This window comes from Peromyscus leucopus, unplaced genomic scaffold (assembly GCF_004664715.2).
Source record: "Peromyscus leucopus breed LL Stock unplaced genomic scaffold, UCI_PerLeu_2.1 scaffold_1361, whole genome shotgun sequence".
In the NCBI taxonomy this organism is placed as follows: Eukaryota; Metazoa; Chordata; class Mammalia; order Rodentia; family Cricetidae; genus Peromyscus; species Peromyscus leucopus.
In genome coordinates this window covers 44,061-110,332 of record NW_023504514.1, presented here as the reverse complement: position 1 = coordinate 110,332, position 66,272 = coordinate 44,061, and the positions used below count along the sequence as shown (strand labels likewise).

Genomic DNA, 66,272 nt, shown 5'->3' with positions numbered 1-66,272 from the left:
TGCATCTGAACTACCAGCATTCACTCCAATAACTGCCTCAGGTTTGATTTTATTAATAAGAACTGTTAAGATTCATGCTACAATCTATTGTGGTTATTAGAGCTTCAGCAGGTGAGAATTTTTGTTTTATTTATTTTCTTGTATTCAATAAGTATATTTTTGATATTTAACATTTATCACATGAGAATTTTGGTTTTTATGATTTCTTGTGTTAAATATGTATATTGTTGATATTAGACCTTTATCAGATGAGAATTTTTCTTTTAATTACTTAATTATGTTCAATATGTGTATTTTCGTTATTGAACTTTTATTAGATGATAATTTTTGTTTTTTTTTAATTTCATGTGTTTAATAAATATATTGTTGATACTAGACCTATAGCAGGTGAGAATTTTTGTTTTACTTAGCTAATTATGTTCAATATGTATATTTTTGATATTAGACCTTTTTAAGATGAGAATTTTCATTTTATTTATCTGATTTCTTGAGTCCAATATGTATACTTTTGATATTAGTTAGCTCTTAATCAGATGAGAATTTTTGTTTTATTTATCTGGTACCCTGTGTTTATTATGTATATTATGGATATTATACCATTACTAGGTGAGAATTTTGTTTTAATTTCTTAGGTTCAATAAATACATTATTGATATTAGACCTTTATAAGATGAGTGTTTTTGTTTTGTTTCTCTGATTTCTTATGTTCCTTATGTATAATTTTGATATTAGACATTTATCAGATTCAATTTTTTTATTTTTCTGATTTCTTAGGTTCAATGTGTATATTTGGTGCTGTGGGCCCCAGGAATATATCATAAGAACTTGTTGTGGCAAAGTCACTACCTGGAGGGATCAAGGATTTCCTCCAGAGGAAGCCAAATTCCAAGGAGCTTTTGGTGTTATTTGGCTTGTTATATATCAACTGTCTTCTTTTTTCATAATCATGTGTGCCTTCATAGTTTTCCCAATTGACTTCTTCCTAAGAAGGTTAACAGTATGGACTGATCACTCTCTGGACATACACATTCCAGGTCTTTGGAGAACAGCCTCAGGAATGGTTTTCTCTGGAATCAGATATCTCCCTTAGCCACTTTCAAGGACTAGCAGTAATAACAGTCCACATGAAGGTCTCCTGATTTAAGGCAAATTCCACAAGGAGACACCACCTAGGTCAGGTGGACGTTAAGTAATAGCTTTACACAATTTACTTGGACACTCCTTTCTTACAGCCTTACTAACTTTATAGACCTTTCACTCCTTACCTAACCACTTCTAGGAATGTTTAGATAACCTTCTGCACTGATAGCTATGCATAGCCAGAATCCCAGTTCAAGCCTACATATAATTATCATCATTGGCAGTATCCAGCAAGGTCCATCTCCAGATGGAGGAAAGTACCTTATCAGAGATACCTCTGTACTCTCTAAGAACAGACTTAAGCATCCAGGCTACCTGTGTGAGGAGGCCTGGTGGATGTGCCAGTTAAGCTTTACTTCCTCCTTTCCCAAACCTTTCCTCTAGTTCCAGATCTTCCTTTAACTATCACCAGAGGCATCTAGCTGTACACAGGTTGGCTAGCAACTGAGCACACTTTCCCCCAGCTTGCAGAAAAAAGGCAGATAGCTTGGACAGATAGGAACCACAGAAAAAAAAAGAAGACAGTTTTGTTTTCTCCCATTGACCTAACAACTTTTAGATCCTTAACATAAAACAATCACATTTAAGATTATAGTTGAGCACATAAGAGCCCTCTTCTTAGATATTACCCAATTTTAGCCTTTAGTTAATTCATTTCCCCATTGGTCACTTCCCTTTAGGGTTGCAAATGATAATTAATGGTTATTGCCCTTCTATATGATTTTTATCTAAGTGTATATATACCGGGACTTCCAGGACATGGGGGGGGATAGGGAAGAAAAAAGAGAATGGAAGAACTAAAGAAATTCAGAGGAACAATCTGAAATGGGGAAGAACTAGATTGAAGGGCTAGGAGAGAGTAATAGAGGAACGAGATGAAAGATGAGGAAGAGTCAGATGGGGAAGTACTAGCTGGGTAACAACAAGATGAAACGGACATAGATGAGGCAGAGTTGAGATGAGAGAATTAAGATAGAACTTAGAGGGAGCAGTAGATAAATATAGAGAGAAATGAGGCAAGGTAGGACCTAGGCACGAGAACAGAATAAAGCTGTGTAAACAGGAATTTTGTCCCGGAGGAATTAAAGCAAGTGGACTATAGACCTCAGTGTGCTGAGATTCTCTTTCCAGAAAGTAGTCCTCACCATTAGTAGTTCTCTCTCCTGAGCCCCTGGGATGTATAATATTAAGGCTGTCCCTCTAATATTATACAAGAATTTGGGATATTATACCTTTACCAGATGAAAATTTTGTTTTATTTATCTGATTTCTTGGACTCAAGATGTATATTTTAGATATTAGTCCTTTTAAGATGAGAATTTTTGTTCATTTATTTGATTTCTTGTGTGCAATATGTGTAATTTGGATATTAGACCTTTATCTGATGACTATTTTTGTTTTATTTATTTGATTTCTTGTGTTCAGTATGTAATTTTGGATATTAGAACTTTTAAAAAAATTTAAAGGTTTTTTAAAATTTATTTATTATATATACAGTGTTCTGCCTGCATGTATGCTTGTGCGCCAGAAGAAGGAACCAGATCTCATTATAGATGATTGTGGGCTACCATGTGGGTGCTGGGAGTTGAACTCAAGACCTTTAGAAGAGCAGCCAGAGCTCTTAACCTCTGATCCATCTCTCCAGCCCCAGACATTTATCACAGGAAAATTTTTGTTTTATTTAATTACTTGTGTTCAACAAATATATTTCTGATATTATAACTTTATCAGATGAGAATTTTTGTTTTATTTATCTAAGTATGTTCAATGTCTATATTTTGGATATTAGACCTTTATCAGATGAGAATTTTGTTTTGTTTTTGTATTTTCTTGTGTTCAATTTGTATATTTTGTTTATTAGACTTCTATCAGTTGAGATTTTTGTTTTATTAATCTGATTCCTTCGGTTTAATGGATGTATTTTGTATATAACATCTTTATCCATGACAATTTTTGCTTTTTTAATATATTGAGTTCAATGACAATATTTTAGATATTAGACCTTTATCAGGTGACAATTTTTTGTTTAATTTATATGATTTCATGTGATCAATATCCTTTTTATGAATATTAGAACTTGATTGATGAAAATTTTTTATCTAATTTCTTGTGTTCAATATCTATATTTTAATATTAGAACATAATCAGCCGAGAATATTTTTTTAATTATCTAATTATATTCAATAGGTATATTTTGGATATTAGACAATTATCTGTTGAGAAATTTTGTTTTATTTATCTGACTTTTTCTGTTCAATATGTATATTTTGGAATTTAGACATTAATCAGATGAGAATTTTTGTTTTGTTTAATTTCTTTTGTTCAATATGCATATTTTGGATATTAGACCTAACCATAAGATGTTTGTTTTTTATAATTTCATGATTTCAGTGTGTATATTTTGAATATAGACCTTTATCAGATGAGAATTTTTGTTTTTTTATCTGATTTCTTGTGTTCAAAATGTATATTTTGTATATTAGACATTACAGTGAGAATTTTGTTGTTTCTAATTTCTTGATTTCAATATGTATATTTTGGATATTAGAACTTTATCAGATGAGTATTTTTGCTTTATTTAATTTCTTGCGTTCGGTAGGTATATTTTTGGTTTAGAGTTTTATCAGCTGAGGATTTTTATTTATAAAATTTCTTGTGTTCAATAAGTGTATTTTGGATATTGGACCTTTATCAATTGAGATTATTTGCTTATTTGATCTGATTTCTTTTGTTCCATATGTATTTTTTGATATTACATATTTATGAGATGAAAAATTTTATTTTATTTTATTTATCTAATGATTTTCAATATAAATATTTTGGATATTAGAATTTTATCTGATAACAATTTTTGTTTTAAATTTCTGATATCTCATGTTCAATATGCATATTTTTGAAATTTATCTTTATCAGATGAGAATTTTTGGAATATTTATCTGACTGCTATTGTTCAATATGTATATTTTGGATATTAGACTTTTATCAGATGAAAATTTTTTGTTTTATTTACTTTTTTGTGTACAACAAGTATGTTTTTGATATTTGACCTTTATCACATGAGAATTTTGTTTGGTTTTTCTGATTTCTTGTGTTCAATGTGTATAATTTTGTTATTAAACCTTTACAGGATGAGAATTTTTGTTTTATTTATCTGGTTTCATAGTTCACTATGTATATTTTGGACATTAGACCTTTTATAAGGTGAGGTTTTGTTTTTTTTAATCTGATTTCTTGTCTTAAATATATATATATTGATTATTATACCTTTATCAGAAGAGAATTTTTGCTTTATTTATTTTCTTGTGTTCAATAAATATATTTTTGATATTTTACCTTTTTCACATAAGAATTTTGTTTTCATTTTCTGATTTCTTGTGTTCAATATGAATGTTTTGGATATTAGACCTTTATCAGATGATAATTTTTGTTTTATTTATCTGATCTCTTAGGATATATATATATATATATATATATATATATATATATATATATATATATATTGGATATTAGACCACTATCATGAGAGAATTTTTGTCTGAATTCTTGTGTTCAATATGTATATTTAGGATATCAGACCTTTATCAGGGGAGAATTTTTGTTTTATTTAATTTCTTGTGTTCAGTATGTATATATGGGATATCAGATATTCATGAGTTTTTAATTTTTGTTAATTTCTTGTGTTCAATATGTATATTTATGGTATTATATCTTTACCACAGGAGAATTTTTTATTGATTTATCTGATTTTGTGTTCAATATGTTATGTAGGATATTAGACCTTGATCAGATGAGAAATTTTTATTTATCTAATTGTTTTCAATATGTGTATTTTGGATAATAGACCTTAATCAGATGAGAATATTTGTTTTATTTTTCTGATTTCTTGTGTTCAATATGTAAATTTTTTCTTTACTAGACCTTTATCAGGTGAGAAATTTTGTATTATTTACCTGATTTCTAGATATCGATATTTATACTTTGGATTTGGACATTTATCAGGTGAGAGTTTGGTGTTATTTGAATTCTTGTGTTCAATACGTATATTTTTGATATTAGACCCTTATTAGATGAGAATTTTTGTTTTATTTATCTAATTATGTGGAATATATATATATATATGATAATAAACCTATATCAGATGAGAACTTTTGTTTTATTTATCTGATTTCATTTGTGCAATATATATATATATATATATATATATATATATATATATATATATATATTGAATATTAGACCTACTGGAAAGAATTTTGTTTTTGTAATTTCATGTGTTCAATTGTATATTTTTTTATTTTATATTATTTTACAATACCATTCAGATCTACATATCAGCCACGGGTTCCCCTATTCTCCACGCTCCCACCCCTCCCCTTAGCCCCAGCCAGCCCCCATTCCCACCTCCTCCAGGGCAAATCCTCCCCTCGAGGACTGTGATCAACCTGGTAGACTCATTCCAGGCAGGTCCAGCCCTTCCTCCCAGCCTGAGCCAAGTGTCCCTGCATAAGCTACAGGTTTCAAACAGCCAACTCATGCAAAGAGCACAGGACTTGGTCCCACTGCCTAGTTGCCTCCCAAACTGATGAAGCCAATCAACTGTCTCACCTATTCAGAGGGCCTGGTCCAGCTGGGGTCCCCTCAGCCTTTGGTTCATAGTTCATGTGTTTCCATTCATTTGGCTATTTTTTTTCAATAATTGAGTAAAACCGAAATTTATAATAAGCGACAGTCATCCTAGGGACCTCCATGCTATATATATAGCCTCCATGGTTCTATGGGTTGTGGTCTGATTGTTCTTTATTTTATATCTATAATCCACTTATGAGTGAGTTCATACCATGACTGTCTTTCTGGGTTTGGGTTACCCGACTCAGGATGATTTTTTTCTAGTTCCATCCATTTGCCTGCAAATTTCATGCTTTCGTTGTTTTTCTCTGCTGAGTAGTACTTCATTGTGTATATGTACCACATTTTTTTCATCCATTCTTCCGTTGATGGGCATCTAGGTTGTTTCCAGGTTATGGCTGTTGAAAATAGTGCTGTTATGAACATAGCTGAGCATGTATCTTTATGGTATGAATCAGCATTATTTGGGTATATGCCGAAGAGTGGGAAGGCTGGGTATTGAGATAGTTCGATTCCTAATTTTCTGAGAAACCACCATACTGATTTCCACAGTGGTTGTACAAGTTTACATTCCGACCAACAGTGGAGGAGTGTACCCTTTAATCCACATCCTCTCCAACATTGACTGTCATTGGTGTTTTTGATCATAGCCATTCTGACAGGTGTAAGGTGGTATCTCAGAGTTGTTTTGATTTGCATTTCTCTAGTGACTAAGGATGTTGAGCATTCCTTTAAATGTCTTTCAGCCATTTGTGATTCTTGTTTTGTGAATTCTCTGTTTAGCTCTTTAGCCCATTTTTTAATTGGACTGTTCAGTATTTTGATGTCTAGTTTCTTGAGTTCTTTATATACTGTGGAGATCAATCCTCTCTCAAATGTGGGGTTGGTGAAGATCTTTTCCTATTCTGTTGGCTGTCTTTTTGTCTTATTGACTGTGTCTTTTGCCCTGCAAAAGCTTCTCAATTTCGAGAGGTTCCATTTATTAATTGTTGTGCTCAGGGTCTGTGTTGTTGGTGTTTTATTTAGGAAATGGTCTCCGGTGCCAATGCATTCAAGAGTACTTCCTACTTTCTTTTCTATTAAGTTTAGTGTAACTGGGTTTATGTTCATGTCTTTGATCCACTTGGACTTTTTTGTGCATGGTGACAGATATGGATCTATTTGTAATGTTTTACATATTGACATCCAGTTATGCCAGCACCATTTGTTGAAGATACTTTGTTTTTTCCATTGTATAGTTTTGGCTCCTTTTTCAAAAACCAGGTGTTCATATGTGCATGGATTAATGTCAGGGTCTTCAATTTGATTCCATTTTTCCATATATCAGTTTTTATACCAGTAACAAGCTGTTTTTATTACTATAGCTCTATAGTAGAGTTTGAGGTCAGGGATGGTGATGCCTCCAAAGGTTGCTTTATCCTATAGGATTCTTTTGGTATCCTGGGTCTTTTGTTTTTCCATATGAAGTTGAGTATTTTTCTTTCCAAGTCTGTGAAGAATTGTGTTGGGATTTTGATGGGGATTGCATTGAATCTGTAGATTGCTTTTGGTAACATTGCCATTTTTACTATGTTAATCCTACCTATCCATGAGCATGGGAGATCCTTCCATTTTCTGATATCTTCTTCAATTTCTTTCTTTAGAGATTTCAAGTTCTTATCAAAAAGGTCTTTCACTTGTTTAGTTAGTGTTATCCCAAGGTATTTTATATTATTTGTGGCTATTGTAAAGGGTGATGTTTCTCTGACTTCTTTCTCAGCCCTTTTATCATTTGTGTATAGGAGGCTACTGATTTTTTTGAGTTGATCTTGTATCCTGCCACTAAACTGAAGGAGTTTATCAGCTGTAGGAGTTCCCTGGTAGAGTTTTTGGGGTCTCTTATGTATACTATCATATCATCTGCAAATAGTGAAAGTTTGACTTCTTCCTTTCCAATTTGTATCCTCTTGATCTCCTTTTGTTGTCTTATTGCTCTAGCTAGAACTTCTAGTACTATATTGAATAAATATGGGGAGAGTGGACAGCCTTGTCTTAGTCCTGAATTTAGTGGTATTGCTTTGAGTTTCTCTCCATTTAATTTGATGTTTACTGTTGGCTTGCAATAAATTGCTTTTATTATGTTTAGAAATGTTACTTGTATTCCTGATCTTTCTAAGACCTTTATCAGGAATGGGTGTTGGATTTTGTCAAAGGCTTTTGCAGCATCTAAGGAGATTATCATGTGTTTTTTTCTTTTAGTTTGTTTAAATGGTGTATTACATTGACAGATTTTCATATGTTGAACCATCCTTGCATCCCTGGGATGAATCCTACTTGGTCGTGATGGATGATTGTTTTGATGTATTCTTGGGTTCGGTTTGCCAATATTTTGTTGAGTATTTTTGCATCAATGTTCATGAGGGATTGGTCTGTAGTTCTCTTTGTTTGTTGCATCTTTGTGTGGTTTGGGTATCAGGGTAATTGTAGCCTCATATAAAGGGTTTGGTAGTGTTCCTTCTGTTTCTATTTTGTGGAACACTTTGAAGAGTATTGGTATTAGTTCTTCTTTGAAAGACTGGTAGAATTCTGCACTGAAACCATCTGGTCCTGGGCTTTTTTTGATTGGGAGACTTTTCATGACTGTTTCTACTTCTTTAGGAGTTATTGTCTATTTAAATGGTTTATCTGGTCTTGATTTAATTTTGGTATGTGGTATTTATCCAGAAAATTGTCCATTTCTTCCTGGTTTTCCATTTTTGTGGAGTACAGGTTTTTGAAGTATGATCTGATGATTCTCTGGATTTCCTCATTATCTGTTGTTAAGTCTAGCTTTTCATTTCTGATTTTCTTAATTTGGATGCTCTCTCTTTGCCTTTTTGTTAATTTGGCTAGGGTTTGTCTATCTTGTTGATTTTTTCAAAGAACCAACTCTTTGTTTCATTGATTTTTTGTATTGTTCTCTTGTTTTCTATTTCATTGATTTCGGCCCTCAATTTGATTATTTCCTGGCATCTATTTCTCCTGGTGAGTTTGTTTCTTTTTGTTCTAGTGCTTTCAGTTGTGCTGTTAAATCGTTGGTATGGGATTGCTCCATCTTCTTTATGTGTGCATTTAGAGCTATGAATTTTCCTCTTAGCACTGCTTTCATAGTGTCCCATAAGTTTGGGTATGTTGTACTTTCATTTTCATTGAATTCTAGGAACTCTTTAATTTCTTTCTTTATTTCTTCCTTGACCCGTTGATGTTTCAGGTGGGCATTATTCAGTTTCCATGAGTTTGTGGTTTTCTATAATTTTTGTTGTTGTTGAGGCCTAACTTTAAGGTATGGTGGTCTGATAAGATACAGGAGGTTATTCCAATATTTTTGTATCTGTTGAGATTTGTTTTGTGTCCAAGCATGTGGTCAATTTTTGAGAAGATTCCATGGGGTGCTGAGAAGTTATACTCTTTTGTGTTAGGATGGAATGTTCTATAGATATCTATTAGGTCCATTTGAGTCATAACATCTGTTAGGTCCTTTATTTCTTTGTTAAGTTTCAGTCTGGTAGATCTGTCTTTTGGTGAGAGTGGTGTGTTAAAATCTCCCCCTAATAATGTGTGGGGTTGGATGTGCATTTTAAACTTTAGTAGTGTTTCTTTTATGAATGTGGTGCTTTTGTATTTGAAACATAAATGTTTAGAATCAAGACTTCATCTTGGTGGATTTTTCCCATGATAAATATGTAATGTCCATCCTGATATCTTTTCATTGATTTTAGTTTGAAGTCTATTTTATTAGATATTAGGATAGCTACACCAGCTTGTTTCTTAGGTCCATTTGCTTGGAAAGCCTTTTCCCAGCCATTTACTAGGAGGTAGTGTCTGTCTTTGAAGTTAAGGTGTGTTTCTTTTATGCAGCAGATGGATGGGTCCTGTTTTCTTATCCTTTCTGTTAGCCTGTGTCTTTTTATAGGTGAGTTGTGACCATTGATATTGATGGATATTAATGACCAGTGATTGTTAATTCGGGTTATTTTTTGTGTATGTTGTATTGTCTTTCTTTGGTGTATGTTGGTGTAGGATTATCTATTGCCCGAGTTTTCATGGTTGTGTTTAGCTTTTTGGGTTGGATTTTCCCTTCCAGTACTTTCTGTAGTGCTGGGTTTGTAGATAGGTATTGATTAAATCTGATTTTATCTTGGAATATTTTGTTTACTCCACCTATGGAGATTGAGAGTTTTGCTGGGTATAATAGTCAAGGGTGGCATCCATGGTCTCTTAGTGTCTACATAAGATTTGTCCAGGAACTTCTAGCTTTCATAGTCTCTATTGAGAAATCTGGTGTTATTCTGGTGGTTTTGCCTTTAAATGTTACTTGGTCTTTTTCCTTTACAGCTCTTAACAACAGACATTGAGGAAATCCAGAGAATTATCAAGTCATATTTCAAAAATCTCTACTCCACAAAACTGGAAAACCTAAAAGAAATGGACAATTTTCTGGATAGGTACCACATACCTAAGTTAAATCAAGACCAGATGAACTACTTAAATAATCCAATAACCCCTAAGGAAATAGAAATAGTCATTAAAGGTCTCCCAACCCCCCCCAAAAAAAAGCCCAGGACCAGATGGTTTCAGCGCAGAATTCTACCAGATCTTCAAAGAAGAGTTAATACCAATACTCTCTAAATTGTTCCACATAATAGAAACAGAAGGAACATTACCAAACTCCTTCTATGAGGCTACAATTACCCTGATTCCTAAATCAAAAAAGGATATGACAAAGAAAGAGAACTACAGACCGATCTTCCTCATGAACATTGATGCAAAAATACTCAATAAAATACTGGCAAACAGACTCCAAGAACATATCAGAACAATTATCCACCATGATCAAGTAGCCTTCATCCCAGGGATGCAAGGGTGGTTCAACATACGAAAGTCCATCAATGTAATACACCATATAAACAAACTCAAAGAAAAAAACCACATGATCATCTCACTAGATGAAGAAAAGGCATTTGACAAAATCCAACACCCCTTCATGATAAATGTCTTGGAGCAATCAGGAATACATGGAACATACCTAAACATAATAAAGGCAATTTACAGCAAGCCAACAGTAAAAATTAAATTAAATGGAGAGAAACTCAAAGCAATTCCACTAAAATCAGGAATGAGGCAAGGCTGTCCACTCTCCCCATACTTATTCAATATAGTACTTGAAGTTCTAGCCAGAGCAATAAGACAGCATATGAAGAACTATAGCATATATAAATTTATGATATTATTACCTTGTGTACATAGAATTTCAGTAGGAGATAAACTTTCAGATCCACACATGGAAAGAACTAAATGATATCCAATCAATCGGGGAGAGAACTATGGCTTTGAAAGAAAGGGGTGCTGAAGGGCTTCCCTTGTATCCCAGCAGAGGCTCCTGCAAAGGTCAGTTTGACTTCTAGTGTATTATGAGGAGAGCTCATTAGCAGGGAAGCAATGTCAGTTCCCAAGACATCTGCAGCTCTTTGATAGACATTCCATTGTATCCTGGAGAGCCCTGGCATCCTCTGTGATGTCACTAGGTTGTGGCCACACCCACTGTCCTTGGGAAGTTTATTGAGTGCCTTCACCATTTACTGATGAACATGATGGCATACTGAAGAGTCTAATTCAGATAGAGAATGGAGAGCATAGAGAGACCAGAAAGTGACAGAAGAAAGCTGACTTTCAGCCTCAGTGTAAAACATCAAGGAAGAAATGGTCGAGAGAATGGTGCAATGAGTTCTGTGAAGGAAATTAGAAGCTTCCTGGAAGAAGTGGTCTTGAGCTGAATCTTCCAGTGATGGGGAACAGAAAGTTGGAGTCTCTGGGAACCAACAGAACTTCCCTGCTAGTCATGGCTCATGAAATTCAAGGATTCTAGGATATTAATTGTTTTGCCTCAGAGGACAGGAACTGGTAAGTCCAAAGGTTTACGCTGGGAGCTCTTGGCTTTCATCCCTTTTGGAGGATAGGCATTGATGGGTGAACATGAGACAAACAAATTGGGAGGGATTAATGAGGTGTGCCCATTTCAAGGCAGGACATCACTGTACATCAACCACACTGTCTAACTTTAGGTACTTCACAGCTGCTCTGTGTGACCAGAGTTGTAAGTTAGGTGACTTGTTGAGTCTGGTGACCATGTTCTGCCCTTATATGTCTTCTCCATCAATGGTTAGAAGGTTAGTGACCTGTCAAGATATTTGGGGAACCTCTAAAGGACTGGGGTGAATTTTATCTATGGCAATTTTCTCCTGACTCATAAACCCACAGGTTTGTAGAGTCTGCAGCCAATTTGAATTGAGAGTCTGCAGCTGTGAATAACCCTGAAGAGGCTATTTCCTTGGTTACTTGGAGCATATGCCATGAGGGCAGAGAGAACCAGATAGCTGGAATAACCACTTCCCTTCAAATAGAGGAGACAGCTGACTTCCCCAGAGAGGGCTTTTGAAGCATGGGGCAAAATAATTTGGGGTTTTACTGAGTCATTGGTAAACAAGCTTTCTCAAGGATTTGTTTAGGACTCAGGGTGGTCTGTCCATCCTCTTTGTCTTGTCATACTGCAAGGTAATTTGTGTTCATTTACCCACAAGGAGCACCAGGGAGCCACCATCCCACTAAAACTTCCTCACCCAGATGCAGGTGAAGCAGAAGGTGCAGAGGCTGTCCTGTCAGCAATGGCAAATGACCATTGAAACAAAGTAGCAGTGAGATTGCCTGATCTTTATCACAGAAGAGACCATGAAGGATAAGTATTCATTCCTTCAAACCCTGTGGTTTCAATATTAGGTCAACTCTGACATCATTAATTCATTTTATACAAGGTTTGTGTTTCTGGTAGGCTGTATCTTCAGGGTATGCCTTTGCCCAAAATCATGTCTCTGAATTCTTCCCAAAGGCAGAACCTCAAATGTGGAAAAGAATGTCATGAGGACAAAGACTACTCTGCTTCCTCTAAAAAGAAACAAAAACAGAGCCTGTAGCATGAGTCACAGTACTCATGGACTGAGGCAGTAGTATGTGAGTTCCCAGCATGCATTTTAAGAGAGTCTATCCAGTGCTGGCTAGTGTGAGATGTTAGTTGCTGTGAGTTTGAGTTGATTGTTTTGTTACTTGCTTGGAAAAGCCTTGGGTGTTTGATTCTCCAAGCAGCATTTGGAAAGGTGTATTCACACATCTAAATGTGTGGATACAAGGAATGAGACTGATCCCTGCTCCTTTTTTCCTCTCTGACAGGACACACCTTCATGCATTTGCTCAGCATCCAATTGATGGAGATCTCCTTCTCTCACTCAGTCTCTCTCTGTCTCTGGTAATAATAACATCCAAGGATCAGAAAATTGCATTGCATTGTTAAATGAATGGTATAAATACAATTAATATATATATATAGCATTTTCTACCAATATCAATTTCAAATTCGTATATAATATAAAACAATAGAATCCAATGTAAAATATTTAAAACTAGTAATTGTCTTTTTCTTTTCTTTATTTTATAAACAAGAACGTTAAATCTAATCTACTTTGCTTAGCCTTTTTCCTAACCCTTGACAACAACTTGTAACCAACCCCCCTAAACAATAAAAATTATCCCAGATCTAAAACCCATTAAAAAGACCAAATAGGTAACTATATCTTTCATTATCCAATCTGTGTATAACGCCAAAGCTCAGGGTTTATCTCAAGTCCTTATTCAAGTAGTCTTTGAGACTGGATCATCTCAGCTAGTCATCTCAAACTTGCTCTGATCACCTTGTAGTTCAAAGCTGATCTGTAGATGATGTTTGTCAGCTTAATGATATTATTATTGTCCACGTGGAATTGTTGTTGTTGTGGGGCCCCATCTTCTTTCTGGAGACTTCAGTTGATGTTAGGCCTGGCCATGATTTCCTGCAGAAAACTGATAAGAGACTCGAACATAAAGATGTATATATGCAGCTAATTGAAGCTTTTTTTTCTAGAATTAGTTAGTACTCTATATGACCATTCACATCTTAACAAAGTTTAAAAGAATATATATATATGTTAATCTTGTAAATTTTGATATAAAATTCATACTTTAAGAAAAGGTTAAAGAATCAGAATAGAATAGAATTAAAGAGCTGAGATTAGTAATAGTATAGTCCATTAATTAATTTGGCTTTTGTCCTGTCCCATAGCAGAAGATTGCTCTTTTCTTCTGGCATGATTTCCTATCAATAATTTATCAATCTCATCATTGCCTTGTGCTAAAGGGCCTGGCAGAGCAGTATGAGATCGGATGTGAGTTATTTATAAAGGATGACTCCTTTTCCTGATTGTATATTGTAATTGAATAAATAGTGAAGTTAATTCTGAAGCATCAGGGATAAATTCTGCAGTCTCAATATGTAATACCAGCCTTTAAGCATACTGGCAGTCAGTTACTATGTTGAGAGGTTCTGAAAAATCCATTAATACCAACAGAATAGCATACAATTCTAATTTGTGAACTGAATTATAAGGACTTTGAACTGCTTTACTTAAATTTTCTGATTTGTAACCTGCCTTTCCTTGTTTGTTGGCATCTGTATAAAATGTACGAACTCCAGATATGGGTTTTTGCTTTACAATTCGAGGCAAGATCCAATCAGCTCTCTTTATAAGATCAAGTCTGTTGCTTTTGGGATATTTGCTGTTAATTTCTCCCAAAAAATTACTGCAAGCTCTTTGCCAAGTTTCACTTTCTGTCCATAATTTTTCAATGTCCTCCTTAGTTAAAGTACGACGATTTCTGCTGTATCTATTCCTGCTAATTGAGGAAGTCTCAATTTTCCTTTCCAAATCAAGTCAGAGATTTTTTTCCCCATAAGTTTTTAATTGTTTATTTGGTTTATTTGGTAAAAATATCCATTACAATATAATATCTTCCCTCTGCATTAATATTCCAGTAGGAGAATGCCTAGAAAGTAAAATAACCAAAATGCAATCCAGCTTTGGATCATTATGATCCACGTGCCCTTCATTACTTTCTTTTCTACCAAGGCCAATTCTTTCTCAGCTTCAGGTGATAATTCTCTTGGACTATAAGTCCTTGCCACCTTCTAAGGTTTTGAACAAATTAGTCAGTTCATCAGTTTTTACCCCAACAATAGTTCATAGATGAGAAATATCTACAAAAAATCTTTGAAATCATTGAGAGTCTGTAGTCTATCTCTCCTAATTTGCACCTTTTGGGGTCTAATTTTTTGTAGCTCTATTTTATATCCTAAATAATTAATAGAATCTCCTCTTTGTATCTTTTCAGGAGCAATTTGTACTCCCCAGCAAGGCAAAATTTTCTTTACTTCTTCAAACATTCTTTCTAAAGTATCTGCATTTGAGTCAGCTAGTAAAATATCATCCATATAATGATAAATTATAGATTTAGGAATTTTTTTACGTATCACTTCCAATGGCTGTTGTACAAAATTTTGGCACAGAGTTGGGCTATTTAACATTCCCTGTGGAAGGACCCTCCATTGAAATCTTTTAACTGGTTGAGAATTATTATAAGTAGGCATTGTGAAAGCAAATCTTTCTCATCTCTTTCTTTTAAGGGTATTGAAAAGAAACAGTCTTTTAAATCAATAACTATGAAAGGCCATCCTTTTTTTAACATAGTAGGCAAAGGACTTCCAGATTGTAGAGAGCCCATTGGCTGAATTACTTTGTTAATTGCTCTAAGGTCTGTTACCATTCTCCTTTTATCAGATTTTTTTAAATAACAAATACAGGAGAATTCCAAGGGCTGATTGACTGTTCAATATGTTGATCATTTAACTGTTCTTCTACCAGCTCTTCTAAAGCCTGGAGTTTCTCTGTTGTTAAAGGCCATTGCTGAACTCATACAGGCTTGTCTGTTAACCATTTTAAATGTAGAGCTGTTGCTATCTTTGGAAGATAATTCCAATAATACTAATCTTCTCATATAGTTGTTCCATTGTCAAACTGCCTAAAATTTCAAACAAAACCCAATTTTCTATCAATGTACACATGAAACCCATTTTTTTAAAAATCTGAAAAAAATTTGTCTTTTAAATAGTTTCCTTTATGACTTACCAAATCTCCGTAGAACAGTAGAAATCTGAGCGAATTTCAAAACAGCCACCTAGTGTCCTAGGTGTGAATCCAGAGAGAGAGACAGAGAGAGAGAGAAGAGAGAGAGAGACAGAGAGAGAGAGAGAGAAAGCAAAAGCGAAAGTGAAAGTAAAAGTGTAGCCAGCTAAAGCTTAAGTCCAGCCACTTATTCCCTCTTGACCCAAGTCAAGGCTTGGCTTTACAGGCAGGGCCCTGTTTGGCAGGGCAGGCCTGAGTTGTTTGTAGCACTGGCTTTAAGCAAGCAGCTCACAGTTAGTCCGCCTGAGGCCAAGCAGACCTGGGCCAGGGCTAGGGAGCATGGCTGCTCGGACTAGGGAGCTGGCCCCAAGCAGTTTTTAATGGATTCTTGCCCACGTTGGGTGCCAGATGTAGATGTAACCAATCATCTTATTAAATAAGAAAAACAGAGCCAATGTAAAAGAGAAAGCCAAGAGGTCAGAGCTCAGAGCTAAAATCTTACCTCCTGCAGTGCTCCTAGCTCCCCAAGAGAGAGCTTCTTCCTGTTTGTTTGTCTTTAAATAGTCTTTCTGTTCTGCCTTCTCATTGGTTGTAAACCCAAACACATGACTGCCTCGTCACTGCCTGTAAGTACCGCCCTCCAGGTCTTAAAGGTGTATGTCTCCAATACTGGCTATATCCTGAACACACAGAAATCTACCTAGCTCTTCTAACCACCACGCTCTTGCTATGGCTCTAATAGCTCTGACCCCAGGGCAAATTTATTTATTAATATAAAATTAAAATCACATTTCAGTACAAATAAAATATCACCATAGTGCCCTTTTCTCAAAGGCACCTGAACAGGCAGTGACCGATGGCTTGTGTTGTGCAATGGAACAGCAGCTGAAAGCTCACGCTCTCAATAGTAGACTGGCATTTAATAGAGGGATGTGGAGAAGAAGGGATGCTGAGATGAAGCCATATATACACAGCCAAGAAGAATGGACAGCTGAATTAAAAAACCATCAACAATTTCCAGAATTTAAAATCCTGAATCATGACATGATACTAGTGGAATTCAGGTGTTTCTGGTACATGGACTGCTCTCACCCAATGTGAGGTTGAACTGTGACCTCGTGTACATCCTACTTCACAAATGAGTCTGTCAGATATGCTAAGCCTATAGGCTGAAGATGATGCCCCAACACTGCGGAGAAACCTCAGGTGACTGTCCAGGCAGCTGGCTGTTTCTGTCAACTCACAAAGTTTTTGGAAGTTGCTTGCATGCACTTCCTGTTTTTATTTTTGTTATCTAATATTATTTCCTTCTGGTCTCTGAGGAGTTGAAGATTAGATATAGTTGAAGTTATAGTTGAAGATTAACTAGGATAGAAAGTGAATTAGATACATTTTGGACTTACAAAATAGGATAGATAATGGAATTATTTTCTCTGATTTGTCAAATACAAATGGACTAGACATTGTTTAGGTATTTATTACTTGTATATATTGTATATAGTTATTGTACTTTTGTATATAGTTTTTCTTTTGTTAGTTATAACCTTTTCCTTTTTTTCTTTTTATTAAAATAGAAAAGGGGAAATATGGTGGTATTCTATTTGTACTGAAATGAGATTTTAATTGTATGTTAATAAATAAAGGTGCCTGGGGGTCAGAGCTATTAGAGCCATAGCAAGAGTGTGGCAGTGGTGGCACATACCTTTAATCCAGCACATGGTAGAAGAGCTAGGTAGATCTCTGTGTGTTCAGGGATACAGCCATCTTTGGAGACATATGTCTTTAAGAACTGGGGGGCTGTACATACAGGCAGTGATGAGGCAGTCATGTGTTTGGGTTTACAACCAATGAGAAGGCAGAACAAAAAGACTATTAAAATACATACACACAGGAAGTAGCTCTCTTTTGGAGAGCTAGGACCACCACAGGAGGAAGGGTGAGATTTTAGCTCTGAGCTCTGACCTCTCGGCTTTCTCTTTACAATGGTTCTGTGTTTCTTATTTAATAAATGGTTTACATCTACAATCTGGTTCTCTCTGTCCTCATAACACATGCTCCAAGTAACCAAGGAGATAGCCTCTTAAGGCTTATTCACAGGTGCAGACTCAGAATTCAACTTGGCTGCAGAGTCCATATGCCTGTGGGTTTACGAGTCAGGAGAAAATTGCCATAGTTCACAATCACCCCAGTCATTTAGAGTTCCCCAAATATCTTGACAGGTCACTAACCATATAACTATTGATGGAGAAGACATATAAGGGCAGAACATGGTCACCAGACTCAACAAGTCACCTCACTGACAACTCAGGACACACAGAGCAGCTGGGAAGTACCTAAAGTTAGCCACTGTGGTTGAAGTACAGTGATGTCCTGCCTTGAAATGGGCACACCTCATTAATCCCTCCCACTTTAATGTTGGTCTCATGTTCACTCATCAATGCCTATCCTCCAAAAGGGATGAAAGTCAAGAGTTCCCAGCATAAAGCTTTGGCCTTACCAGTTCCTGACTCTGAGCCAGAACAATTAATATCCTGGAATTCTTGAATTTCAAGAGCCATGACAAGCAGGGAAGTTCTGTTGGTTCCCAGAGACTCCAGCTTTCTGGGCCCCATTACTGGAAGATTCAGCTCAAGCCCACTTCCTCCAGGAAGCTTCCTTTTCCTGCACAGAACTCATTACACCATTCTCTTGACCATTTCTTCCTTGATGTTTTACATTGAGGCTGAAGGTCAGCTTTCTTCTGTCACTCTCTGGTTTTCTACCCTCTCCATTCTCTTTCTGAATTAGACTCTTCAGTATGCCATCATGTTCATCAGTAAATGGTGAAGGCACTGAATAAACTTCCCAAGGGCAGGTGGTGTTGCCACAACATAGGTGACATCACAGAGGATGCCAGGGCTCTCCAGGATACAATAGAATGTCCAGGGAAGAGCTGCAGATGTCATGGAAACTGGCATTGCTTTCCTGCTAATGTGCTTTCCTCACCATACACTAGAAGTCAAGTTGACCTTTGCAGGAGCCTCTGCTGGGATACAAGGGAAGCCCTTCAGCATCCCCTTCATCCAAAGCCAGAGATCTCTCCCCGATTGATAGGACATCCATTAGTTCTTTCATTGTGTGGAACTGAATGTTTATCTCCTACTGAAATGTTATGTACACAAGGTAATAATATCATAGAAATTCATATATGCTAAAGTTCATCATAAGTACCTGCATCTGAGATGACCGGCCACACTAGTAGAAGCCCATGAACTGTGGACTGGTGGCTGTGGAGTCCTGATGGGCCTGGACTAGGTCCTCTGAATACAGAAGATGGTAGTTTGGCTCGAACTGTTTGGGGCCACCCAGGCAGGGATCGGATCTGTCCCTGGTCTTTGGGCAGGCTTCTGGAACCTGGTTCCTGTGGAGTGACACCTTAAACAGCCTTGGTTTAGTAGGGAGGGGTTTGTACATGCCTAGGCTCAGAGTGCTGGGCTCTACTGACCCCCATGGAGACCTCAATTTGGGTATGTGGGGATGTGGTGTGGCTTGGGAGAGAGAGCTGGGGTGGGTAGAGGGAGGAAAGGGGTCTGTGGATAGTATGTGGCATGAGTAGAAAATTTCTTAATAATGAAAAATGAAATAGAAAACAAAGCAATTCAAAAAAAGATGTAAAATTAAAAAAAGTACCTACATCTCCTTATCTCCTTAGCCACAAGACTTTTTAGACTTAATGCTGACTGAGAAGAACACCTGTTAAAGAACTTCCTGGTAAAGAGTCTACAGTAAACAGCTAGGCAGAGTAATGCTAGAGAAAGAAGCTGACACAGCCTAGGAACAAGTACCCATAGGAGCGTGATATGGTCATGGATCTCAGTATGACTAAAATCTGTTTCATCAGCATGTGTGTAGTGGGTGTTATACTCTCTGTTGAGTAGCTCAAAGTATTCTGCTCTTACTGGGTAGTAAAGGTGGCCATACAGCTGGAGTCTTCCACATAGAATATGAGTTTCCCTTAGAGCAAAGGATATTCAGGCAAATCCTTTGCAAGCCCCTTCATAGTTAGCAACATAGTTACTTGGGTTCCACTGGACACTCTAGATCAATGGTTCTTACTTTTTCCCAATTCTCTGACCCTTTAAATCTTTAAATAGCATGAACAGTAGTTCCTCATGTTGTGGTGAGCCCTAAACATAGCTGTTTCATTGTTTCTTAACTTTTATTTTGCTACTGTTTTTTTAGATTTATTTATTTATTATGTATACAGTATTCTGTCTGCACATATCCCTTCAGGCCAGAAGAGGGCTCCAGATCTCATTACAGATTGATGTGAGCCACCATGTGGTTGCTGGGAATTGAACTCAGGATCTTTGGAAGAGCAAGCAGTGCTTTTAACCTCTGAGCCATCTCTCCAGCCCTAATTTTGCTACTGTTATGAATCATAATTCAAATATTTGATGTGCAGGATATCTGATATTAGACCCCAATGGGGTGGTGACCCACACAGGTTGAGGACCACAGCTCTGAATGCAGGCAGAAATCTCCTCAAAGCCTGGCAGTGATGCTGGGCAGTGTGATTCTTAGTTTTGAGACAGGGTTTCTCTGTGTAGCTGTGGAGCCTTTCCTGGAACTCACTTTGGAGACCAGGCTGGCCTTGAACTCACAGAGATCCACCTTCATCTGCCTCCGGAGTGCTGGGATTAAAGGCATGCACCACCACTGCCCAGCGATTCTTAGTTTTTCTTATCAGACTGAATCAAACTAGTCACCTGGGAAGAAGGACCCTCAATGAGGAATTGTATAGATCAGATTTACTTTGAGCAGGTCTCTGTGGGATTTCATTAATTGTTAATTGAGTTTAGAGTCTCTAAAATGGGCAGAATGATTTCATTGTCTGCAACCTGTACTGTGTTCTACGAAGAAGCTTGAGCATAAGCATATGCAAACAGGCAGCATGGGTCATTTGTTTATCTCTGCTCTTGTCTGTGGGTGTGATATCATTAGCTGAGTTCCTACCTCGATTTCCCAAAAATGGAACTAGCCCTGGAATTGTGGGCTATGATCAATTTCTCCCATTCTAAGTTGCTGTATCTGGTAACTCAGTGTAATAAAGATGTTAAGAAAGCACTATATGACAGAGGGGTTTTCACAAGTCAGTGAGATGTGCATTTCTTGAAATGCTCAACACCACCATATCTGTCTCAGAACAAGAGATCCTACTTCCTCCTGAACCCAACCTGTGTTTCCCTGTCACAGTTTTTCAAAGACACAGAGACACCCACAGACTCACAAACCACTTCACCCTGTCAACAAATGTCCCCTGATATTGTTTTGCCATGTCAAGTACTATGGTAAATTCTTCTGATGTGTTATATACAACAACCTTCACTTCAATGCATGAATTATTCTTTGAATTTCCCGACCATTAAACTTTTCAGATATGGGGAATTGGATCTGAATTCACTGCCTTGACTATGAATTTCAATCTTATGCTATGTCTTGCCTTGAAGTCAGAAGAACCTCCTTCAAGCTGAGAGCAAAGTAGCACCTTAAATTCCAGGTATGCCGGGGAATAAGTAATGACTGGCAATGTGTCCACTAGTTACCTTAGGTAGGAGATTAACTCAAGGGCTGACATACAAACATCCCTGTGAGAACTTCTCGGGTCTGTCTAACTTCTGTGGCTCTTCATTAAGGCTTCTGTAAACAGATCTTTGAAAAATTTCTTCCTTCAAAAGTAAATAGATCCTATCAGATGTGAAAAGTCATGTTGATTTTTTTCCTTCTCCTCCTAGAACATGAAAGAGGCACTTTTGTGCTACATGAAAGGTTATCCAAGGAGAATAAGGTCTGAAATAACCACAGGTACAGGTTTAGAATGCTGGAATGAGGAACAGAGTACAAAACAAGGGTAGGATAGCAGGAAAACCCAGGAAATTCTTGGTTATGTCTTGGCAGTTTAGCCTCTCTGCATGTTAGTTTCTTCTACCTAGAGAAAGATGGGTTGGGATGCACCATGGAGATGGGTGCTGTCACAAGGCATGACTTATAAAATCACTTCTTTCATAAGTGGGACTTTGTTTGTTTGTTTGTTTGCATGTTTTTGGGGAGTGGGGATGATGAGGTAGCATTATATGAGCTAAGCTGCACATCTCTTTCTGGTGAACATCTCTTTCTGGGAACAGAGGAATCAGATCCTGAACTTACCAAAAATGCTGAAAATGATGCTTTAGAGCAGAGAATCACTTCACTTGGTTGAAAAAAATCATTAACACTTCTCTTCATGACTGTTACCAAATATTGTGTGTGGCTCCTGTCCTTTGCCATTTGGAAAGACTCACCAGCTAGCTATTCTTTATTGATTAACCACTTTCAGATGCTAAAAGCAAAGAAGATGGAGAGGGAAGGTAGAAATCAACATGTCTGATTCTAAATTTAGAGTTGTTTGCCTGTTCCAATCTCAGAATTCTGATCCTTACCGGGCTAATCTAACAACAAATAAATGCCACCTGTGCCCATTGGTGTATTGTAATAGAAGTACATAAATGATTTTGGATTACTTAATAGATAGAACTCATGTAGTGTATATTGAGTCCATCTATTAATATTTTCTTCTCTGTTGCTATTCTTATTTGAAGGTTTGTTTGTTTGAGTGTAAATGAACTGCCCCAATTTAAATGGGGGAATTTTTTTTAAATAAACTACTCTAACAGATTATGTTTGGGAGTTGTAAAAGTTTTTCCATTGAAAAAGTCAGAATTTAGGAGGATCCTGTTACATGCTGGGTGCAGAAATCAGAGTCAGCAAAGCTTGCAAAAACAGATTTTTTTAGCACTTTAGTGAGAGAAGCACTTTATTTTTCTGTTTATTTTTTAATTTTATAATTAACTTAATTTTACGTATCAGCCATGTATTCCCCTGTCCTCCCTCCTCTGCCCCCCACCTTTTCCCCAATCCCCCCTCATTCCCATCTCCTCCAGGGCAAGGACTCCCCTGGGGATTCAGCTCAACCTGGCAGATTCAGTCAAGGCAGGTCCAGTCCCCTCCTCCCTTCACCCAGGCAAAGCAAAGTGTCCCAGCATAGGCCCAGGCTTCAAAAAGCCAGCTCATGCACTAAGGACAGGTGCTGGTCCCATTGCCTGGGGTCCTCCCAAACAGTTCAAGCTAATTGTCTCACTTACCCAGAGGGTCTGATCCAGTTCCATGGGGTTCCTCAGCTATTGGTTCATGGTTCATGTGTTTCGACTAGTTTGGCTATTTGTCCCTGTGCTTTTTCCAATCATGGTCTAAATGTCTCTTGCTCATAGAATCCCTTCTCTCTCTCACCAATATGACTCATGGAGCTCCACCTGGGGCTTGGCTGTGGATCTCTGCATCCACTTCCATCAGTCATTGGATGTGAGTTCTATCATGACATTTAGGGAGTTCAGCCATCCAATCACCAGAGTAGGTCAGTTTGGGCTTTCTCTCGACAATTGCCAGTAGTCTATAGTGGAGGTATCTTTATGGATGTCTGGGGACATCTCTAGCACTTTACTTCTTCCTATTCCCATGGGCACTTCATTTATAATGGTCTCTCTTTCCTTGCTCTCCCTCTCTGTTCTTGATCCAGTTGGGATCTCCTGCTCCCCTAAGCTCTCTTTCCCCGACCCTTGCCCTTCATTAACTCCCCTCATGTCCAGTTTGCTCATGTAGATCTCTTCCATTTCTCTGTCATTGAGTGATTCCCTGTGTCTTTCTTAGGGTCCTGTTTTCTAGGTAGCCTCCCTGGAGTTGTGCTCAACATCTCTAATCATCAGGGAAATGCAAATCAAAACGACTCTGAGATACCACCTTACACCTGTCAGAATGGCTAAGATCAAAAACATTGAAGACAGCTTATGGTGGAGAGGATGTGGAGCAAGGGGAACTCTCCTCCACTGTTGGTGGGAATGCAAGCTTGTACAACCACTTTGGAAATCAATATGGTGCTTTCTCAGAAAATTGGAAATCAATTTCCCCCAAGACCCAGCTATACCACTCTTGGGCATATACTCAAGGAATGCTCAATCATACCACAAGGGCACATGCTCAGCTACATTCATAGCAGCATTGTTTGTAATAGCCAGAACCTGGAAACAACCTAGATGCCGTTCAACTTGAGAATGGATAAATAAAATGTGGTACATATACACAATGGAGTACTACTCAGCAGAGAAAAACAATGACATCATGAGGTTTGCAGGCAAATGGATGGATGTAGAAAAAATCATCCTGAGTAAGGTAACCCAGACTCAGAAAGACAAACATGATATATACTCACTCATAGGAGGATACTAGATGTAAAACAAAGGATGACTAGACTGCTGTTTTTGATATTAGAACTTCATCAGCTAAGAATATTTTTTTATTTATCTAATTATGTTCAATAGGTATGTTTTGGATATTAGACCATTATCTGATGAGAATTTTTATTTTATTTATCTGATTTCTTGTGTTGAACATGAATATTTTGCATATTAGACCTTTATCTAATGAAATTTTTAAATTATTTTTCTAATTATATGTATATTTTGATATTAGATCTTTATAGAGATGAGCATTTTTATTTTCTTTATTTGATGTCATGGGTTCAATATGTATGTATATTTTGGACATTAGACCTTTATCAGATGTTTTATTTGCTTTCTTGTATTCAATAAGTACATTTTTGATAATAGACCTTTATCACAAGGAAATTTTCATTTTGTTTTTGATTTCTTGTGTTCAATATGTATATTTGGTATTAGAGCTTTATCTGATGATAAGTTTTGTGTAATTTATCTGATTTCTTGTGTTCAATATGTATGTTTTAGATATTAGACCTTTATCAAACAAGAATTTTTGTTGTATTTAATTTCTTGTGTTCAATAAGTACATTTTTTATTTTAGACCTTTATGAGATGAGAGTTTCTGTTTTGTTTCTCTAATTTCTTTTGTTCCATATGTATATTTTTGATATTAGACATTTATCAGATGAAAATTTTGGTTTTATTTATCTATTTTCATTATGTATATTTTGGATATTAGATCTTCATCAGGTGAACATTTTGTTTTATATTTCTGATTACTTCGGTTCAATATGCATATTTTGGATATTAGACCAATAATAGATGAGAATATTTGTTTTATATTTCTGATTTCTTGTGTTCAATATGTGTATTTTGGATATTAGACTTTAATGAGATGATAATTTTTGTTTTATTTATCTGTTCTCTTGTGATCAATGTGTATGTTTTGGATATTAGACCTTTATCAGATCAGAATTTTTAATTTATTTTATTTCTTTTGTTCAATAAGTATATTTTCATAATTATACTTTTATCACATGAGAAATTTTGTTTTATTTGAATTTTTGTGTTCAATATGTATATTTTGAATATTAGATTTTTATCAGATAAAATTTCTGTTTTATTTAATTTCTTATATTGAGTATATATGTTATGGATATTAGACTTTTATCTGAAGAAAATTTATGTTTCATTTACTTATTTATGTTCTATATGTATATTTTTGATATTAGACATTGTCAGATGAGCACTTTTTTCTTGAGTTCAGTATGTGTGTTTTGGATATTAGACCTCTGTCTGATATGAATTTTTGTTTTTTAATCTATTTTTTGTGGTTCAATATGTGTTTTGAATATTAGACATTTGATATCAGTTGATAATTTTTGTTTTTGCTATCGAGTTTCTTTGATTCAATATGTATTTTGTATATTAGACCTTTATCAGATGAGAATATTTGTTTTATATACCTAATTATGTTCAATATGTATATTTTTGATATTAAACTTTATTAGATGAGAATTTTTGTTTTATTTATCTGATTTCATGGGTCCAATATGTATATTTTTGATATTAGATATTTATCTGATGACAATTTTTGTTTTATTTATATCATTTCTTGTGTTCAATATGTAATTTTGGATATTAGACCTTTATCATAGGAGAATTTTTGTTTTATTAAATTTCTTGTGTTCAATAAATATATTTCTGATATTAGACATTTATGAGATGAGAATTTTTGTTTTATTTATCTGATTTTTTGGTTCAATATGGAATTTTGTATATTAGACCTTCATTAGAGAATTTTTGTTTTATTTATTTAATTATGTTCAAAATGTATATTTTTGATATTAATTTTATAAGAAGAATTTTTTATTAACCTAATTAAGTTCTATATGTATATTTTATGGATAATAGACCTTTGTCAGATGAGAATTTTTTTATTTATCTAATTATGTTCAATATATATTTTGCATATTAGACCATTATCAGATGAGAATTTTTGTTTTATTCATCTGAATTCTTGTGTTCAACATGTGTGTTTTGGAATAAGACCTTTATCAGAGGGGAATTTTTGTTTTATTTATCTGATATTTTGTCTTCACTCTGTATATTATTGATAATAGACTTTTATCTGATGAGAATTTTTGTTTGATTTATTTAATTTCTTGAGTTCAATATGTATATTTTGGATATTACAATTTATCAAATGAGAATTATTGTTTTATTTATCTGATTTCTTGCATTCCTTATGTATTTTGGATTAGAATTTTGTCAGATGATAATTTTTGTTTTATTTATCTATTTCCTTGGGTTTAATATCTATTGTGGTGGTATTGTGTTCCCCAAAATATTGTGCACCCTAATAAATTTATCTGGGGTCAGAGAACAGACAGCCACTAGATACAGAGGCTAGAAAATGGTGGCACTCACGCCTTTAATCCTAGCATTCCAGAGACAGAAATCCCTCTGGATCTCTGTGAGTTCAAGGCCACATTGGAAACAGCCAGGCATGGTGACACAGCCTTTCATCCCAGAAAGTGAGCATTTAATCCCAGGGAGTGATGGTAGAAGGCAGAAAGATATATAAGGCGTGAGGACCAGGAACTAGAAGCATTTGGCCTGGTTAAGCATTTGGCCTGGTTAAGCATTTGGCTGGTTAAGCATTTGGCTGGTTAAGCATTCAGGCTTTTGATCAGCAGTTCAGCTGAGACCCATTCTGGATGAAGACTCAGAGGCCTCCAGTCTGAGGAAACACGACCAGCAGAGGAATTGGCAAGGTGAGATAGCTGTGGCTTGTTCTGCATCTGATCTACCAGCATTCACCCCAATAACTGGCCTCAGGTTTGATTTTATTAATAAGAACTGTTAAGATTCATGCTACAATCTATTTTGGTTATTAGAGCTTTATCAGGTGAGAATTTTTGTTTTATTTATTTTCTTGTGTTCAATAAGTATATTTTTGATATTTAACATTTATCACATGAGAATTTTGTTTTTTATGATTTCTTTTGTTAAATATGTATATTGTTGATATTAGACCTTTATCAGATGAGAATTTTTCTTTTAATTACTTAATTATGTTCAATATGTGTATTTTTGTTATTGAACTTTTATTAGATGATAATTTTTGTTTTTTTAATTTCATGTGTTTAATAAATATATTGTTGATACTAGACCTATAGCAGGTCAGAATTTTTGTTTTACTTAGCTAATTATGTTCAATATGTATATTTTTGATATTAGACCTTTTTAAGGTGAGAATTTTCATTTTATTTATCTGATTTCTTGAGTCCAATATGTATACTTTTGATATTAGTTAGCTCTTAATCAGATGAGAATTTTTGTTTTATTTATCTGGTACCCTGTGTTTATTATGTATATTATGGATATTATACCATTACTAGGTGAGAATTTTGTTTTATTTAATTTCTTAGGTTCAATAAATACATTATTAATATTAGACCTTTATAAGATGAGTGTTTTTGTTTTGTTTCTCTGATTTCTTATGTTCCTTATGTATAATTTTGATATTAGACATTTATCAGATTCAATTTTTTTTATTTTTCTGATTTCTTAGGTTCAATGTGTATATTTGGTGCTGTGGGCCCCAGGAATATATCATAAGAACTTGTTGTGGCAAAGTCACTACCTGGAGGGATCAAGGATTTCCTCCAGAGGAAGCCAAATTCAGAAGGAGCTTTTGGTGTTATTTGGCTTGTTATATAACAGCTGTCTTCTTTTTTCATAATCATGTGTGCCTTCATAGTTTTCCCAATTGACTTCTTCCTAAGAAGGCTAACAGTATGGACTGATCACTCTCTGGACATACACATTCCAGGTCTTTGGAGAACAGCCTCAGGAAAGGTTTTCTCTGGAATCAGATATCTCCCTTAGCCATTTTCAAGGACTAGCAGTAATAACAGTCCACATGAAGGTCTCCTGATTTAAGGCAAATTCCACAAGGAGACACCACCTAGGTCAGGTGGACGTTAATTAATAGCTTTACACAATTTATCTTGGACCCTCCTTTCTTACAGCCTTACTAATTTTATAGACCTTTCACTCCTTACCTAACCACTTCTAGTAGTGTTTAGATAACCTTCTGCACTGATAGCTATTCATAGCCAGAATCCCAGTTCAAGCCTACATATAATTATCATCATTGGCAGTATCCAGCAAGGTCCATCTCCAGATGGAGGAAAGTACCATATCAGAGATACCTCTGTACTCTCTAAGAACAGACTTAAGCATCCAGGCTACCTGTGTGAGGAGGCCTGGTGGATGTGCCAGTTAAGCTTTACTTCCTCCTTTCCCAAACCTTTCCTCTAGTTCCAGATCTTCCTTTAACTATCACCAGAGGCATCTAGCTGTACACAGGTTGGCCAGCGACTGAGCACACTTTCCCCCAGCTTGCAGAAAAAAGGCAGATAGCTTGGACAGATAGGAGCCACAGAAAAAAAAAGAAGACAGTTTTGTTTTCTCCCATTGACCTAACAACTTTTAGATCCTTAACATAAAACAATCACATTTAAGATTATAGTTGAACACATAAGAGCCCTCTTCTTAGATATTACCCAAATTTAGCCTTTAGTTAATTCATTTCCCCATTGGTCACTTCCCTTTAGGGTTGCAAATGATAATTAATGGTTATTGCCCTTCTATATGATTTTTATCTAAGTATATATATACCGGGACTCCCAGGACATGGGGGGGTAGGGAAGAGAAAAGGGAATGGAAGAACTAGATGGGTAAGAAATTCAGAGGAACAATCTGAGATGGGGAAGAACTAGATTGAAGGGCTAGGAGAGAGTAATAGAGGAACGAGATGAAAGATGAGGAAGAGTCAGATGGGGAAGTACTAGCTGGGTAAGAACAAGATGAAACGGACCTAGATGAGGCAGAGTTGAGATGAGAGAATTAAGATAGAACTTAGAGGGAGCAGTAGATAAATACAGAGAGAAATGAGGCAAGGAAGGAGCTAGGCATGAGAACAGAACTAAAGCTGTGTAAACAGGAATGTTGTCCCAGAGGAATTAAAGCAAGTGGACTATAGACATCAGTGTGCTGAGATTCTCTTTCCAGAAAATTGTCCTCGCATTAGTAGCTCTCTCTCCTGATCCCCTGGGATGTATAATATTAAGGCTGGTCCCTGTAATATTATACAAGAATTTGGGATACTATACCTTTACCAGATGAAAATTTTGTTTTATTTATCTGATTTCTTGGATTCAACATGTATATTTTGGATATTAATCCTTTTAAGATGAGAATTTTTGTTCATTTATTTGATTTATTGTGTGCAATATTTGTAACTTGGATATTAGACCTTTATCTGATGACAATTTTTTTTATTTATTTGATTTCTTGTGTTCAATATGTAATTTTGGATATTAGAACTTTTAAAAAAATTTTAAAGGTTCTTTAAAATTTATTTATTATATTCACACTGTTCTGCCTGCATGTATGCTTGTGCACCAGAAGAAGGCACCAGATCTCATTAGAGATGATTGTAGTCTACCATGTGGGTTCTGGGAGTTGAAATCAAGACCTTTAGAAGAGCAGCCAGAGCTCTTAACCTCTGATCCATCTCTCTAGCCCCAGACATTTATCACAGGAAAATTTTTGTTTTATTTAATTTCTTGTGTTCAACAAATATATTTCTGATATTATACCTTTATCAGATGAGAGTTTTTGTTTTATTTATCTAAGAATGTTCAATATGTATATTTTGGATATTAGACCTTTATCAGATGAGAATTTTTGTTTTCTTTTTCTATTTTCTTGTGTTCAATATTTATATTTTTTATTAGATTTCTATCAGTTGAGATTTTTGTTTTATTAATCTGATTCCTTCTGTTTAATGGATGTATTTTGTATATAACATCTTTATCCATGACAATTTTTGTTTTTTTAATATATTGTGTTCAATGAGAATATTTTAGATATTAGACAATTATCTAGTGACAATTTTTTTTGTTTTATTTATATGATTTCTTGTGATCAATATTCATATATTGGATATTATAACTTTATTGATGAGAATTTTTGTTTTATCTAATTTCTTTTGTTCAATATTTATATTTTGATATTAAAACATAATCAGCTGAGAATATTTTTTATTTATCTAATTATGTTCAATAGGTATATTTTGGATATTAGACAATTATCTGATGAGAATTTTTGTTTTATTTATCTGAATTTTTTCTGTTCAATATGTATATTTTTGAATTTAGACATTAATCAGATGAGAATTTTTGTGTTATTTAATTTCTTTTGTTTGATATGCATATTTTGGATATTAGACCTACCCATGAGATTTTTGTTTTTTATAATTTCATGACTTCAGTATGTATATTTTGGATATAGACCATTATCAGACGATAATTTTTGGTTTTTATTTGATTCCTTGTGTTCAAAATGTATATTTTGTATATTAGACATTACAGTGAGAATTTTGTTGTTTCTAATTTCTTGATTTCAATTTGTATATTTTTCATATTAGAACTTTATCAAATGAGAATTTTTGTTTTATTTAATTTCTTGGTATATTTTTGGTTTTAGAGGTTTATCAGATGAGGATTTTTATTTATATAATTTCTTGTGTTCAATAAGTATATTTTGGATATTAGATCATCATCAGGAGAAAATTTAGTTTTATTTTGTGATTACTTGGATTCAATATGTATATTTTGGATATTGGACTTATAATAGTTGAGAATATCTGTTTTATATTTCTGATTTCTTGTGTTCAATATGTGTCTTTTGGATATTGGACCTTTATCAATTGAGATTATTTGTTTATTTGATGTGATTTCTTTTGATCCATATGTATATTTTTGATATTAGATATTTATTGGATGAAAATTTTTATTTTATTTATCTAATGATTTTCAATATGAATATGTTGGATATTATATCCTCATCAGGAGAAAATTTAGTTTTATTTTCTGATTACTTGTATTCAATATGTATATTTTGGATATTGGACTTACAATAGTTGAGACTATCTGTTTTATATCTCGGATTTCTTTTGATCAATATGTCTATTTTGGATATTAGAATTTTATATGATGACAAATTTTGTTTTAAATTTCTGATATCTCATGTTCAATATGCATATTTTTGAAATTTGACCTTTATCATATGAGAATTTTTGTAATATTTATCTGAGTGCTATTGTTCAATATGTATATTTTGGATATTAGATTTTATCAGATGATAAGTTTTTGTTTTATTTAATCTTTTGTGTACAAGTGTATTTTTGATATTTGACCTTTATCACATGAGAATTTTGTTTGGTTTTTCTGATTTCTTGTGTTCAAGGTGTATAATTTTGTTATTAAACCTTTATGAGATGAGAATTTTTGCTTTATTTATCTGGTTTCAGAGTTCAGTATGTATATTTAGGATAGTAGACCTTTCATCAGGTGAGGTTTTGTTTTTTTTTATCTGATATCTTGTCTCATATATATATATATTATACCTTTATCAGAAGAGAATTTTTGCTTTATTTATTCTCTTGTGTTCAATAAATATATTTTTGATATTTGACCTTTATCACATAAGAATTTTGTTTTCTTTTTCTGATTTCTTGTGTTCAATATGAATTTTTTGGATATTACACCTTTATCAGATGATAATTTTTGTTTTATTTATCTGATCTCTTAAGATATATATATATATTGGACATTAGACCACAATCATGAGAGAATTTTTGTTTATTTGTCTGAATTTTTGTGTTCAATATGTATATTTAGGATATTAGACCTTTATCAGGGGAGAATTTTTGTTTTATTTAATTTCTTGTGTTCAGTATGTATATTTGGGATAGCAGATATTCATGAGTTTTTAATTTTTGTTTATTTAATTTCTTGTGTTCAATGTGTATATTTATGGTATTATACCTTTATCACAGGAGAATTTTTTATTGATTTTTCTGATTTTTGTGTTCAATAGGTTATGTAGGATATTAGACCTTGATCATATGAGATTTTTTTATTTATCTAATTGTTTTCAATATGTGTATTTTGGATACTAGATCTTCATCAGATGAGAATTTTTGTTTTATTTTTCTGATTTCTTGGTTTTAATGTTTATATTTTGGATATTAGAGCTTTACGAGATGAGAATTTTTGTTTTATTTAGCTGGGTTTTTTTGTTTAATATGTATGTTTTGGATATTAGAACTTTCTCAGATCACAATTTTTGTTTTACTTTTCTGATTTCTTCAGTTCAATATATATATTTTGCGGATTAGATCTTTATCACATAAGAATTTTTGTTTTGATTTTCTGATTTCTTGTCTTCAATAAGTTTATTTTGGATATTAAACTTTTAACAGATGAGATGTTTGTTTTATTTAACTAATTATGGTCTATATGTATATATTGGATATTAGACTTCTAACAGAATAATTTTTTATTTACCTAATTATGTTCAATATGTACAATTTTGATATTAGTTCATTATCAGATGAGAAAATATTTTTATTTATTTAGTTTCTTCTGTTCAATATGTAATTTTGGATATTAGACTTGATCAGATGAGAATTTTTGTTTTATTTAATTTCATATGCTCAATAAGTATATTTTTGATATTAGACCTTTATCAGATAAGAATACTTGATTTATTTATCTGATTTCTTGAAATTAATATGAATATTTTGGTTAACAGACCATTATCAGATGAGAAATTTTGTTTTATTGATCTGATTTCCTGAGTTTACTATGTATATATTGGATATTCGACACTTTTCAGATGAAAATTATTTGGTTGATTCAATTTCTTGTGTTCAAAAGTGTATTTTTGATATTAGATATTTATCACATGAGAATTTTTGTTTATTTTTGATGAATTCTTGTGTTCAATATGTATATTTTGCATATTACAGACTTATCTGATGATAATTTTTGTTTTATTTAAATTTTGTATTCAATATGCATGATTAAGTTATTAGAATTTATCAGAAGACTATTTTTGTTCTATTTACCTAATTAGATTGAATATGTATATTTTTTATAACAGACCATTATCAGACGGGAATTTTTGTTTTAGTCATCTGATATCTTGTGTTCAATATGTGTATTTTTGATATTAGTCTTTTATCAGATGGGACTTCTTTTATTTAATTTTTTGTGTTCAATGTGTATATTTTTGATATTAGACCTTATTCAGATGAGATTTTTTGTTTTATTTATCTCATTATGTTCAATTTGTGTATTTTGGAAATTAGACCATTATCCAATGATAATTTTTGTTTTATTTATCTGATTTTTTTGTTCAATATGTATATTCTGGATATTACAACTTTACCAGTTTGAATTATTGTTTTATCTAACTTCTTGGGTTCCATTTGTCTACTTTTGGTATTAGACATTTATCAGATGAGAATTTTTGTTTTATTTTTCTAATTACCTTCAATATGTATATTTTGGATATTAGATTTTACCAGATGTGAACTTCTCTTTTATTTATCTGATTTCTGGTTTTCTATATGTATATTTTGGATATTAGACATGTATCAGATGAGAACTATTGTTAATCTGATTTGTTGTATTCAACATGGTGTTTTTGAATTTTATTTTTATCATTAGAAAATGTTTGTTTTATTTATCAAATTATGTTCAATATGTATATTTTTAGTAATAGACCTTTGTCAGATGATAATTTTTGTCTTACTTATCCTGTTTCTTGGGATCAATATTTATATTGTTGATATTACTCCTTTATCACATGAGAATTTTTGTTTTATTTATTTGATTTATTATGTCCAATATGTATATTTTGGAAATAGACCTTCATCAGATGAGAATATTTGTTTTATTTGTCTGATTTCTTGTGTTCAATATGCAATTTTTTTTCTTTATTAGACCTTTATCAGATGAGAAATTTTGTATTATTTACCTGATTTCTAGATATCAATATTTATACTTTGGATTTGGACATTTATCAGGTGAGAATTTGGAGTTATTTAACTTCTGGTGTTCAATATGCATATTTTTGATATTAGACCTTTATTAGATTAGAATTATGTTTTATTTATCTAATTATGTGGAATATATATTTTGGATAATAAACCTATATCTGATGAGAATTTTTGTTTTATTTATCTGATTTCCTTTGTTCAATATATATATTTTGAATATTAGACCTACTGGTAAAAATATTGTTTTTCTAATTTCATGTGTTCAATTGTATATAATTGATATTAGACTTTTTTTGTTTTGTTTTTTCGAGACAGGGTTTCTCTGTGTAGCTTTGCGCCTTTCCTGGAACTCACTCTGTAGTCCAGGCTGGCCTCGAACTAACAGAGATCTGCCTGACTCTGCCTCCCGAGTTCTGGGATTAAAGGCGTGCGCCACCAACGCCCGGCGATATTAGACTTTTATCAGATGACGATTTTTGTTTTATTTCTGATTTCTTGTGTTCAATATGTATATTTTGGCTATTAGACCTTTATCAGATGAGAATATTTGTTTTGTGAACTGATTTTTTTGTGTTCAATATGTATATTTTGAATATTAAATATTTATCAGAGGACAAATTTATTTTATTTAATTTCTTGTGTTTAATATGTATAATTTTGGTATTAGACCTTGATCAGTAGATATTTTTTATATTAATTATCTGATTTGTTGTTAGCAATGTGTTTTTTTTTATATTATTCCTTTATCAGATGAGAAATTGTTCTTATTTATATGGTTACTTGGGTTGAATGTATACGTAGGGGATATTAAAGCTTTATCAGACAAGAATTTTTGTTTTATTCATCTGATTTTTGTGTTCAGTGTGTATATTTTGGATATTAGTGCTACCGGTATGAATTTGGTTTTCTAATTTCTTTGTTCAATATATTCATTTTGTATTTCGAATTTTATAAGATGAGAATATTTGTTTAATTGTCTGCTTTCTTGTGTTCAATTAGTATATTTTGGATATTAGACCTTTTTATGTAATAATTTTTGTTTTATTTATCTGATTTCAGTGTTCCAAATGTATATTTTGGATATTAGACATTTATCAGATGAGAATTTTTTTTTACTGAATTTCTTGTGTTCAATAAGAAGGTTTTGATATTTGAATTTTTTCACATGTGCAAATTTTTTTTTCTGATTACTTTTGTTCAATATGTATATTTTTGATATCAGACTTAATTAGGTAAAATTTTTTATTTAATTTCTTGGGTTAAATAAGTACATATTTGATATTAGACCTTTATCAGATGACAATTTTTTATTTGTCTAATTATATTCAATATGTATATTTTGGATATTAGACCATTATCTGATGAGAATTTTTGTTTTATTTATCAGATTTTTTTCTGTTATATGTATATTTTTGATAATAAATTTTATCAGGTGAAACTTTTTTATTTCACTTCTTTTGTTCAGTATGTATATTTTGGATATTAGACCTTAATGAGGTGAGAATTTTGGTTTTATTTAATTTCTAAATATCAAATAAGAGATTGGCATTGGTGTTTTGCAAAAATATTCTAAAAGGAATGATTAATGAAAACTCTGATAGATTGACCATTCTGAAGTGGAAAGCTTCACATCCATTAAAATATCATCAGCACAAATCAGAGTTGATAGGTTATTAAAAAAGGAGTGTGTGTGTGTGTGTGTGTGTGTGTGTGTGTTGTGTATGTGTGTACTGATTAAGAAGAAAAGGGGTGGTGGATCTGAGTGGACTTACCAACAAAGTGTATTTCCCTCAAATTCACAGAACACTCAAGAAACTAAATTTAAAAATCAATGAAGTTATATAGGTCTAGACAATAAATTTGGGGGATCCAAAATTCAGAAACAGTCATACTTCTAATGGTTATCTCTTTTTACTTCTTATGTTTAATGTAGCAAAAGAAACCAGCCTCACTAAAGAATTATGGGACATCTATGTGAGAACCACTGTTTCATTTGGAATCCCAAGAGAAAATATATGAGATATCCTCAAAAATGGATAAATAATTGTGTTTTGCAACTAGAACATTGTTCTAAAATAAGAGAAAATAATGAAATTTCTTGATTTCCATTTCCATTCCTGAAAAACTGAAGTAAAAATTATTGAGTAAATGAATGACATTTTAACTTTGTATATCTTATACTTCACAGACACCTGTCCTCAATGAAGCTACTGATTTGGTGTGTTAAAGTAAAATAAAAATCTTTGTCAGAATTCAATATAATAAACAAAATAACATTTAATAAAAATATTCTATCCAGAGAAAATAAACAAGTATATTATGGGAAAACTGTTACAATAACACAAAAAAGGAAGAAGCATTAAAACATCTGTAAAACAAAAACTATACCTGAAATATTAAGAAAATATCCATATGTATTTTAAAGTTCATAGAGTTGTATAGTCTCTTCTATTTATCATGTATGACATGTAAACAGAAAAATAAAATTGACTGAGGGGCTGCAATCACTTCATTTCTAGGAAAAGTGAAGAAACATCATGAGTAATGAATCTTTAAATATGACAAACACATCTGCTTAAGTGTTGCATATGCTACACTGACTAGATTTAACAATTCACAATCTAAAGGCCCACAGGGTTGAGGAAATTGGCTCAGACCAGTAGCCAAGGCATGGAAGTACCTTACTCCTTAAGAGCCAACCTTGAGTCTGCCTGAGGACCTAGCAACAGTCACCATCAGATTTCCTAGTCAATGTCACAGTTCCTGATCGTGCAGAGTCTGCCTGGCACCTAGTAACAGGCACTGTCAGAGTTCCTGATCATGCCCAGCCAGTGACTGATGACCTCACAATGTCACCAGATCAGGACACAGCCTGGATGCTGGGAGGAGAGCATATAAGGCCTTCCCTGTTACTGAATAAATGATTCTGCTGTTTGCCTTCAACAAACACTTGGTGTCTGTGACCCTGATGCTGTGTCTTCTCACCCCATCACTAAGGGAGCTGTTAGGAGCTATCGATGAAGATAAATTACAGGCCCAAGTATGTTTTCAAATGCTACATGAGAGAAACATACGAAACACATGACAGGCCATTCGGGGACACAGATTGGTGAAAATATTATTCACGTGCAGCAGCGTCATGACAATGCTAATATTTCTTGGAGCATGCATTTTCTTGATATATTCTCTTGAATAAATATAAGGTGTGAATGTCAGAGGATATGGCTGTGACTTAAACACTTCTGGTTAATAGGACTCTTTCAAATCTGTGTGATCAATTTTCCATCTCATCTTCATGTTCACAACACCAAGTTATAATTAGTCCATTAAATGATTCTAAGCCAAGAAACCACATTACAAAGCTGGACACCTACAAAAAATTTCAACAAAATATTTAAAATATGGGACTACCCAGCCATTGTCTTATTTTTTTTACAAACACACATGTACCAAGAAGTGTGTTTGGGGCAGATATGTGAAAATGAATGCATGAAACTCCTACACACGCCTGCAAGAAATGTGAGATAGACTTATCTTAAATGTGCTGGAAAACACCTAAAGACCACTGCAGTAAGCCTACATGACATAAATGTAAAATATATATTATTTTATTTATTTACATTATTTATTATATATTATTATAAATGTTTAATATTTTATTCATTTATATTATATATTATAAATATATCATATTTCATTTATTCATATCATTTATTCTATACATTATTATGAATGTATATTTTTATTTATATTATTTATTATATGTTATTAAGAATGTATATTATTTATTTATTACATATTATTATACATGTAAAATATTTTATTTATTTATATTGTTTATTTATATTATTTCATGTTCAACACTGTGATAATTTGGTAACCACAGAAGCGTCATACAGGAAGTGATGGGATCAGTGATGTGTGTCTCATCAATGAGCATAAGAAGTTCTCTAATATGCAGCTTTGATCACGTTAATATCATCATATGGAAAATTGACCTCCATTGAATATATAGCAACAATATATATTTATTGTTATATATATAATTGCTCTACTACTTAAATATATTTGCTCTACTAATTAAAATTATATGATATTTTATTATATGTATTATAAATTAAAATATATAATATAAAATAAATATATATAATTGCTCTACTCATTAAAAAATTTGCTTCTGTAGACAATCTTCTCCATCAGGGTAGAATTTCTCCCATTGAAATATTCAATATTGGTCCAGTTATCCAAATAACTATAGTAAGCTGTTGCTTTGAGTCTAAGAATTCCCTTTCTCCCCACATCATGACATAAATCAGCAATTTAAAAAGAGGAATTTGATCCTCATTCTCTATGACACGGCAGAGCACCTCAGAGTAGAGTCTCATCTCGTCTTTCAAAGTAATATAGTATGTTTCATCACACTGTTGCTAACAGTCCATGTCATCCTAACCTTCCCTGAGGAACGTGACATTGGAAAAAACATAACCATGTCAACCTACATCCTGGACTGCCAGCCAAACAGGATGCTCTGAACAAAAAAAGAAAAAGAAAAAGAAAAAAAAAGAAAAAGAAAGAATAAAAAGAAAAATCAATAAAACCCTTGAAAATAACCACACTTTATATTGAGTGTGATACACTAAGAGACAGACATGAAATGTGTTTTAATTTCTATTCTCTCTGTAACCACTGAGCTACTGAGACTTTCTTAAGGAGATGAAAACTGAGAAGCAGCGACATGAATATTCTATCATTAACTTCTGTCCTTGGTTTTGCGGACAAGAAAGAATGACTTACTTCTGATGGGGGATGCATCAAGTAATTAATTAAATATGAAATCCAGCTGCACATTCGTATCTGTGTCCCAGTGAGATCAGCCAATGTGACAAGCATATTGTTTTACATCATACATATTTTTCACTTTTATGTTCACAGATGTTTTGTGAGTGTGGACATGTGTGCGTTTGTGTCAGGGAGGGAGAGAGCATTCATTTGTGTATTAATCATGCCTGTGCCAATGAAATCAGCTTCAATATCATTCTTAAGTACATGACTTTTTGGAGAGGTGGCATGTCTTCCTTTTTAAGAACCTGACATCCATATTTTATAAAAATTACGATTTGGGGGTCATTTCAATAAAACTCTCTGCACTTCATCCTTTCCTGGTGATAAAATTAAAGAAACATGCAAACATGCCTGGCTTGTTCCAACCAATACACACAAGGCTCAGGGAGCATCGTGTAAGAAGGCACAAGGATTTCAAAAAGAATAAAAATCATTCTGGGTGAACTTATTATAAGAATGCTTTCTTAGAAAATTGGAAATCATCCTCCCTCAAGACCCAGCTATACCATGCTTGGGCATATATCCAAGGAGTGCTCAATCATACCACAAGGACACATGCTCAACTATGTTCATAGCAGCATTATTTATAACAGCCAGAACCTGAAAACAACCTAGATACCCTTCAACTGAAGAAATGGATTAAGAAAATGTGTTACATGTATGCAATGGAGTACTACACAGCAGAGAAAAACAATGACATGAGGTTTGCGGGCAAATGGATGGAACTAGAAAATATCATCCTGAGTGAGGTAACCCAGACTCAGAAAGACAAACATGGTATGTACTCATTCATAAGTAGATACTAAATATAAATAAAGCAAAGAACAACCAGACTGCAACTGACAACTCCAAGGAGGCTACCTAGTAAAGAGGAACCTAACAAAGACACAAGGATCACCCAGTGACAAAGAAATGGATGTGATCTTCATGAGCAAACTGGGGGTGAGGTGGTTAATGGAGGGCAGGGGTCAATGTAAAGAGAGATTAGGGGAGCAGGAGGTCCAAGATGGATCAGAAACAGAGTGGGAGAAAAAGGAAAGAGATACAAAGATGAAAGAAGACCCAAGGGGAATAGAAAAAAGCAGAGTGCTAGAGAGGTCCCCAGAAATCCACAAAGATACCTCCACTATAGACTACTGGCAATGGTTGAGAGAGTACCTGAGCTGACCCATTCTGGTGATTGGATGGCTGAACACCCTAATTGTCATGATAGAACTCTCATCAGTGACTGATTGAAGCAGGTGCAGAGATCCACAGCCAAGCCCCAGGTGGAGCTCCAGGAGTCCAATCAGTGAGAGAGAGGTGGATTATATGAGCAAGAGATATTGAGACTGTGATTAGAAAAAGCACAGGGACAAATAGCGAAACTAGTGGAAACATATGAACTGTGAACCAATAGCTGAGGAGCCCAATGGAACTGGATCAGGCCCTCTGGATAAGTGAGACAGTTGAGTATCTTGAACTATTTAGGAGGCCCCCAGGCAGTATGACCAGGACCTGTCCTTAGTGCATGAGCTGGCTTTTTGGAACCTAGGGCCTATGCTGAGACCCTTTGCTCAGCCTTGGTGTAGAGAGGAGGGGACTGGACCTGCCTTGACTGAATCTACCAGGCTGAGATGAATCCCCAGGGAGTCCTTGCCCTGGAGGAGATGGGAATGGGGGATGGATTGGGGGGAGGTCAGGGGAGTGGGAAGAGGGAGGACCAGGGAATCTGTAGCTAATATATAAAATTAAATTAATTATAAAATTTAAAAAATAAAGTGCTTCTCTCACTAAAGTGCTAAAAAAATCTGTTTTGCAAGCTCTGCTGACTCTGATTTCTGCCCCCAGCATTTAACAGGATCCTCTTAATTCTGATTTATTCAATGGAAAACTTTTACAACTCCCAAACATATTCTGTTACAATAGTTTATTTTTGAAAAAAATTCCCCCCATTTTAAATGGGGCAGTTCACTTCCACTCAAACAAGCAAACCTTCCAAATAAGAATAGCAAGACAGAGAAGAAAATATTAATAGATGGACTCAATATATACTACATGAGTTCTAATAAGACACCAAAATCTTTTATGTGCTTCTATTAAAATACACCAATGGGCACAGTTGGCATTTATTTGTTGTTAGATTAGCCAGATAAGGATTAGAATTCTGAGATTGGAACAGGCAAACACAACTCTATATTTAGGATCAAACATGATGACTTCTAACTTCCCTCTCCATCTTCTTTGCTTTTAGGATCTGAAAGTGGCTAATAAATAAAGAATAGCTAGCTGGTGAGTCTTTCCAAATGGTAAAAGGACAGGATCGATGCACAATATTTGGTAACAGTCATGAAGAGAAGTGTTAATTTTTTTCAACCAAGTGAAGTGATTCTCTGCTCTAAAGCATCATTTTCAGCATTTTTGGTAAGTTCAGCATCTGATTCCTCTGTTCCCAGAAAGAGATGTTCACTTGAAAGAGATGTGCAGCTTAGCTCATATAAATGTTAGCTCATCACTCCCACCAAAAAACATGCAAACAAACAAACAAACAAAGTCCCACTTATGAAGGAAGTGATTTTATAAGACATGCCTTGAGACAGCACCCATCTCCATGGTGCATCCCAACCCATCTTTCTCTAGGTAGAAAAAACTGACATGCAGAGAGGCTAAACTGCCAAAGACATAACCAAGAATCTCCTGGGTGTGCCTGCTGTCCTGCCCTTGTTTTGCACTCTGTTCCTCAGACCTGCATTCTAAAACTGTACCTGTGGTTATTTCAGACCGTATTCTCCTTGGATAGCCTTTGATGTAGCTCAAAAGGGCCTGTTTCATGTCCTAGGAGGAGAAGGAAAAAAATCAAAGTGACTTTTCACATCTGATAATGTCTAGTTACTTTGGAAGGAGGAAATTTGTCAAAGATCTGTTTACAGAAACCTTAATGAAGAGGCACAGAAGTTAGAGGGAAACCGAGAAGTCCTCACAGGGATGTTTGTACATCAGGCCTGGAGTTAATCTCCAACCTAAGGTAACTAGTGGACACATTGCCAGTCATTACTTATACCCCTGCACACCTGGAATTTAAGGTGCTACTTTGCTCTCAGGTTGAAGGAGCTTCTTCTGACCTTCAAGGAAGGACATAGCATAAAATTTATATTCATAGTCAAGGCAGTGAATTCAGATCCAATTCCCAATATCTGAAAATTTTAATGGTCAGGAAATTCAAAGAAAAATTCATTCATTGAAGTGAAGCTTGTTGTATATAACACATTAGAAGAATTTAGCATAGTATTTGATATGGCAAGACAATATCAGGGGACATTTGTTGACAGGGTGAAGTGGTTTGTGAGTCTATGGGTGTCTCTGTGTCTTTGGAAAACTGTGAGAGGAAAACACAGGTTGGGTTCAGGAGGAAGTAGGATCTCCTCTGAGACAGATATGGTGCTGTTGAGCACTACATGAAATACACATCTCACTGACTTGTGAAAACCCCTCTGTCATAGAGTGAATTCTTAACATCTTTATTACACTGAGTTATCAAGCACAGCAACTTAGAATATGAAAAATATATCATAGGCCACAATTCCAGGTAATAGTTCCATTTTTGGGAAATCAAGGTAGGAACTCAGCTAATCATATCACATCCACAGCCAAGAACAGAAATAAACAAATGACCCATGCTGCCTCTTTGTTTATGCTTATGCTTGAAGTTCTTCATACTTACACAGTACAGGTTGCAGACAATGAAATGATTCTTCCCATTTTAGGAGTCTTATCTCAATTAACAATTAATAAAATACCACAGAGACATGTTCAAAGTAAAGCTGATCTATATAATTCCTCATTGAGGGTCCCTCTTCCCAGGTGACTAGTTTGATTCAGTCTGATAATAAAAACTAAGAATCACAATGCCCCAGCATCACTGCCAGGATTTGAGGAGATTTCTGCCTGCATTCAGAGCTGTGGTCCTCAACCCCATTGGGGTTGCATAGCAGATATCCTGCAATCAAATATTTGAATTATGATTCATAACAGTGGCAAAATTAAAGTTAAGAAATAATGAAACAATTATGTTTATTGTTCACCACAACATGAGTAACTACTGTTAGTGCTATTTAAAGGGTCAGAGAATTGGAAAAATTAAGAACCATTGATCTAGAGTGTCCAGTGGAACCTAGTGTCTATGTGTCTAAATATGAATGGGCTTGCAAAGGATTTTCCTGAATATCCTTTGCTCTATAGGAAACTCATGTTGTGTGGAGGACTCCAGCTGTCTGGCCACCTTTACTAACCAGTAACAGCAGACCACTTTGAGCTACTCAACAGAGAGTACAACACCCACTACACACATGCTTATGACACAGATTTTAGTCACACTGAGCTCCATGACCATATCACACTCCTATGGGTACTTGTTCCTAGGCTGTATGAGTCTCTTCTTCTAGCATAACTCTGCCCAGATGTTTCCTACTGTAGACTCTTTACCAAGAAATTGTTTAACAAGTGTCCTTCTCAGTCAGAATTAAGTCTATAATGTCTTGTGGCTAAGGAGATAAGAAGATGCAGGTACTTATGGTGAACTATATCATATATAAATTTCTATAATATTATTACCTTGTGTGCATAAAATTTCAGTAGGAGATAAACATTCACTTCCACACCTGGAAAGAACTAAAGGATGTCCAATCAATCGGGGAGAGAACTCTGGCTTTGGAAGAATGGGGTGCTGAAGGGCTTCCCTTGTATCCCAGCAGAGGCTCCTGCAAAGATCAGCTTGACTTCTAGTGTATTATGAGGAGAGCTCATTAGCAGGGAAGCAATGTCAGTTCCCATGACATCTGCAGCTCTTCCTAGACATTCCATTGTATCCTGGAGAGCCCTGGCATCCTCTGTGATGTCACTATGTTGTGGCCACACCCACTGTCCTTGGGAAGTTTATTCAGTGCCTTCACCATTTACTGATGAACATGATGGCATACTGAAGAGTCTAATTCAGAAAGAGATGGAGAGGGTAGAGAGACCAGAAAGTGACAGAAAAAAGCTGACCTTCAGCCTCAGTGTAAAACATCAAGGAAGAAATGGTCGAGAGAATGGTGCAATGAGTTCTGTGCAGGAAAATGTGAAGTTTCCTGGAGGAAGTGGGCTTGAGCTGAATCTTCCAGTAATGGGAACAGAAAGTTGGAGTCTCTGGGAACCAACAGAACTTCCCTGCTAGTCATGGCTCTTGAAATTCAAGGATTCTAGGATATTAATTGTTTTGCCTCAGAGGACACGAAATGGTAAGTCCAATGGTTTATGGTGGGAGCTCTTGGCTTTCATCCCTTCTGGAGGATAGGCATTGATGACTGAACATGAGACCAACATTAAAGAGGGAGGGATTAATGAGTTGTGCTCATTTCACGGCAGGACATCACTGTACTTCAACCACACTGGCTAACTTTAGGTACTTCCCAGCTGCTCTGTGTGACCTGAGTTGTCAGTTAGGTGACTTGTTGAGTCTGGTGACCATGTTCTGCCCTTATATGTCTTCTCCATCAATGGTTAGATGGTTAGTGACCTGTCAAGATATTTGGGGAACCTCTAAAAGACTGGGGTGATTGTTAACTATGGCAATTTTCTCCTGACTCATAAACCCACAGGCTTGTAGACTCTGCAGCCAATTTGAATTGAGAGTCTGCAGCTGTGAATAACCCTTAAGAGGCTATCTTCGCTATCTCCTTGGTTACTTGGAGCATTTGCTATGAGGGCAGAGAGAACCAGATAGCTGGGATAACCACTTCCCTTCAAATAGAGAAGACAGCTGACTTCCCCAGAGAGGGCTTTTGAAGCATGGGGCAAAATAATTTGGGGTGTCACTGAGTCATTGGTAAACAAGCTTTCTCAAACATTTGTTTAGGACTCAGGGTAGTCTGTCCATCCTCTTTGCCTTGTCATACTGCAAGGTAATTTGTGTTCATCTACCCACAAAGAGCACCAGGGAGCCACCATCCCACCAAACCTTCCTCACCAAGATGCAGGTTAAGCAGAAGGTGCAGAGGCTGACCAGTCAGCTACAGCAAATGACCATTGAAAGAAATTAGCAGTGAGATCACTTGATCTTTATCACAGAAGAGAGCATGACCTATAGGTATTCATTCTTTCAAACCCTGTGTTTTCAATCTTAGGTCAACTCTGTCATCATTACTTCATTTTATACAAGGTTTGTGTTTCTGGTAGGCTGTATCTTCAGGGTATGCCTTTGCCCAAAATCATGTCTCTGAATTCTTCCCAAAGGCAGAACCTCAAATGTGGACAGGAATGACATGAGGACAAAGACTATTATGCCTCCTCTAAAAAGAACAAAAACAGAGCCTGTGGCACGAGTCATAGTACTCATTTACTGAGGCAGTAGAATGTGAGTTTCCAGCATGCATTTGAAGAGAGTCTATCAAGTGTTGGCTAATGTGAGATATTAGTTGCTGTGAGATTGACTTGATTGTTTTGTTACTTGCTTGGAAAGGCCATGTGTGTTTGATTCTCGAAGCAGCAGTTGGAGAGGCCTAGTCACACATCTAAATGTGTGGATACAAGGACTGAGACTGATCCCTGTTCATTTTGTTCCTCTCAGAGAGGACACACCTGCATGCATTTGTTCAGCATCCAATTGATGAAGTTCTCCCACTCTCAGTCTCTCTGTCTAAGTATCTTTTTCTCTGTCTCTCACATGTGTATATGTTGTGTATTTTTCTATGTGTCTGTGCATGTATATCCCACTATTCCCTGCAATCAGGGATCTGTGGTTGGACATGAGGATTTCCCTATCTCACAGTTCTCAGATGATACCTTGGTGAAAAATGGGAGCACCACATTTAGCATTATAGTTCTGCCAGTGTACTTATTTTAGTGACACATAGATATTCCTTTGGGGAGTTTATAAATCTGTCATGATGTTGAGTCCCATCCTAAAAACTGTTCATGATGTTATTTTCATCTCCATTGTCACAGGTATGATCATGGAGAATTTGTTTTTGAATACAGGAGAAACATCTTCACAGATTCTGGAGGGTACACACCTGTGGAGTAGACACTAAGTAAATTCTTAGACAGCTATTTCACCAAACACATTGAGAGAGCTCATGCACCGCCACCTCCCATCATCTAAGCAGCCTGCCTCTGCTCGCCTAGAGTCAGAATAGTTGTAAGTAAATTGTATGCCACTCTTTGGGTTTGGTCCTGGGTTTTGGCAACAATAATGTAGGTAAATGTGTTGCAACAACTCTGGGGAAAGGTGTCCTGTCTACCTGTGAGTCAAGCAACACCTTGAGCTGCTTAAGACAGTTCTGATGGTGGGAACTGCAAGGAGACAATTTAGCCCTGGTGTGTAAGGTATCCCACACATCGAGCATCTCAGAAGAGCAGCTCTGTCCTGAAGGTGTCCTTGACACCTGGAGCTCTTTAGCACAGCTCTGATGGCTGGAATTGCAAGGGGACAGTTCAGCCCTGGAGGTTGAGGTACCCTGGACCCCTTAAGCTGCTCAAAACAGCTCTGGCCTGATGATGTAAGATAAACAACTGATTGCTGATTATTCTAATTTATTACATTTCTACCAGATACATGAAAATATGGCTTTGAATACACACATAAAGTGTTTAAAATTTCTTATATTCTTATGTATTAAGCATTTTAAAATTAACATTGTTGTCTTACAAAAGCAGCACACATTGGGAGTAGATTATCTACTCTTGGATTACTCTGGAGGTAGAAACATGAGGACCATGAGTTCAAATGTATTCTTGAATCATTACTGAAATCAATGCCAGGCTCAATATCAACAACAAAATCTCAAGGGAATTTGTGAAAACATGAAATCACAACCAAACACCACAACACACCACCCTTTCACAGACAATCTTACTCATAAAATATGATCATACACTGCCTGGTATTTAAACAATAGACTAGTAAAATGATGGGATTCCCATTTTATGTATTACAACAGAAAAATACATATCACTAAGTAAAGACACAATGGAAGATGAACAAAAGCCACAGAAGGAATATGAAGACCACAAAAGTAAATTTAACTAAATGAATTTGCCACACATATAGTACCCTCTGGTATGTTTCAAATATGTACAACAAATGTTTCAAAATAGAAACAAAAATGCATTGATATCCCACACGAATCTTGAGTAAACATAGTAACTAATTTACTTCCTTCAAGGCTATGATGAAAAGAAAATGAAGTAAGATCATTTTCTTTAAGATGAAGACAATTGTGATGTCTAAAATCCATACCAAGTTGTTTACATGAATAAAATTTTTCCTGTGTACAAGTTTGTCCCTATTTCATGATTTTAACATGATATAAATAGTTTTTAAAATATTTTCATTGCTAGAGACATGCTTGGGCAGTTAAGGAAAGTTCATTCCCAAGAATAAGACTTGATTTTGACAACTTCCTTTAGTTCTTGCTGCAAGAAGATTCAAGAGCCTAACATTTTCAGAAACTGGCATGCAAATTCACATACCCCAAAAACATGTACTGACATCACATAATTAAAATTAAAACTCTTTAAAAAACAATTCTTTAGTGATGAAACTATTTCATTTGTAAGCATGTATTCCTATAACACAGGTATTGAGACATTTAAAGGTTTACAGAGATTTTCTTCATTGTGAAATTGTTCATATAACAGAAAACAAGCATGTTTGCTTGAAGTCAGAGAAATCCTTTTCTGTTGGCAGTATAATTTGTGAAGGTTTAGGAAATGCTGTTCTTCTGAAGAAATATGTCACTGGGGGTAGGCTTTGATAAATTATATCCACACATCATTTTCACTCTATGCTTCATGTTTCAGGCTAAGGATGTGTGCTCCCGATTTAGCTGCCATGTCTTATATTTGTTGCCATCCCACTTACATGGTGATCCTGTATCCCTCTGGGGCCAAATAAAACTCATTATTAGTTGACATACACATTATAAAACAAGAACAGAACAAGAACTAATAAAAATCTATAATGTTTGAATTAGTTATTTCATGTAATTAAAGAGGAGTTTAAAATCTAAAACTACTACATTATTATTTAAATTCATAGTGGAAGAGTTTATCTCTGGAAGGAAAAGTTCCCTGAGTATCAAAAGTTAGGCTACGCCTATTGTTGGGAGTGGAAGGTATCCTGCATATACACATATGAGAGGAGAAAGATATCCTGGCTGTTAGGGTGTCAGGCAATACCTGAATCTGTGGAGGAAATGTTTCCAGGATACCTACCAGTCTCAAAAAAAAGATGTGAAAGGAAGCTGGATACCTAAAGCTGTGAGGAGATAGGAATACTGACTGTTAGAAAGTTAGGCTAGTCCTGAACGTTTGTCCCAGTGTGGGATGGTTTACTTGAAGGATGTGGCAAACCTGCTCCTCTCCAACAAAGAGCCATTACAGCTTAGCTGTGCTACACTCAGCTTAGAGAGATTTCCAGCAGAGATGTGCTTTTGCTGCTCTGCTCCACTCCCCTAAGAGAATTTCCCAGGAGATGTGTCCATTATTTCTTTGTTCTGAGACAGATATGGTGCTGTTGAGCATTTCATGAAATGCACATCCCACTGACATGTGAAAAACCCTCTGTGATAGAGTGCTTTATTAATATCTATATTACACTGAGTTACCAGGCACAGCAACTTAGAATGGGAAAAGTTTATCATAGCACACAATTCCAGGTAATAGTTCCATTCTTGGGAAATCAAGGTAGGAACTTAGCTAATCATATCACATCCACAGCCAAGAGCAGAAATAAACAAATGTACCCACACTGCCTGTTTTTTATGCATATGCTCAAGGTTCTTCATACTTATACAGTACAGGTTGCAGACAATGAAATGATTCTGCCCATTTTAGGCATTCTTATCTCAATTAATAATTAATAAAATCCCATAGAGACCTGCTCAAAGTAAATCTGATCTATATAATTCCTCATTGATGGTCCCTGTTCCCAGGTGACTAGTTTGATTCAGTCTGATAATAAAAACTAAGAATCGCTGGGCTGTGGTGGTGCATGCCTTTAATCCCAGCACTCCAGAGGCAGATGCAGGCAGATCTCTGTGATTTCAAGGCCAGCCTGGCCTACAAAGTGAGTTCCAGGAAAGGCTCCACAGTTACACATAGAAATCCTGTCTCAAAAGTAAGAATCACACTGCCCTAGCATCACTTCCAGGCTTTGAGGAGATTTCTGCCTGCATTCAGATCTGTGTTCCTCAACCTGTGTGGGTCACCCCCCATTGGGGGTCACATATTAGATATCCTGCACATCAAATATTTGAATTATGATTCCCAACAGTAGCAAAATTAGGGCTGGAGAGATGGCTCAGAGGTTAAAAGCACTGCTTGCTCTTCCAAAGATCCTGATTTCAATTCTCAGCAACAACATGGTGGCTAACAACCATCTGTAATGAGATCTGGTACCCTCTCCTGGCCTGCAGGGATTTGTGCAGGCAGAATACTGTATACATAATAAATAAATAAATAAATCTTTTTATAAAGCAGCAAAATAAAAGTTAAGAAACAATGAAACAGTTATGTTTAGGGCTCACCACAACACGAGGAACTACTGTTCATGCTATTTAAAGATTTAAAGGGTCAGAGAATTGGAAAAAATAACCATTGATCTAGAGTGTCCAGTGGAACCCGAGTGTCTATGTTGCTATCTATGAAGAAGCTTCAAAAGATTTTCCTGAATATCCTTTGTTCCAAGGGAAACTCATATTCTACATGGAAGACTCCAGATGTCTGGCCACCTTTACTCCCCAGTAACAGCAGATCACTTTAAGCTACTCAGCAGAGAGGACAAAATCCATTACACAGATGCTGATGACACAGATTTTAGTCACACTGAGCTCGATGACCATATCACTCTCCTACGGGTACTTGTTCTGAGGATGTTTCAGCTGCTTCCTCTAGTATAACTCTGCCTCGCTGTTTCCTGTAGAGTCTTTACCAGGAAGTTGTTTAACAAGTGTCCTTCGCAGTCAGCATTAAGTCTATAATGTCTTATGGCTAAGGAGATAAGGAAATGTAGGTATTTTTTACATCTATTTTTGGTATTGTTTTGTGTTTTTTTTTCATTTTTCATTATTCAGAAATTTTCTACTCACCCCACATACTATCCACAGAACCCCTCTCCCTCTATCCACCTTCAGCCCTCTGTCCCAAGCCACCCCACAACCCCCAAATTGAGGTCTTTCATGGGGAGTCAGCACACCACAGCACACTGAGCCTAGACAGGTCCAAGTCACTCCCCACTAGACCAAGGCTGTTTAAGGTTTCACACCACACGCTCTGGGTTCCAGAAATCTGCCCATAGACCAGGGACAGATCCTGATCCCTGCCTAAGTGCCCCCCAATCATTTCGAACCAAACAACTATCTTCTGTATCCAGAGGACATAGTCCAGTCCCATGGGGGCTACACAGCCACCAGTCCACAGTTCATGGGCTTCCACTAATGTGGACAATCATCTTAGTTGCAGGTACTTATGATGAACTTCAGCATATATGAATTGCTATATTATTACCTTGTGTACATAAATTTCAGTAGGAGATCAACATTCATATCCACACATGAAAAAAACTAAAGGATGTCCTATCAATCAGGGAGAGATCTCTGGCTTTGAATGAAGGGGGTGCTGAAGGGCTTCCCTTGTATTCCAGCAGAGGCTCCTGCAAAGGTCAGCTTGACTTCTGGTGTATTATGAGGAAAGCTCCTTAGCAGGGAAGCAATGTCAGTTCCCATGACATCTGCAGCTCTTACCTGGACATTCTACTGTATCCGGGAGAGCCTTGGCATCCTCTGTGATGTCATATATATTGTGGCAACACCAACTGCCCTTGGGAAGTTTACTCAATGTCTTCAATATTTACTGATGAACATGATGGCATACTGAAGAGTCTAATTCAGAAAGAGATGGAGAGGGTAGAGAGACCAGAAAGTGACAGAAGAAAGCTGACCTTCAGCCTCAGTGTAAAACATCAAGAAAGAAATGGTCAAGAGAATTTTATAATGAGATTTGTGCAGGAAAAAGGGAAACTTCCTGGAGGAATTGGGCTTGATCTGAATCTTCCAGTAATGGGGCCCAGAAAGCTGGCAGTCTCTGGGAACCAACAGAACTTCCCTGCTTGTCATGGCTTTTGAAATTCAAGGATTCCAGGATATTAATTGTTCTGGCTCTGAAGTCAGCAACTGGTAAGGCCAATGCTTTATGCTGGGAAATCTTGGCTTTCATCCCTTTAGGAGTATAGGCATTGATGAGTGAACATGAGACCAACATTAAAGCAGGAGGGATTAATGAGGTGTGCCCATTTCAAGGCAGTTCATCATTGTACTTCAACCACTTTGCCTAACTTTAGGTACTTCCCAGCTGCTCTGTGTGTCCTGAGTTGTCATTGAGGTGACTTGTTGAGTATGGTGACCACATTCTGCCCTTATATGTCTTCTCCATCAATAGTTACATGTTTAGTGACCTGTCAAGGTATTTGGGGAAAGTCTAAATGACTGGAGTTATTGTGACCTATGGAAATTTTCTCTGGACTCGTAAACCCATAGACTTGGGGACTCTGGATCCAAGTTGAATTCTGAGTCTGCACCCGCGAATAAACCTGAAGAGGCTATCTCCTTGGTTACTTGTAGCATGTCCTGTGAGGGAAGAGAGAACCAAATAGCTGAGATAACCACTTCCCTTCAAATAGAGGAGACAGTTGTTTTCCCCAGAGGGGGCATCAGAAGCATGGTACAAAATAATTTGGAGTGTCAAGTAGTCATTGGTAAACAAGCTTTCTCAAACATTTGATTATGACTCAGGGTAATCTGCCCATCCTCTTTGCCTTGTCATACTGCAAGTTAATTTGTGTTCATCTATCCACAAGGTGAACCAGGGAGCTTCCATCCCACCAAACCTTCCTCACCAAGATGCAGGTGAAGCAGAAAGTTCAGAGACTGACCAGTAAGCTGAAGCAAATTACCATTGAAGGAAATTAGCGCCGGGCGGTGGTGGCGCATGCCTTTAATCCCAGCACTCGGGAGGCAGAGCCAGGCAGATCTCTGTGAGTTCGAGGCCAGCCTGGGCTACCAAGTGAGTTCAGAAAGGCAAAGCTACACAGAGAAACCCTGTCTCGAAAAAAAAAAAAAAAAAAAAAAAAAAAGAAATTAGCAGTGAGATCACCTGATCTTTATCATAGAGAGAGCATAAAGAATAGATATTCTTTCCTTTAAACCCTGTGGTTTCAATCTTAGGTCCACTCTGTCATCATTAATTCATTTTATACAAGGTTTGTGTTTCTGTTAGGCTGTATCTTCAGGGTATGCCTTTGCCCAAAATCATGTCTCTGAACTCTTCCCAAAGGCAAAACCTCAAATGTGAACAGGAATGACATGAGGACAAAGACTTTTCTGCTTCCTCTAAAAAGAAACAAAAACAGAGCCTGTGGCATGAGTCATACTACTCATGCATTGAGGTAGTAATATGTGAGCTCCCAGAATTCATTTGAAGAGATTCTATCAAGTGCTGGCTAGTGTGAGATGTTAGTTGCTGTGAGTTTGAGTTGTTTTGTTACTTGCTTGGAAAGGCCTTTTGTGTTTGATTCTCCAAGCAGCAGTTGGAGAGGCCTAGTCACACATCTAAATGTGTGGATATGTGGACTGAGACTGATTCCTGTTCCTTTTGTTCCTCTCTTAAAGGACACACCTGCATGCATTTGTTCAGCATTCAATTGATAGAGTTGTGCCACTCTCACTCAGTCTCTCTTTCTCTGTCTCTCTAACTATCTCTTTTCTGTCTCTCGGTCTCACATACACATGTGTATGTGTTATGTATTTTTTGATGTGTTTGTGTGTGTGTGTCCCAATAGTCCCTGCAATCAGGGATCTGTGGTTGGGCATGAGCAGTTCCCTATCTCACAGTTCCCAGGTGATACCTTGGTAAAAACTGGGAGCACCACTTTGAGCATTATAGTACTGCCACTATACTTATTTTAATGACACATAGATATATCCTTGGGAAGTTTATATAATCTGTCATCATGTTTAGTCCCATTCTCAAAACTGTTCATGTTATTTTCATCTCCATTTTCACAAGTATGATTATTGAGAATTTGTTTTTGAATACAGGAGAAACATCTTCACAAATTCTGGAGGGTACACACCTGTGGATTAGACACTAATTAAATTTTTGGATAGCTATTTCAGCAAACCTCCTGAGAGAGCTCATGCAGCCTGCTTCTGCTGGTTTAGGGTCAGAATAGCTGTAAGTAAATTGTATACAACTCTGTGGGTTTGGTCCCGGGTTTTGGCACCAACAATGTAAGCAAAATTGCTGCAACACCTCTGGGGAGAAAGGTGTCCTGACTAACTGGGGAGTCACACAAAACCTTGAGCTGCTTTGGACAGCTCTGATGGCTGGGACTGCAAGGAGACACTTCAGGCCTGGAGGGAGAGGTATCCTGGACACATCAAGCTGCTCACAACAGCTCTGTCCTGAAGTGTTTCAGAGACCTGGAGCTGTTTAGCACTTGTCTGACAGCTGGACTGCAAAAAAGTTGCCCATTACTGGAAGAGAAATATTTCTGACTTCCTGGAAAATTCAGGACTGGAACTGATGGGGGATAATCTCTCCTCAGGATATATCAATCCTGCTCCCTCTTAAGGAATCTTCCTAGCAGAGCTCTACTTCTCTGGCCTAAGATAATACTTCTTTTGCTTCACTCTGCAAAAGGGAAAACTCCTGCAGAAATGTAGCAGTGTCCTGCTAACTCTGGAAAAAACTGTTACTTTTTAGCTCTTTAGTGCTCTGTCCACTAAGTGATGTCTCAGCAAAGATCTTCTGTCCAGCTCCTCCTTACTCTGTTCTTTCAGCTATCTCTTCTTTTTTTGTCCACTGAGGGAAGTCTCAACAAGGATCTTCTCTATGCCGGTGAATGAAGAGCTCACATGCAAAACTCTTTAGAGAAAGAGATTTATTTGGGAAGGAGGAGTCCAGGAGAGTAGCTGCCTCTACCAGGGTGGAGAAAAAAAGCCTTTTTTGTAACTGACCAGGGAGCGCAGTTTGCTCAAGATGTTTTTGGGATGGAGTCAACCAGTGTATGACTTCATGCCCAGGGTTCTACTGTCCTGCTCTGTGATTGGTTGGTTTCACAAGTCAGTTGGTCAGGGCAGAGATGTCTCTGATCTGACTGAGCCAAACTGTGTTTCTTTATGCCCTGATCTGACTCTTCTTTCCCTAGTTCTGGGCTCCAGGGTCAGGATGGTTGTCTTTAGCCAACCCCCTTTCCCTACAATAGCAAGTTTAATAAACACCCGATGTTCCCAGTACTTAGGAAACAGGATGTGGCACCCCTGGCATCCAGTAGTCTAGATTACACCCTCAATATCTGTGATACTTGAGGCCTACGTTCATGGAGTTCTTTAACCTCTATGTCCAGGACCTACCACCTGCCAAATCCTTTCTATGAAAAGCTCAAGATGGAACATAAGCAGGTCATGTCACACATGCAGAGCTTAAAGATTGACAACACCAAGGCCTAAGAGAAATTAAATGATCTGGCTGAGGGGTATGTCTTCTATTTTTAATAGCCTGTCTTTCAGAGGACCACAACATTGTGCAATGGCCATCTCTGGCTTTCCTTGTTGCTGTACTGCAGAGTCTAAAGCTCTGGCTCCAGCCTTTCTGCCTCTTAGTAAGCTTCCCTAGCAAGTAGTGCTTTGTCTTACCCTTATCATTCTCAGCATTGACAATAGTGAAAAAGACTATTAGCTACACACAACCCCATATTGTCATTCTTTTTTTATTATTTTTTTTATTTTACAACACCATTCAGTTCAACATAATAGCCACAGATTCCCCTGTTCTCCCACTCTCTGCCCCCTCCCCCTCCCCCAGCCCACCCCCCATTCCCACCTCCTCCAGATCAAGGTCTCCCCCGAGGACCGGATCGACCTGGTAGACTCAGTCCAGGCAGGTCCAGTCCCCCCTCCCAGACCGAGCCAAGTGTCCCTGCATAAGTCCCAGGATTCAAACAGCCAACTCATGCAACGAGCCCAGGACCTGGCACCAACGCACAGCTGCCTCCCAAACAGATCAAGCCAAATGACTGTCTCACCCTTCAGGGGCCTGATCCAGTTGGGGCCCCTCAGCCTTTGGTTCATAGATCCTGTGCTTCCATTCATTTGGTTATTTGTCCCTGTGCTTTATCCAACCTTGGCTTCAACAATTCTCGCTCATATAAACCCTCTTCTTTCTCACTAATTAGACTCCCAGTGCTCCACCAGGGCCCAGCCGTGGATGTCTGCATCCAGATTCCTCAGTCCTTGGATGGGGTTTATGGCACAACTATCAGGGTGTCTGGCCATCCCATCACCAGAGTAGGTCAGTTCCTGCCGTCTCTCGACCATTGCCAGCAGTCTTTTGTGGGGGTATCTTTGTGGATCTCCGTGGGCCTCCCTAGCTCTCTGCTTCCTCCCCTTCTCATGTGGTCTTCATTTACCATGGTCTCCTATTCCTTGTTCTCCCTCTCTTTTCTTGATCCAGCTAGGATCTCCCACTCTCTTTCCCTCGACCTCGCCTTCATTGTTCCCACTCATGACCAGGCTGTTCATGTAGATCTCATCCATTTCTCCGTGTCTTTTTTGGGGTCCCGTTTTCCAGGTAGCCTCACTGGTGATGTGAGTAGCAGTCCAGTCATCCTTGTTCCACATCTAGCATCTTCCTATGAGTGAGTACATACCATATTTGTCTTTCTGAGTCTGGGTTACCTCACTCAGGATGATTTTTTCTAGATCCATCCATTTGCCTGCAAACCGTATGATGTCATTGTTTTTCTCTGCTGAGTAGTATTCCATTGTGTATATGTGCCACAATTTATTTATCCATTCTTCAGTTGAAGGGCATCTAGGTTGTTTCCAGGTTTTGGCTATTACAAACAATGCTGATATGAACATAGCTGAGCAAGTGCTCTTGTGGTATGATTGAGCATTTCTTGGGTATATGCCCAGGAGTGGTATAGCTGGATCTTGGGGGAGATTGATTCCCAATTTTCTAAGAAAGCACCATATTGATTTCCAAAGTGGTTGTACAAGCTTGCATTCCCACCAGCAGTGGAGGAGAGTTCCCTAGTTCCACATCCTCTCCAGCATAAAGTGTCTTCAGTGTTTTTGATCTTAGCCACTCTGACAGGCGTAAGGTGGTATCTCAGAGTTGTTTTGATTTGCATTTCCCTGATGATTAGGGATGTTGAGCAATTCCTTAAATGTCTTTCAGCCATTTGGGTTTCCTCTGTTGAGAATTCTCTGTTTAGTTCTAAAGCCCATTTCTCAATTGGACTGTTGGTCGTTTTGATGTCTAATTTCTTGAGTTCCTTATATATTCTGGATATCAGTCCTCTGTCACATGTGGGGTTGGTGAAGATCTTTTCCCATTCTGTAGGCTGTCGCTTTGCCTTGTTGACCGTATCCTTTGCTCTACAAAAGCTTCTCAGTTTCAAGAGGTCCCATTGATTGATTGTTTGTCTCAGTGTCTGCGCTACTGGTGTTATATTTAGGAAGTGATCTCCTATGCCAATGCGTTCAAGACTACTTCCTACTTTCTCTTCTAGCAGGTTCAGAGTAGCTGGATTTATGTTGAGGTCTTTGATCCACTTGGACTTAAGTTTTGTGCACGGTGACAGATATGGATCTATTTGCAGCCTTCTACACGTTGATATCCAGTTATGCCAGCACCATTTGTTGAAGATGCTTTCTTTTTTCCATTGTACACTTTTGGCTTCTTTGTCAAAAATTATATGTCCATAGGTGTGTGGGTTAATGTCAGGGTCTTCAATTCGATTCCATTGGTCCACATGTCGGTTTTTATGCCAATACCAAGCTGTTTTTATTACTGTAGCTCTATAGTAGAGCTTGAAGTCAGGGATTGTGATGCCTCCAGAAGTTGTTTTATTGTACAGGTTTCTTTTAGCTATCCTGGGTTTTTTGTTTTTCCATATGAAGTTGAGTATTATTCTTTCCAGGTCTGTGAAGAATTGTGTTGGTATTTTGATGGGATTGCATTGAATCTGTAGATTGCTTTTGGTAAGATTGCCATTTTTACTATGTTAACCCTGCCTATCCATGAGCATGGGAGATCTTTCCATTTTCTGACATCTTCTTCAATTTCTTTTTTCAGGGACTTAAAGTTCTTGTCATATAGGTCCTTCACTTGCTTGGTTAGTGTTACCCCAAGGTATTTTATGTCATTTGTGGCTATTGTAAAGGGTGATGTATCTCTAATTGCCTTCTCAGCTTCTTTGTCCATTGTATATAGGAGGGCTACTGATTTTTTTGAGTTGATCTTGTATCCTGCTATGTTGCTGAAGGTGTTTATAAGCTTTATCAATTCCTGGGTGGAATCTTTGGGGTCACTCAAGTATACTATCATGTCATCTGCAAATAGGGAAAGCTTGACTTCTTCCTTTCCAATTTGTATCCCCTTAATCTCCTTATGTTGTCTTATTGCTCTGGCTAGAACTTCAAGTACTATATTGAATAAGTATGGGGAGAGTGGACAGCCTTGCCTCGTTCCTGATTTTAGTGGAATTGCTTTGAGTTTCTCTCCATTTAATTTGATGTTGGCTGTTGGTTTGCTATATATTGCCTTTATTATGTTTAGGTATGTTCCCTGTATTCCTGATCGCTCCAAGACTTTTATCATGAAGGGTGTTGGATTTTGTCAAATGCCTTTTCTGCATCTAGTGAGATGATCATGTGGTTTTTTTCTTTGAGTTTGTTTATATGGTGTATTACATTGATGGACTTTCGTATGTTGAACCACCCTTGCATCCCTGGGATGAAGCCTACTTGATCATGGTGGATAATTGTTCTGATGTGTTCTTGGAGTCTGTTTGCCAGTATTTTATTGAGTATTTTTGCATCAATGTTCATGAGGGAGATCGGTCTGTAGTTCTCTTTCTTTGTTGCATCCTTGTTTGGTTTAGGAATCAGGGTAATTGTAGCCTCATAGAAGGAGTTTGGTAATGTTCCTTCTGTTTCTATTATGTGGAACAATTTAGAGAGTATTGGTATTAACTCTTCTTTGAAGATCTGGTAGAATTCTGCGCTGAAACCATCTGGTCCTGGGCTTTTTTTGGTTGGGAGACTTTAATGACTGTTTCTATTTCCTTAGGGTTATTGGACTATTTAAATAGTTTATCTGGTCTTGATTTAACTTAGGTATGTGGTATCTATCCAGAAAAATGTCCATTTCTTTTAGGTTTTCCAGTTTTGTGGAGTAGAGGTTTTTGAAATATGACCTTATAATTCTCTGGATTTCCTCAATGTCTGTTGTTATGTCCCCCTTTTCATTTCTGATTTTGTTGATTTGGATTCTCTCTCTCTGTCTTTTGGTTAGTTTGGATAAGGGCTTGTCTATCTTGTTGATTTTCTCAAAGAACCAACTCTTTGTTTCATTAATTTTTTGTATTATTCTCTTAGTTTCTAATTTATTAATTTCACCTCTCACTTTGATAATTTCCTGGCGTCTATTCTTCCTGGGAGACTTTGCTTCTTCTTGTTCTAGAGCTTTCAGATGTGCTGTTAAGTCACTAGTGTGGGATTTCTCCAACTTCTTTATGTGGGCATTTAGTGCTATGAATTTCCCTCTTAACACTGCTTTCATAGTGTCCCATAAGTTTGGGTATGTGGTGTCTTCATTTTCATTGATCTCTAGGAAGTCTTTAATTTCTTTCTTTATTTCTTCCTTAACCCATTGGTGATTCAGTTGAGCATTATTCAGTTTCCATGAGATTGTAGGTTTTCTGTAGTTTTTGTTGTTGTTGAAATCTAACTTTAAACCATGGTGGTCTGATAGAACACAGGAGGTTATTCTAATTGTTTTGTATCTGTTGAGATTTGCTTTGTGGCCAAGTATGTGGTCGATTTTAGAGAAAGTTCCATGGGGTGCTGAGAAAAAGTATATTCTTTCTTGTTAGGATGGAATGTTCTGTAGATATCTATTAGGTCCAATTGGGTCATGACATCAGTTAAGTCCTTTATTTCTCTGTTAAGTTTCGATTTGGGAGATCTGTCCAGTGGTGAAAGTGGGGTGTTGAGATCTCCCACTATTAATGTGTGGGGTTTTATATGTGGTTTAAGCTTTAGTAATGTTTCTTTTACATATGTGGGTGCCCTTGTGTTTGGGCATATATGTTCAGAATTGAAACTTCATCTTGGTCGATCTTTCCTGTGACGAGGATGTAATGTCCTTCTTGATCTCTTTTGATTGATTTTAGTTTGAAGTCTATTTTGTTGGATATCAGGATGGCTACCCCTGCTTGTTTCTTAAGACCATTTGATTGAAAAGTCTTTTCCCAGCCTTTTATTCTTAGGTAGTGTCTGTCTTTGAATTTGAGATGTGTTTCTTGTATGCAGCAGAAAGATGGTCCTGCTTTCGTATCCATTCTGTAAGTCTATGTCTTTTTATAGGTGAATTAAGTCCGTTGATATTAAGGATATTAATGACCAGTGATTCTTCATCCCTGTTATTTTTGGTGGTAGTGTGTGTGTACTTCTCTTCTTTGGGGTTTACTGTTGTGGCTTTATCTATTGCCTGTGTTTTCGAGTGTGTATCTGACTTCCCTCGGTTGGAATTTTCCTTCTAGTGCTTTCTGTAGGGCTGGGTTTGTGGATAGGTATTGTTTAAATCTGGCTTTGTCTTCGAATGTCTTGTTCCTTCCGTCTATGATGATTGAAAGTTTTGCTGGGTATATTAGTCTGGGCTGACATCCATGGTCTCTTAGTGTCTGCATTACATCTGTCCAGGTCCTTCTGGCTTTCAAAGTCTCCATTGAGAAGTCGGGTGTTATTCTGATGGGTTTACCTTTATAGGTCACTTGGCCTTTTTCCTTGGCTGCTCTTAATATTCTTTCTTTATTCTGTACATTTAGTTGTTTAATTATTATGTGTCGAGGGGACTTTTTTGGGGGGTCTAGTCTGTTTGGTGTTCTATAGGCTTCTTGTATCTTCATAGGCATTTCCTTCTTTAAGTTGGGAAAGTTTTCTTCTATAATTTTGTTGAATATATTTTCTGTACCTTTGAGTTGGTATTCTTCACCTTCTTCTATCCCTATAATTCGTAGGTTTGGTCTTTTCATGGTGTCCCAAATTTCTTGGACATTTTGGTTCATGACTTTGTTGGCTTTAGTGTTTCCTTCGACTGATGAAACTATTTCTTCTACTGTGTCTTCAATGCCAGAAATCCTCTCTTCCATCTCTTGCATTCTGTTGGTTATACTTGCGTCTGTAGTTCCCGATCTTTTACTCAGGTTTTCTATTTCCAGCATTCCCTCTGTTTGTGTCTTCTTTATCTTTTCAATTTCCCTTTTCAGTTCTTGGACTGTTTCCTTTGTTTGTTTCATTACTTTTTCATGATTTTCTTTCAGTGCTTTATTGTTTTCTTGCAGGACTTTATTGTTTTCTTCCAGGAATTTATTGTTTTCTTGGAGGGCTTTATTGTTTTCTTGGAGGGCTTTATGGTTTTCTTGGAGAGCTTTATTGTTTTCTTATAATTTGTTTGCCCTTTCCTCTAGTTGTTTACAGCGTTCTTCCAATTTTCTTACTTTTCCTCTATACAAGCCTCTACCTTCTTCATGAAGTTACTCATAAGGCTACTTTCTTCTGCTTCTTCCAATTTTTGGTGTTCAGGTCTAGATGTTGGAGGCGGGCTAGGTTCTGGTGATGCTGTATTGCTCTTCATTTGTTGTATGTACTTCTGCCTTTACGTCTGCCCATCTCCTTGTGGTTCCTTCTTGGTCTTATCAGTGTACTTGTTTCACAAAGAGCTGACAGATTCAGGAAGACTCTCTCTCTTGTCCAAAAGGGAGTTCTCTTGTCCAACTCTCTGGTCCAGAAGGGAAGTCCGGGGCAGGCTCTGGTCCAGAATGGCAGTCGGGGACAGGCTGGGAGCTGGGGGCCGGTCTCTAAGTCTCAGGAGGTGGCTGTGGTCTCAGGCAGATGGGCGTGGGGGCAGGGTGTGGAGATTACAGGGGCTGCTGGGGGGCTTGGAAAAGGGGATCCCTCCCGGTGGGGCTAGAAGGGGAGCTGCCCGGTGGCCAGAACTTGGTGCCAAGTTGAGCAGGTCTTCGCGGAGTGGCTGGTGACCAGGGATGGGGTCGGGGTTGGACCCAGGTACTCACCCCTGGTCCAGAAGAGAAGTCGGGGGCAGGCTGGGCAAGTCTGAATATTTTTATTTTTTCGATTTCTTCAGATTAATATGTATATTTTGGATATTAGACTTTTATCTGTTCATAATTTTTGTTTTATTTATCTGAGTTCTTTTGTTCAATATATATATATATATATATATATATATATATATATATATATTGTATATTAGACTTTTATCAAATGACAATTTTTGTTTTATTTGATTTCCTGTGTTCAATAAGTATATTTTATATTGAACCTTCATCACATGAGAATTTTATTTCCTTTTTAAACTTCTTTGGAACAATATGTATATTTTGGACGTTAGAGCTTTATCAGGTGAGAATTTTTGATTTTTTAAATTTCTTCTTTGCAATAAGAAAATTTTGATATATGACCTTTATCACATGTGAATATCACACAGAATTTTTTGTTTTTCTGATTACTTGCATTCAATATTTTGGATATTTGTTCTTCATCATATGAGAATTTTTGCTTTATTTACCTACTTTCTTGTGTTCAATATGTTTATTTTGGATATTAGACCATTATCAGATGAGAATTTTTGTTTTATTTATCTAAATATGTTAGATAAATATGTTAGATAAATATATTTATCTAAATATCTTGTGCTGAATTTGGATATGTTAGACATTAGACGTTTATCAGATGAGAATTTTTGTTTCATTTAATTTCTTGTATTTAATAATGTATTTTGAAAATTAGATTTCTATCAGATAAAAAATTTGTTTTATTTAATTTCTTGGGTTCAACAAGTACATTTTTTGATATTAGACCTTCATCAGTTGACAACTTTGGCTTTATTTGTCTAATTATATTCAATATGATATTTTTGATATTAAACCCTTATCAGATGACAATTTTTGTTTTTTTAATTTTCTAGGGTTCAATAATATATTTTGTATATTAGAACTTTATCAGATGAGAAATTTTGTTTTTTTCATTTGATTTCTTGGTTTGAATATGTATATTTTAGATATAAATTGTTTATCAGGTGAGATTGGAGAAATGTTGTTCTGATTGTGTAGAGAAAGGCACTGTGGAAATGTATTTCTGATGACTTTGAGAAAGGTACTGTGGGTAATGTAGCTCTGATGATGTAGAAAAAGGCACTGTGGGACATGTAGTTTTGACAACACAGAAAAAGGCACTGTGGAAAATGTAGTTGTGATGAACAGAGAAAGGTACTGTTGGCAAGGTAGTTTTCTTGACACAGGGAAAGGCCCTGTGGGAAATGTAATTCTGATGATGTAAAGAAAGGCATGGTGGAAAATATAGTTCTGATGACACAGAGAAAGGCACTGTGGGAAATGTCATTCTGATGACTTAGAGAAAGGTTCTTTGGAAATGCAGTTTTGATGACGTAGAGAAAGCCACCTGGAAATGTAGTTCTGATGACACAGAGGATGGAACTGTAGGAAATGTAGTTCTGATTCTGTAGAGAATATTGCCCTCTGGGAAATATAGTTCAATGATGTAGTAAGGGCACTGTGGGAAATGTACTTTTGATGAAATAGAGAATGGCACTGTGGGAAATGTAGTTCTGATGATGTAGAGAATTGCCCCTTGGGAAATTTAGTTCTAAGGATATAGAGAAAAGAACTGTGGAAAATATAGTTCTGAAGATGACAAGAAAGCACTGTGAGAAATGTAGTTCTGAAGAAATAGAAAATGTCCATTGTGGGAAATGTAGTTCAGATGACACAGAAAATTCCCTGTGTGAAATGTAGTTCTGATGATGTAGAGAAAAGAACTGTCAGAAATGTAGTTCTGATGATGTAGAGGACGGCACTGTGGGAAAGGTAGTTCTGACCACACAGAGAAAGTCATTGTGGGAAATGTAGTTCTCATGACACCATGCTGGCTTTACATTTCTTCTAGATTCCTTCTTTTGCTGGGATGAAATATCTGAATCAAAATCAACTCAGCAGGATGGTGTTTATTTAATATTCATAGTAATAGGGTGTATTAGACTTAAACGTCCAGGTCAGAGTCCATTATTGGGGAAAGTTAAGGCTGGAAATGGAAGTGAGGTCTCCTTGCTCTCCCAGGATGCTCTTTCCTCCCTGGGAATCCGAGTTCTATGGAGGAGGCTCCTGGCTGTCCAGGTCTCTGGTCACTCAGCCTCATCCTTCACTGGCATTCTTTTTTCTGTCTTTTAATGTATTATTAATATATTTATTAATATAATATTATATTAATGTCAACATGTCGGTGGTGGAGCCCAGTCCCACGTGATCTGAGTATCTTGCATTCTCTTGCAGTCCAGGCCCACCTGCCTGGACAATGGTGCCATGTGCCATGAGCGAGGTCCTTGAACCCTCATCACAATCAGGTCAGTTCTTGGGTTGTGTCACTAAATCACAGTCAGGGCCGTCCTTCATAAACATGACAATACACTGAGCTGATAAGAAAAATTAATGGATTTAGAGTTTTTTGAGCTGAAATTAAATTTTTAATTTTTTGAAGTTAAATGTTATGACATTGAATAATAATGCTGTAGATAGCATGTCTTTAAAGTGACCACGTGCATACCCCATCATTTTCATAAAGATTTATTAATTTCATTTTATGAATGAATGCATGTGTTACATGAACCACTGGCATGGTTTGGCTTCATGCACTGTTGCATAGTTTCCATGAGGATCCCTAACGTGAATACTAAACAACAGGCTTCTAAATTGAAAGAATCATTTTAAATCTTTAAAAGTTTCTTTATAGCATTCAAATAAAGAAAATATGTGCAAATTTCCTTTAGCATGTGTGTTCTTGATATGATCTTTCATAAATATAAGGATACGGATGTCAGAGAATGTGGCCACGATTTGACCATGTGTAGTTCATAGGATTCTTTCAAACCTGCAAGGTCGATTCCCCAGCTAATTTTAAGCTGCACTTCACCCTCAGATTATGAGGTAAGGAAATATTCTAAGCACAAAACCACATGGCCTATCTGGGTGCCTGAAAATGTCCATAAAATTAGAACCAGGTATGGAAAGATGGCTGAGTGGTTAGACTTCCTGTTGCCTCCAAGACACAGGACTCTCAGCTTCCTTTCAAGCACCATGATGGTCTGCAGGCTGGCATGCTCCCCACCATGATGAAAAATGTAAATAAGCCATCCTAATTAAATATATTAATATATTTAGTATATTTCCATTGTATAAAGTAAAATTCATATTCCTTAATGTTAAACTCCAGATGATTTTTGACCACAGAAAGGTCACAGAGCAGATGAGGGAATCAGTGATGTGTGCTTCATCAAGGCACGTAAGTTCTCTGCTATGCATCTGTGATAGCGTTAAAATGTGCATATGAAAATTGTCATCTTCATTGTTTACAAAGTAACAAGCTCTAACTCATTAAAATTGGCCTCTTTAGACAATCTTAGAAATCATGGTAGAATTTTCCCCCTTTGGAACATTCAGTTCACCATTAGGTCCAATAGCAGAGTGAATATCATAGGTTATTGCTCAGAACCTATGAATTTCTAATGATGCAAATAATAACATAAATTGGCAATTTAAAAAGTGAAGTTTGAAACTCCATCTCCTTTATATAGCAGAGGATCCAAGAGTACAGTCTCATCATTGTCCTTCAAAGTTATATAATGTGTTTCCTTGTGTATTTGACAATAAGTCACATCACACCAGACTTCCCTGAATGAAAAAGTCATTGACAAAATGTAACAGTGTCAATCTAAGTCCTGGACTGACTGCCAAACAGGACACTCTGACAAATAAACAAGCTTCCAAAATGAACCACACTTTATATTGCATTCGACCCATGAAGGAAACAGATGGAAAGTGTTTTAGTTGATATCCTCTGTAACAACTGAAATACGGATCATTTCTCAAGAAGCTGGAAACCGAGACATAGAAAAATGAAGATTCTTCTGTTAACTGCTGTCATCGGCTTTGCTTGCACAGAAGAGGTACTTAATATTGGTTAAATTATTTTTCCTAAAGCAGAGCAACTTGCAATATTGTCGTAGACAGTGCAGCAATCCTTATCAATCAGTCTAAAGCTGCAGTTGTATTCACAGTAATTCTATCCATCAGAGAAAATGGATTTAATGTCTTCTAGTTTTAACAATGCTTGAGATTTTAATAATTCAGTACAAATATATGGTTTGTGTATATGTATGGTTATACATGAAAGACATTGTGATAGCATGCATTTCATAATTTTTAAAAAATAGAGCACAAGGCTTATATAGAATTATTCAAATAAATATGAATTCAATTACTCCTTCTCCACAAAAATGACTTTTAAGTTTGAATAGCCATTTTAATTAGTGTAATATTGCTGAAGTCTGTCTGTAGCAAGACTTTCTTTTGGATTTCCTTAAAAAACAATCATAAATTTAAGAACATAGAAATGTGTTATAAAAGAAATGTATTTTAATAAGGGTAGGTATAATGTGTAGGTTCCTGTGCAGGAATGACATTTTGTCTCAAAACTTACAGTAAATAAAATTTATTTATGGAGAAATACTTGTAATAAAAATGTGATTGTTTACTTTTGAGTCATTTGCTAGTACACTGTCAATAGGTTAATGGAAGTGTGATTTTGTTTTCCTGAACCTAATTCACTTTGTGCCATATAACTTTTCACGTTTCACCCATTGCATGCCTAGTAGCTGTGGACATATGTTCCCTTTGGACTCAGCCCTCCTAACATTTTTCACCAGTCTTATCTCTGACCATGTCCTCCAAACTGGAAAAAGATGGAATATTAAAATTTTAATCAACCTTTCTCTTATGGTTATGGATATAAAGCTCTCTTCTTTGGAAGAATGTCTGTTCAATTTAATAACCCCATACAATTTTCCTTCATTATTGGCATTTAATACTTTTTTGTCATGAGATATGAATACATTGACCTCAAAATTTCCTCCCTCCTATCCCCCTTTATGAGGCCATATTAATCAGATTTTATGTTTTTAATTCTTAATCTTTTAGTTCTTTGTAAATTACAGAAACTAGTCTGTTGGAGGAGTGTTCCTGAAAAATAGTTTCTCTCTGGTTTTTCTGACTCTCCATCCTACTAGGGATTTTCTTTAATTGAATTTTTTGGGGAGATACCATTTGTCAATACTTGAACTTTCTTCAATGATTTTGGTGTTCCATTCACAACATCTTTACCTGTGATTAGAAAGTCAAGGGTAGTCTAAGAAATCGTTTTTTTTTCTTTTTGG

General features: G+C 36.1%; 1 protein-coding gene and 2 long non-coding RNA genes across 3 annotated transcripts in view; 2 read left to right on the top strand and 1 right to left on the bottom strand.

The window, feature by feature from the left end:
* Positions 1-21,026: 21,026 nt before the first annotated feature.
* Positions 21,027-36,193, top strand: LOC119087131. Its single transcript, XR_005090574.1, has 2 exons — positions 21,027-21,366; positions 35,974-36,193. It is a non-coding gene; the product is annotated as an uncharacterized LOC119087131 (long non-coding RNA).
* Positions 36,194-40,976: 4,783 nt separating this feature from the next.
* On the bottom strand, positions 40,977-42,290 carry LOC119087132. Its single transcript, XR_005090575.1, has 2 exons — positions 41,933-42,290; positions 40,977-41,696 (listed from the first exon to the last, which is right to left on the bottom strand). It is a non-coding gene; the product is annotated as an uncharacterized LOC119087132 (long non-coding RNA).
* Positions 42,291-64,640: 22,350 nt separating this feature from the next.
* Positions 64,641-66,272, top strand: part of LOC119087130 (aphrodisin-like) — a 3,586-nt gene continuing 1,954 nt past the window's right edge. Inside the window, exon 1 of the mRNA XM_037201771.1 lies at positions 64,641-65,006. Coding sequence (XP_037057666.1) covers positions 64,956-65,006 — 51 coding nt within the window. The 5' untranslated portion in view covers positions 64,641-64,955. The remainder of the gene's footprint in view (positions 65,007-66,272) is intronic.